Source organism: Triturus cristatus, chromosome 3_2 (assembly GCF_964204655.1).
Source record: "Triturus cristatus chromosome 3_2, aTriCri1.1, whole genome shotgun sequence".
In the NCBI taxonomy this organism is placed as follows: Eukaryota; Metazoa; Chordata; class Amphibia; order Caudata; family Salamandridae; genus Triturus; species Triturus cristatus.
The window spans coordinates 424,210,945-424,283,033 of record NC_140584.1 but is presented as its reverse complement, the minus strand read 5'-3'; the positions used below and the strand labels follow the sequence as shown (position 1 = coordinate 424,283,033).

Sequence of the window (72,089 nt, the reverse complement as noted above, 5' to 3'; positions counted from 1 at the left end):
GCTGGTCACATGACCCTGTTGTATCACATTTTTAAAAAAAATCTGGCTTTACAGTTATGCCGCTTTGCATCCTGTTTCGCAGCAAAAGCAGAACAACATGTGCACATAAAAAGAAAAGCTTGAATGAATAAATATCAGAGGCCTCCATTGACTAGAAAGCCGGTGCAGTCGTTTTTGGCAACATGTTCTAAAGCTTAAAGGTAATATAGGGCCATGCCCCTCCCCTTTGCGTGGACACAGATACTATACTCCAGTAAGGGCCCTGCTATCAGAAGTGAGTGACAGACCCTGGGGACGGGTGAATGGATCTTTCGGTCCCCTTTGTTGCAGCACACCCAGAAGTTGCAGTGTCAAGGGCTGATAATGGTGCTGGGGAAGCCACTTCTGGTGTTTGAAGTCCTGAACCATCTGCTGGCAGTGACTCTTTGGGAGAGTGATACTCCTGAAAACATCCACATTTGTGCACTAGATGATCCATTGATGCAAAATATGGATTTTCCTCTCTCTATGTCTAAGGCGCTATAACCAATGTTGATTGTCACCCAACCCAACACGTACACTCACTTTTCACTCTCACTCTTGTTCTAGTCCTGTCTGTCTCTCGCTCTCATTCGCTCTCTCTCCCTCCCTTTGGCCCTCTAAATCACCATATACTTTTCTCCTTCCTTTGCTTCTACCCTCTTTTTCGTCATCTCCTTTTTCCTTTCTCATCATATTTGTTCTTGAATATCTCTTTCACCTACTCCTTTCCCTTTTTGTATCCTACACTGTCTCCTCTTTGTATTTAAGTTTCTCTGTTTCTTTCTCCTTTCTCTGTCCCACACTGCCGTTCTTCATCTTTGTTGCTACATTTGTTGTTCTTCTCTCATTCTTTCTCCCTTTCTTTATCTTGTTTCTCCCTCATTTTCTTTCTCTATCACACCACCTCCTCTTTCTACAACTTTATTTCTCTGTAAACCCTTCTCTAGTTTTTTTCTTGTTCTCTCTCTCTCTCTTTTTGTCTTACCTTCCTTTGTCTCCCTCCCTCTTTCTTTATCTAAGTCTTCCTCTTCCAATGTTTTAAATTGTGTCTCATGACAATATCTTATTAGGCATTATGTAAGGATAGAAAAAGTATAAGTACAGAAAAAAAGCATCTGTTATGTACATGACAAATATGTTTATGCTTTACATATATGTGTGACATACTATGTACATAACATATATACATGAGTCTGTATTTGGGTTTATGCTTCTTAGTATGATAATACATGTATGTCAGAATTTATAAATTTGATGCACAACCCGCATGATCTTAAACAATGGCGGCCGCACGCCTTTCTTTTCTTCGGCGTGGTGGCTCACACAACTCTTTACATATCTCATAACACATAAATAAAAAACATTGCAATTTATAACGTCAATAGCTCTAACTTTTACAAATGCTTGATTGATTGCTTTGCAAATGCTTGTTAATAAATAGGTTGGACTTTCTACATTCTGCAGATTGTTACTCTAACCGCCACTGACATAACTTGGGGTTTACCATGTTGTGTACCCTGGTCAAGACCTTGGGGTGATTGGAGGGCACCATCAGTCTCCTGGTAATTAGGGGCCCTAACGAGCAGGCCATTATCCATGACACCCAGTTTTCCGCCATCCTCGTTTGTTGCTGTTTGATGCGCCTGAATGGGGAGCACCTCTCTTCATTTGAACCCATCAGCACTTTCAGGAATACCAGTAAGACAACTTGGATGTTATTTACAGATCTTTCTAGGAGTGCTAAGTTGGATGACAGGATTCTTTCCATACACCTAAGAGATTCAGAGATTTGCACATATTGACCCGGAGTTCGCAGGATAAGTTCCCAAGCATTTCTAGTTGGGTGTCACAGACGTCCGTAGTACTACTGATGATTGTTCTGACGGAGAACTACTAAATAGCTTTAAATGGGTGACCTGCAAAGAGCCAGGTGGGGTCCTAGTGGAGCTTCTCGCCATTGGATTGCAGCTTCTCAAGATAATGTCCACATGTAGTAAAGTAAAATCCTCAATGTGAGAATTATTGGACTCCCCAGACACTGAGTTTGCAATGCCTGAGGCAGGTGAGTGCAGAGCGAAGGAAAGAGTAGGATTTAAATTTGACCCTGCTGCTGCGGGAGTAGTAAGGGCCTCCATATTAGGGGAAGGGTCGTCATACTTAGAGAAATGCAGGACATTCTCTGTTTGAAAGAAGGAGAAAATTAAGTTTGAACCTTTCATTAAATTTAAATGTTCCGCCTTATTTCTGAGAGAATTGGATCTTGTCTTTTTACATGCTCTCATAAGGATCATTCTTCATGAGCGTAGTCTCTGCGTGGCCATCCTAAATTCGCGGAAGAGGGCAGCGGATTTTATATTCTGGAACTGTTTGCATATGTAAGTCTGGGGGGGAAGAGCACACAGCGGACAGCAAGCCGCACCACAGACCTAGCTGGGCCGCCATTGCACTCCGGCGGCTCTACCCTTTGGGTAAAACACTAGTAGCTCTTCCTGCACCCCAGAGAATGCGGCTGTCTGCGGCCCCTGCAGGGGGTTACTCCAACGGGCGGCCCTTTAGTGACATTTGGGCACAAACGCCACTCTACTAGCCAAGGGTTAGACTCAGGAAGGAGTCCTTCGCCATGGCGTGCTAGGCGCGTCACGTCTGGAGCACAGAGGTCGGGGGAGGGTACCTATACCTTCCCCCACCTCTCTGGTGTCCTCTTTGCACCAGACACGCCATCTTTGTGGCTGCCCTTGTTGCCGGTGGCCGTGCCCCCGGGATCTCCAGCAGCTGTCTCTGGTGAGTTCTTTCCCTCCACCCCCTAGGCTAGGTGGCAAAGCGCAGCCATTGCCGTGGTCGACATGGGGGGGGGGACAGCCCCCGGGGTGCTCAGGGCAGCGGCCCCCTCACCTAGTCGTGCCCGGCACACTGCAGACTGGGGAGAGGGCAGGAGGGGGACGGAGGCTTGGTAAGCCTCGTCAGCCCGATGCGTGCTGGGTTCCGGCCTGGCATGGGCCCAGTGTGTTGGAAGGGGAGGGGGGAGGGGGGAGGCCAGTGGGGTTCTCCTCTTTTCCTCCGGCTCAGACCAGTGGCTCCGGCCCGCGCGGGCTCGAGATTGCCACCCTGCGAGTGGTTGGGCTCACATTGAGAGCGTGGTGCAGGCGCTTGCCTGCGGAGAGAGCCATCATACCCTCCAGCCTGTGGTCTTCAGTTTCATTCCTTTGCACGCAGGATGTCTCCTCTCATAGATTTCTATTTTTGCACACACACAGGCTCGACTATTGGGTCACCTGTCACGGCTTGCACAGTGTCTCGGAATCAGACACGGCGAGTACCCCCCTCTTTCCGTTCACCCATTCAGGGTGGTGGCATTAGAGGTGCTTCCCCCCTTGCTCGGGGGGGAGGTAGGGCCCCCTAGCTGGCATGGCTATGGGAGCCTCGGCAAACGTGGGTATTCGGGGCCTAGGCCCACATGGGCTGTTCGTTCAGGGGGTGAGGAGGGGGCAGCAAGCCATGCTCCCCCTCCTCCTGTGTTACCAGACCCACCTTGTTCCCTGCCCTGTTCCCGGTGGTGCAGGGTTCTGGCCTGGTCAGGTATTAGGCCCCTCCACCCCCTCCTGGGTTACAGGACCCTCCTTGTTGGCGAAGCCGGCGGACCTGGCTCTGTGGCCTCGGCCCGTGGTGGACAGAGGTTGAGTGTGGAGGGGAGCAGTGAGCATCGCGAGGCGCCCCCTGCTGCCTTCTCCTCCAGCGGGGCTGTTCCTAGCCCCCAGCCAGGGTACAGTAAGGGTACCTCTGCGCGGCACAGTAAGGGTGCCAGAGCCAAAGACCAGGAGCCTCATGGCAGGTTCCTGGAGCATAGGTTGGTACAGCTGCCTGTCCTTGGATCGCCCGTAAGATAACCCACCATATTGCATACTTTTGTATGGAATAAACCTGCAACAATATTTCCCATAACAAAATTGGTCTTGTGTAATTATTTATTCATGAATGCCGCTGACCGTGGCCCCCGCAGGGGGCCACTGAGCAGTCGGCGCCCTAGTGTCGCCCGGGCACCGGTCACCTCACCCTGCCCCCCCTCCTGGGGGGCAGGGACTCCGGCCGGTGTCCCCCTCCTCTTTCCCGCGCGGAAGTGACGCGAGGGGCGTCACTTCCGGGGCTCCTCTGGGTGTGGGGGGAGGCTATATAGCCCTCCCCCACCATGCCGGCGACCTCTTGTTCGCCTCGCATGCCGCATCCCTCCTCGCGTGCCGGAGGGTCGCTCGTCGTCGTTGTTGTCGCCATTAAGAATGGTGAGTCCTGCTTGACACCCCGCCCCCGCCCCCGCCCCGGCCCTGTCCCTGGGCAGTACCAGGCGTACGGGGCCCTGTGGCATGGAATGCCACGGGCGGGGGGGGGGCACGAGCTTCGCACTTGGCCCTTGGTGGCGTGATTTGGCTTGGCGGACTGTGACATGGTGGCACGGGCTGGGTGCGGGGTCGGCCGGCTAGGTGCGGGGCATGAGGCGTGCGGTTCGCAGCTGGGGCGGGTGCTGGGCAGCCAGAAAGGGGGCCTGCCTGAAAAAGGGGCGCCGCGGGTTCGGTGGGGTAAAAGCCGGCGTTCGGCAGAGAGCCACCCCCTCCTCCACCAACCGCACATGGAGCTGGACCGACTTTCGGCCAGCATAGCAGCGCGTTGGGTCACCATCTGGGCTCATGTTGCGCGCTCCGGTCCGCTCGGATCGAGAGCGCGTTGGATAGGAGTGCGGGGTTGTGGGCTGGTTTGTTGCTGCTGCGGGGCCCTTTGTTCATGGTTCGCGCCATCCATAGGGTGCAACAAGGGAAGGAGTCTTGCGGTGGCGGGTTGCGAGGATCATTCCTTGTGGGGGCATCGGTGCTCATGCTGGCGCTCCGGGTCGAGACCGCTCGGTTTTAGATGTGCGGGGCATTGGCGGTCGTGCACACTGGGCAGCTGAGCAGCAGCACGGCGAAACTTTCACTTACCGGAGCATCAGGCACGGCAGCCAGTAGAGAGCACGGCCCCCGGCACTCTGGAGAAGGGTCATGCTGCACTCCAGCGCGGGAACTAGGTCCTACATGGCACAGGAAACAGGGCTGCACCGGACCTTTGGCAATAACGTCACTGCGGCACGGGTCCTCACTGGCAAAAGAGTGTGTCTGCCCCCAGCAGCGAGAGTGCATGAACCCGTCCTGCAGGATTACGTGCCCACCCCTTGCACGGCCGACTCCCTCCGGGCATAGTCGAGATAGGACAGCCGGAAGCGGAGTCAGAAACAACACACCCCCAGATCCTTGTCGAGGTATTGACTTATTTATTCCGCCTCGGAGCTTCCGTTTCGCAGGGCGGTGCAACTCTGATGCGCCCAATCTCGCCGACCAAGGAAGCTAAGCAGGGTCGGGCCTGGCTAGTTCTTGGATGGGAGACCGCCTGGGAAGACCAGGTGTAGGCCCTCACAACACCGGCGGTTCAAGCTAGGCTTTATAAAAATGCAAAAAAAAACAACAACAAAGATATATATATATATATATATAAAAAAAATAAAAAAATAATAATAATCTTGAGGGGGCGAGTCGCGCTGGCATTTCACCCCCCCCCCCCACCTCCGCCCCCTGGTTTTACTTAATTTTCCCTCTTTTAGAATGGGATGCAAACACGGCTCTCATGGTAGGTGCGCCACTATATTCGGTCCGAGCTTGCGATATATAATAAAAAAAATTTTTTAAAAGGGCATGCTGTGCGGAGTTGCACGATAGGATCCTGGACGGGGGGATGCTGTTTTCTTGGGCAAGGATGGCGTTTTCCACATAACAATCGCGGGCCACTGGAGGTGAAGGGGCGGCCAGATCTGTTCCACGCAAATAGACTGAATGCATTAAGTACCATCCACCCCTCCCAAAGACCTCCACCCACCCCAACCCCACTGCTGGCTCATGATTGGGGGGCGAATTGCGCTCATGCACAGACGGCCCATTTTGGGTGGGGGGCCGATTTGTGTTAGAGGTTGGTAGGGGGCGGTGCCCACCTCCCCTGCCCCGTTGATAACCCATGGTGCCTGGCGGGCGATGCTGGCGGGTGGCGTGAATTCCGGCTGCGTGGTTGTGCTGGCGCACATGGGGCGAGTATGTTTTTTGGTTTGGCGTGGTCGTGGTGCAGGCCTGGTCGCAGTGACTTATGAGCAGCACTCCGATAGCCGCTTTCGGTTCTAAATTGGATACGAAGTGCATTTCTGGTTGTATACCATGTTTGGTTAACTCTGGCTGAGGGCGACGACTTTTCCCTCTTACAGGCATGGCAGCAACAGTGTAGCAGCAAGCAACGGACAGGCGCACGGGCGCTTATCCATGATAAACATGTATTTATTGTGCCGAGATGTACTGTAAATATGCTTTTGGTTTCCTCGGTGCATCTGCCTTTGGCAACACTATATTCTCTCGTCAGCCTTTTGAGTGCCTTTGAATTGGTAACACAGGAGGGCTATCTTGTATTACCTTCCTGGTCCTGTTACAATCGCGCTTTGCTGCCCATGCCGGTCTTTCCGGGGGGCGAGCCGCCTGCCGGGTCACAACCGTACAGGGGTGGCGCCGAGGTCTGTACCGGGTGTTAAGGGCCTTGGGGTCCGAGTTCACTTATGAAACAGCTATGGCGCCTGATGCCGAAGGAATGTCCGTTGTTATTTGATAGTCTCGTTAAACGATTAGTTACTTGTGGTGTTAATCTGCGGGCATAGCTGTGTGTTGGGTCTTTCCTCGCAATATTGGAGTTAGCCTGACTTTAAATCTCCCTGTTTGTTACACATGGTTTTAATGCCGGGGGTGTCACCAAGCCCTGTACTCTGAGGCACATGGGCGGTGTGAGGCTTTCTACAAGTACATGGATTTGACCAAAGCCCCCCACTGTTCACCGTTCCTCACAGGGGCACGACGTGGTAATTTAATGTCGGTTCACTGTCTTTAAAAGAAATCATGGCATGAGTCACACAGGAAATAGAGGCAATTTATCGGTTGTAAATGTCCGTTGCCAATCACTGCGGTTCACAGTAAGTGTTTCCGAGGTGCAATTTTTATAGTTAGCGGGTTGCCCACTTGTTTGGTTCGCTCGCTAGACAGTGTCTCTCATGGTCTTTGAATAGCGATCCATAGTTGCTGCGATTATGAGAATGCCACACATAGCTATCAGAGACCTGGTAGCTAGGGATGGGGGGCAGCTAGCTCAGGAGCGGCCGGTGTCGGGTGCCTGGGCTCCCATGTTAGATCGTACAGCTTAGGGGCCCATACCCCTGTTTTGGCCCCCCCCTTTTTCTCTAGACATTCTCATAGCGCGCTGCTTTTAACTTCCCCCAATTCGGGTCACAATTAGCCTGGCCTTTCATTAGGGTTCACACTGCAGCCAGCTGTTTTCATGTTTTACCCCACAGGGCTCCTCTCCCAGTTCTGGTCTGCTCTAGTGGGAGTCAGGATTTCGGCCCATCTCGAGCACGGCTTATTATCTTAGGCAACAAACGACAAAGCACTGATGTTACTTGCTAAATTTTCACGCTTGCACGAGTATCAGGATTGATTGTGGTGTTACTATGTAGGGCAGCACAGCTGGAGTAAGGTGTGGTGCAATAGTGAGAGGCGGCCTGACATGAGTCCTGGCAGGTAGTCGCACAAGTGTCAGGTGTTCCGTAGAACTGACGTGCGTATGTAGCGCGGGCGTATGCTGATTCTAGTTGTGCGCAATTTGGTTCTTTATGTACTTTTCGCCGTGAATAGCTCTAGGTCAGAGATTGTGTGACCCTGCCTCCAGTTAGCATTTCGGTACGTCTGCCTTGGTGGTAACCGGACCGGGTGTCTGTGCTTGGACTTTGAGGAGCGATTCATTCAATGCTTTTCTTCTTCGAACTTTCCCGCCGACATTATTTCAGTGGTTTGGATGGTGCCTTTGTCCCAACCCATCAACAGTTCATTGACAATCTGACTTGCTGCCCACCGGTCCTTGTTCAAGATCGCCCCATGGCGCCTGAGTTAAATCATGGACCCAGTAGGTTTCAATTGTTTCAATACCAGTTCTCTCTGGGCAATCGACCCGATCGGGTCGCAAGTGACCACTCAGTGGGCATTGTTTCCCTCAACCCCCGCCTCAGCATCCGTGCAGGTCAGTGGGAACAAGGTGGGGCCTCCAGAGAGGTCCACCTTCTCTTTAGTTGCGTGGGTTGCGAAGTAGGTAGGAACTGTACATCCCCATCAGGGGGCTTTAAAACCATAGCGGGTCTCCTGGGAGGCGGCACGGCTGTCTCCGGATGTCCGTTGTTTGCAATATGTCGATGTGTGCATTTAAACGCAATGTGCTTGCTCGCAGAATGACGGCCGTCGCACATGTGATGTGCGTGTGAGGGGAACCAACCACGGCGTGGCCGCAACCCACAACTGTATTTGGCTTGGCGGTTTGCTCCAAGCAATGCAGCGTGAAGCAGGGTGGGGCCTGTGCCCAGGCCCGGGCAGGCCTGATGTTGTGGGACGGGGAAGGCCGCGCCGTCCCATCCCCTCCTACCATGTTCATTTCTGGGGAATTGGCCACACCGCCGGGGCAGGTGGCACTGCACTACCCATGCTTTGATGACCCGTTTGGCCCTACGATTACTCTGCAACGCCCCATCACTGGGGAGTATGTTTCCTTGCAGACGGCTCTTGCGCGGGTAGAATTTGCCTACAGCCTCGTCATCATAGGAGGGCCCCCATTCCCACACTTTTAGTGTAAGCGCAATCGACCGGACGCCAGATTAACCAGGGATTCAAGTATCACTGCGTGCGAGGAGGGGTCTTGCGGTGAGGAGCAGTGGGCTCCACGTGACCACCCTCTGTCTAGGATGCGGACTGGAATTTTTTTTAGAAGGCACAACTTCGCATGGTGTAGGCTGTTCTCACAGCGCCCTGTGGGGTGTCAGGCAGAGAACATTAAAATAGCACCAACTACAGGCCACATTATTTAGTATAACATCGGTTGCATGGTGCCGTAGTGCCTGCTGCACAAGCCCTGGGCGAGCTTGCTATCATTGATGCGAGACACGTCATGCTTGTGCAACACAGAAAGGTGACAGTCACACCAGTTCAGAATTGAACCATTTTCGAAATGCCACGCAGCAAAGCCAGAGTTGCAGCTTCGGTCAGCTTCTACAACTAAAAAGCTTTGTTAGCCGTTAGTTGCAGGTGTAGGGTGGTCTTGTATTATATATCAGGAGGCCATGCAAGATGCTGCAAAATACCAGCCATCAGCACACTGAACTTCGCACCAAAGCAAGGGTCAGGCCCTGATGAGGAACACCTGCGGGCACGATTTAGAGACGGGTCCCGACATACACTGGGGGGCATTCCTCTGCAACCAAAGGCAGGGTCGGGTGCTTCAGTTAAGACCTATCCACCCGCACTTTAGCCAGGGCGGTACACGGGTGGTGTAGTTGTAATCCCACAAGTGCGCGGCGGTTCAAAATGCTTGGTAAACACTACGTTAGAGCCTTATGGAGACAGGGCACCATTGACCATCGGCATTCTTAACATTCAGGAAAGGGCCGGTATTTGCTCTGAAGGTTCCAGTCTGGTTCCCACAGACTTGTCTGCCCCCAGGGTAATCCTCCTATGGGTTAGAACCTGAGACGGGAAGGGGCATCTCCTGCCCCGTTGTCTCAAAGACATTGATAGTCCACGCTGGGGTGGAGGTACCATGAGGGTCCTGACCAATGTTCCCTCTAATTTCTTTCCTCTGTGTGCGGCAGTGGAGGGTCTCTGTGCGCTGCAACCATGGCTATGTGCGCCAGGAACCAGACCGCGCGTGTGCGCGGCGCCAAATGTCACTCAGAACGTTTACTTCAAAAAGTGAAAAGATGGTGCATTTTCACACATACAGTGCCACAATAAGTGTCTTAAGGGCAGTTTCCAAATTGGATAACCACGCCATGACATGAATTGGTTACACAGGCAAGTACACTTCAAGTTTAGAAAAGCACAAGACTTAAACGGTGGTACCATCATAAGATTTTAATAAATATTCTTAACTTGAGCACTGTTAATTGGGTGGGGAAATGTTGGGAGCCTATACAATATCACATATAAACAATACGGGAGACATGTCAAGTGGCATCTCTAGAGGGGTGACAGGGTTGCTTCTCACGGCGATCTTTGGCATTTTTTTCAGTGGTGATAACCTCGATCTAGGTCAACTTTCCCGTTCAGGAGGTAGGCCTTTTTCCTCATCAGCATATCCAAATGCTTCTGCTCTAGTCTATTCCTCAATTTACTCTTGATAGTATTCATGTGGCTGAATCCTCGTTCACAATCTGCACTAGATGCTTGAAACGTTGCGCAGACATCAACAAGCTGAGACACCACACTATACTGAGCAGCATTGCGTACAGTGAAATTCACCATGTCTTGAAAGGTGGTAAATAACCCACCCTTTACATGTTCTGCCCCCACATATTTATAGTCTCTGTATTGTCGAACAACATCTTCTGGTGTTTCGCAATCACCCAGGACCAAGACATTTTTATACTTTTCTACAAGTCTTTGTATATTCTCAGTCCCAAACTCAAAATGTGATTGTGCGGCCATTGCCTGGATTTTAAAACTTGCCCATTCTTTCAGCTCATCTTCAGGGAACCTTTTTTGCATGTGCTCACAAAGAAGGGAAACAAAAGACAAAATAGGCCCACTGTCAAACTCTTGCCTTTCCTTATACAACACCATCAGATCTCTTACATTGCTGCTCCAAAAGACAGTGTCCCCCAAATACTGTTGCTTAACTTGGCTAATCTTTGCTCTTGCATACTGTACAGCTTCAACAGTAGTCAGAGAACTTTTTTGGAATAGTTTGCACAAAGATGCAAATTCACCCAGAATGTCATTAAGTACTGCAAGTGAAATATGGTAGTTGGAGTTTGATAGCTTTTTATAACAATATTTAGCAACTGGATCATTCTCCTCAACTTTCTCATGCTCAAAGTACTTAAGAACAGCCTCGTAATTACGAATTAGTGCACCAACAGCAAAATGCCTTGAAAGCCACTGGACTTCATTCAGTGGTCGAAAAGAGACCACTTCACATTCAGTGACCGATGCAATTTCATCCAGCTTGGACTTCCTTGCAGGAGATCTGGAGAACACAGTGTAGACAGTCCTCAATAATGTCTCCATCTCTTTAACCATTGGAACCCTTTTCCAGGCATCATCAACTCCCAAATCTTCTCGATGGGCGACACAATGCTGCTCAACTAGATGAGGTATGGATTGTTTAAGGCGAGTAGCAACACCATTATTCTTACCCAGCATCACGGACGCACCATCAGATGTGAACATGACCATTTTCATAAGGTCCAGTTCATTGGCAGTGTAGAAATCTTTCACAGCAGTAGTGATAGCCTCAGCATTACAACTAGTCAGCTTCACTATGCCCCCAAACTGTGTTTTGTGCTCTGTTGATGTTACTGGTCGGAACTTGAAGTACAGGATGAGCATTTTTGAGACAGAAATATCAGTGCTCTCATCAATTATCAATGTGTGATACAAAGCGTTACGAAGTTCTGCCATAGCTTCACAGTGTATCACGCTATTGATGGCCTCAAGGAACTCAAAGGCATAGTTCTTGCTCCTCCAGCTGTCTGGTATCTTGACATACAAAGCTAGGTGGTCATGGATGTCTTGTACAGATAACATTGAAGTATTCATCTTGACTGCCAGCAACACGTTGTTGATGAGAATCTTTATCTCTTCAGGCACAGATCTTTAGCGTTCAACTACTTCCATTCTATTTGCTTTGTCAGTGACAGTTTCTGTCAGCATTGCCCGCACTCCAAAACCAAACCTGGCAGCAGCACTTCTGTTCCTCAAGATCACCATGGCAGACTCGTGTACTTTGCTAAGTAGATGGGGTTTCATGTAATCCAGTTTCCAGCCATCACTCCATTTCTTCCCTGTGGAAATCAAGCCCACGTCTGGACTGTATTGGAAAAGTTCCCCGAGTTGCACGCGAACCTTGCTCCGTGATTTCTGCGTCTCAGCCTCCACAATTTCCTTCATCCACTCTCCCTTGAATACAAGCCAACATTTCTTCCTTTGTGGTGAAGCACTGCACTCTCCCAAAGTGACAGCTTTGCGCTTGAACATTTCCGTGCCCGCCGGTTTGAACCTGCTGTGCCACAAAGCCTGCAAGATAAGGGAACATGGCTTACGTTGACGCCTAGCTCATGAATGCAATCCTTTATACTACAATGTTCAAGATGCACCACAGTTTAACTCTACCAAACAATTACCTCTTCTGCTTGAACTCACGTACGCCTGGGTGAATGTATGGGGTTCTGGCTGCGAAACCTGCAACAGAAGAAAACATGGGTAAGAATATTATACTACAATGATGAAGATGCACCACAGTTTAACTCTACCAAACAATTACCTCTTCTGCTTGAACTAACGTACGCCTGTGTGAATGTATGGGGTTCTGGCTGCGAAACCTGCAACAGAAGAAAACATGGGTAAGTATATTATACTACAATGATGAAGATGCACCACAGTTTAACTCTACCAAACAATTACCTCTTCTGCTTGAACTCACGTACGCCTGTGTGAATGTATGGGGTTCTGGCTGCGAAACCTGCAACAGAAGAAAACATGGGTAAGTATATTATACTACAATGATGAAGATGCACCACAGTTTAACTCTACCAAACAATTACCTCTTCTGCTTGAACTCATGTACACCTGTGTGAATGTATGGGGTTCTGGCTGCGAAACCTGCAACAGAAGAAAACATGGGTAAGTATATTATACTACAATGATGAAGATGCACCACAGTTTAACTCTACCAAACAATTACCTCTTCTGCTTGAACACACGTACGCCTGTGTGAATGTATGGGGTTCTGGCTGCGAAACCTGCAACAGAAGAAAACATGGGTAAGTATATTATACTACAATGATGAAGATGCACCACAGTTTAACTCTACCAAACAATTACCTCTTCTGCTTGAACTCACGTACACCTGTGTGAATGCATGGGGTTCTGGCTGCGAAACCTGCAACAGAAGAAAACATGGGTAAGTATATTATACTACAATGATGAAGATGCACCACAGTTTAACTCTACCAAACAATTACCTCTTCTGCTTGAACTCACGTACACCTGTGTGAATGTATGGGGTTCTGGCTGCGAAACCTGCAACAGAAGAAAACGTGGGTAAGTATATTATACTACAATGATCAAGATGCACCACAGTTTAACTCTACCAAACAATTACCTCTTCTGCTTGAACTCACGTACGCCTGTGTGAATGTATGGGGTTCTGGCTGCGAAACCTGCAACAGAAGAAAACATGGGTAAGTATATTATACTACAATGATGAAGATGCACCACAGTTTAACTCTACCAAACAATTACCTATTCTGCTTGAACTCACGTACGCCTGTGTGAATGTATGGGGTTCTGGCTGCGAAACCTGCAACAGAAGATGCACTACTTTAACTCTAGCAAACAATTACCTGTTTGTTCTGCCTGTACTCCCGTCTGCCTGTGCAATTGTATTCGTAGTACGGTCTCCCAAACCTGCAAAAGAAAAGGGGTGCAGATTGTGATTCTATTTACCCAGCAACCCCCAACCCAACGAGGACCGTACACAGAATTACCTTGTCTTTGTGGGTACTCGCACCTGACCACTCATATCCAAATACCTTACAGACTGGAAACCTACAACTGAAGACAAGATAGTCAGCAAACGCTTGAAGAATCACAAACTATGAATGGGACCGGTCTAGAGACCCCAATAGAAAAAATTACCAAACAATTACCTGTGATTCCAGTCTAGGACAAACAGGCGTGTGCCAATGTGTTTCATTATTAGTATGATGTAAACAGTACAAGAGTAATTCGACAAAAATAAACACATGGGCAAACTCTAATTACTAATCATTTTAGTATTTTATATTGGAAGAGTTTGCCAAAAACGTGAACATGTAATGGGAAGGTTGGTGCTGCATCTCGGTGATTAACTTTTAAATAGTTAGTTTTCTTTCACAGTACAAGGCTCCTAAGTGCAGTGAGTGGCCTCTCCTCCCAAGAAAATTAGGAATCAATGGTGCATTCTACAACACATGTATCATTATATGTATTGACTTTTATTAGCTTTTAAGGAATAGTAAATGACAATCTTACAATGCACCAGCATACAACAATCTTTGTTGGGATTCCTCAATGATTCCCTTAATATCACCCTTCAACGGTGCCTCTCATTCCTCTGTCACATGTATTTCATTTGTTTTATAGCATCTCCCATACCAGTGGTTCCCAAACTTTTCACTCCTGAGGACCCCCATTGAGTCACTACTGGCAGCCAGGCCCCCCAGGCAATTTGTAAAATTTAAATGTCAAACATTAAAACTAATTCACAGACGAAAAAAAACCACACGTGTGTCCACCAAACAAAGACTAGACTTAAATTACTAAAGATTTGAGTACTTTTATATTAAAATATTTGCAAAAATAGAAAAATCCTAATGGGAAGGTTGGTGCTGCATCTCGCGACTAACTTTCCATTGTTTGGTTTTATTTCACAGCCTGGGGCTCCTGCTCCTGCCAAAAGGTTGTAGTATGGGAAGTCAGTGAACATAGCCATATGGTTTGGTAAAAGTGTTCCAATAGCCATGTTGTGAAACTAAGTCTTGATGTTAAGTCTTTCACATATTGAAGATGCTGCATGTCTGAAACGAAAATACAATGTAGAAGTTTAGCTAAGGATGAGGGTATGTGTGCCCTTGGTGGAGTCTCCCAGGTGATGGGTGGCATTTTGTAAAGAGAGGTCAAGACACGGAAACCAATGAGTATTATCTTGTCGGTATGGGCACTGAGAAAAATATGCAAGATGATCCTCAAATTTTAGTTGAATGAAGTGGACTAGGCTGTGTGCAGAGTTACTAGATGAGGTGAAATATGACTGATTTCTACACATATGCATTTGGGGTCATTTAAGCAGTTCTCTTTTGAGGTGCTACATGCAAACCAAATTTGAGCAGCATTTAATTTCGAGGAGGAAACATGATAGACATACTGGACTACAGAGAGGTGAAAAGCGTATTAGTTCCACTCTTAGGGACAATAAAGTGCAAGAGGAGAGAATAGGCCTCTGTCATATATATATATATATATATATATATATATATATATATATATATATATATATATATATATATATATATATATATATATATATATATATATATATATATATATATATATTATCTACTGGCGGTCGCCAGTAGATAGTTATAGTTAGGACCCTGTTTCCATAGGAAATCCGCAACATTCTATTTGGAATAACTTTGGCGCCGGTCGATGAATCCTCGCGAAATTTTCAAAATAGGTGGGGCGCTATGCTCCGCTCCTACCCTGAAAGTCTCGGGGGGATTCGTCAAGCAGGGGCTGAGAAAAAAGGGGGGTCCCAAAACGCGTTTTTCCCATGCATTTTTTCATAGGACCTTTAGACACAGCTACAGCCCGAACGGCTGAACAGAGTTACTTGAAATTTGGCAGAGAGGTAGTCCTCAGGTCAAGGAAGTGCCTTTTGTAGGTCTGGTGTAAATCTGTTCAGTAGTTCCTGAGAAAATAGCATTTAAATCAATATATATATGTGGGCGGAGCCTAACCACACATCTCATCCTGAGATCTGATTGGCTGTCAGCACTTCATCCAAGAAGTGTTGGCAGCCATCTTGGGACCAATATACATGATAGCACCTCATTAAAAAGCATTGCAGTTAATAGAAGATTTTAAGACTTTAGTTACATTATAAATCATTTGTTGATGGTACCATACTCATTTTAGGAATTGTGGTATGTCCTAAGGTGATTTCACCATGTGAAAAAGCCTTCTGCTGGGATATCATGATTGAGAGAAAAATATTTTCTCATGCTTTTACCACAGAGGTTTGGAAGGTGATCTATAAGCTAAACTGAGAGCTTATTTTCTGTAAATTCACATTATCTTTCTCAGTCATGTGAGAATGAAGTCTGACATTCTCAGTAAAACATGTACATCCAACAAGGGCAGAGACTGCCAGTTGATTCCTTTGTGTTCTACTGCAGCTTTCCAGAGTGTTCCAAAGAACTACTAGAGCGCTAACCGTCCTACTTATGATAAATGTATGGCACACCTGAAGCCATCTTGCTTGGATTAAAGTGGTAACTCTTAAAACATTTAATTTAAAAAGGAACAAAATGAGGGGGTTCATTTTTCCATAAAAAGTATGATTAGTGCTGCAGAAAGAAAAATTAGGGCACATTTTGAGTGACTTCTCAAATCCTGACATGCAGACTGAAACATGCACTTTCAATACCAGCAGCAGTTTTCCCTGGTGAGCAGTAGCTTTACTACAGTGATCTAATGAGCAAAAAGAGTGCTAACATTCTGATTTTATGGCAAATGTGTGACACATTTGAATGCCTTCTTGATGGAATCAAAGTAAAAAACTGAAAGTATTTCCTACTGAGGAGACTGCAGTAAATAAGGAAATTAGGAAACTTCATAACAAATAAGTCTCCCAAGATGGCCACCAGAGACAAAAGAGCCCAAATGTAGCCCAAATATCACCCAGATGTAGCCCAAGTATAGCCCAATGACAGAATGTCCAAAAATGTTCTTAAAAACAACTAGAGCACTTACTGTCTTCATTATGACAAAAGTATGGCACACCTGAAGCCATCTTGATTGGAATAAACTGGTAACACTTAAAACATTTAATTTAAAAAGGAACACAATGAGGGGGTTCATTTTGCCATAGAAATTATGATTAATGCTGAAGAAAGAAAATGAGGGCACATTTTGAGTGACTTCTCAAATCCTCTTCTATTTCATTAAAAAATTCTGACATGCAGACTGAAACATGCACTTTTAATACCAGGAGCAGACTTCCATGGTGAACAGTAGTTTTACTACAGTGATCTAATGAGCAACTAGAGTGCTAACATTCAGAATTCATGGCAAATGTGTGACATATCTGAATACCTTCATGATTGAATCAAAGTAAAAAACTCAAAGCATTTCCGACTGAGGAGACTGCAGTACATGAGGAAATTAGGAAACTTCATAACAAATAAATCTCCCAAGATGGCCACCGGAGACAAAAGAGCCCAAATGTAGCCCAAAATCACCCAGATATAGCCCAAATATAGCCCAATGACAGAAGTGTGCAAAACACTTATTATTTTGTGTTTTTGCAGTGTTATATAGTGCAGACTTGTCAGGTATTGGAGTGCTTTACATGAGCATTGGTTACATCACACAAGAACAAATTCATTTTGGTTGTAGACATGGGGAGACTAAGTTATTTGACCAGAATCACAGAATGTCGAGCTGAAGCAGAAACTTCAACCTGGTTCCCCAGTTGCAAAGTCTGCAGTTCTGGAAGTAACACCACATCCTCTCCCCTAAGTGCAACATTTAATCAAGTTGTCAACTAGATAAAAAAACATAAAGATAACAAATAATTTAAAAGTGCTTTGTCGCTATTTGAAAACTCAGAAAATATGTCCTTATTTTAGTCTTTTAGAGCACTAACCATAATTTTGATGCCAATAAGACCCTCTCATATATGCAATTTCTAAAGGAATGCTCTAGGTATTACAGTTTTGATTACATCAAGATGATGTCAGGCGTTCCACACTTTTGTAATAAATATAGAATGTTAGCAATCTAGTTGTTCATTAGGATACTGTTGAGAGGCAGAGGCCAGGGGCACGGACTCTGAAAATTGAAGGCAGGTAGGAGGGTGCAAAGGCAACAATTTAACCACACTGAGCAGGCAGGAAGGGCCGTGGAAGCACAACAGACTATGGAGGGCAGTGGAAAGGGGGGCAGGGGCAACAAACCAACAATACAGGACTTGCAAGAGAGGCTGTTGGAGGGAAGATCTATTACGGGTCAAGGAAGCTAGGGGCGGTCCCCAGAGCCCCGGGAGCCACCACAGAACTGAGCAGGAGAGTGAGTCAGGGACAAAAGGGGCACCTTAATTTGAGCCGGGGTGCCTAGGAACGCTTGCTCCAAAAATGAAGAAAACAGACATATGAGACATGGAATTGGAGGCAGAATACAATGGCAGTTTAATGAGAAGATGCAACTTCAAAGAAACCGCAGAATAGAGACATAAAGTACAAAATACAGAATCCAGATAATCATACAGCTGTCATGATATTCTCTGTATCTCAATTAATGGACTGACAGAGAGAGAGAGAAAACACATCTATAAATGCATCATGAGAAACAAGTTACACCAAGGAAAATGTTACCTAGGGACACTCACATTTACTCTTAGAGCAAGCATTCCTGCAATTACAATACAACATCTTTTAAATGCAAAAGTAAAGAGAACAATGGTTAAACATAACATGACATTTCATATAGGTAAAATAGAATAAGATACTTCAAGCAAAGCAGAGCAAGACATTTTAAGCAAAGGAAGACAAGAGCTCCCAGTTCTTGGGGAAAACCTGCACAGCCTGTTAACCTACATACAGACGGCGAGGTTGTCCGTCGATATCTGTGGGTGCTCCCTTTTTATATCATTTTGTGGGCTCCTTTGCACGCTACATCTACCTACGTATGCTACCCAAAAGCTTCGTCTGCAGATTTTACCAGACATTTCGTCATTTACCCACTTAATGCTGACAATGGACTGGGTGAAAAGGTCAGTCTCTCAGGCCAATCGCTTATCGTAAGTTCCATAGAGCAAGCAGAAAATAATGGGTATTGTACAGGAATTCAATATATTCATGTATAAAATCTCCTCAGTTCTCCTAACTTGACTCTCTGCGGTTGCCACTTCCTTAAAAGCGGGAAACCTGCCCAGGAAGCAAGTACCAGTCCAGGATGCAGCCTACTGTATGTCGACAGCTTCAGGGGGATGTTGAACTTTGATACCGAGCACGGAGCACTCGGGTAGGGTGGGGGCTACTAGTTTGGAGCAGAAGGCCTCGCAGACCTGCCTTCAGACTGCTATACACTAAAATTGCAGAGCTATGGTCAATTTAACAAAGAGGCCTACATATTGAACAGAAGGGCCTACACAGGGGTTTTATGCTGGCTGAGTGGTAAGGATGTCTCAGGATAATTATATAGCAACACAGGACCCGCTGGTCAATTTAATACGGCCTACAAATGCGGCTGGCAGGGCAAGGACAAGGGTCTCATACTTCAGGTGTGGACAGAACGGGCCAGGGGCCCCCTGTGATACAAAATCTACCCTCCTTCAAGGCTGTGGCAATGTAATAGACCATTGTGGGCAGAAGGAAGAGGCAATGGTAGTACAACCATACATGCCAACAGACCCGATTCAGCCAGGAAACGTCCAATGTTTTTAAGCTCAAATGGGCTTTATTTGATCTGTCTCCTGTCTACAATATCCTCTTTTTCAATGTAACTCAAAGGGGAAAATCAATACCCCAGTTTTTTTTCAAAATCTCCCTCTTACCAAGTTCAAAATGTTCGCAAGTATGGTACATTGGATCATGGAAGGAAATGGGATAGGGACATGGACTTGGATAACAGAGGACAGGAGAGACATGGAGAGGTGCACCAAACTGACCCTGCAGGGCAGGCATCAGGGTTTGCAGCAGCACAATACACCACACAGGGCATGCAGGACGGGAGTGCAGCACAACAATCCATAGAAAGCAAGAGGGAGGGGACAGGACCATGCACATGGACAACAGAGAACAGAGGGGCAAGAGGCAATGGTAGCTAGCTGACCATAATGGACAGACAGGAGAGAAGGCTGCAGCATAACAGACCATAAAGGGCAGGAGGGACGGATCAGGGGCATTACAATGGAACAGACAAGCCAGGAGGGAGGGAGTAGGGGTCTGCACATGTAAACAGAGGGCTGGGGGCAAGGGGGCAGGGCAGGAGCAGCAAGATAGCCATGGAGGTCAGGCAGGATGGGCACTAGAAGCAAGACACAACATGAAGAGCAACAGTGAGACTGTGATGGCATACACACAGACCATGGAGGGAAGGTGGGAGGGGGTCAGGGGCAGCTAACTGACCACACAGGGAAGGTGGGAGGGGCCATGGCAGCACAGAAGACCATGCATGGCAAGTGGGAGGGTTAGTGGCAGCACAATGGCTATGATGGGCAAGAAGGAGGGTGCAGGGGCATGCACAAAGGACGATGGAGGATAGAAGGGAGGGTCAGGACCTGTGCACAGACAAGAAAGTTCAGGGGAAGGGGCCTCACAACAGACCACACGGGGCAGGCAGGAGGAGCAGTTGCAGCACAACAGACCAGGGAGGGCAGAAGGGTGTGGCAGTACAATGGACCATGTAGGACAGGAGGAAGAGGATAGAGGCATGGCATGTGGACAGGCAGGGTGGAGGTGGCAGGGACAGGTTACAGTCATCTGACAATGCTAGGCAGGTGGGAGGGGAGTGGCAGCTCAACAGAACACTCAGAGTAGATAGGAGTGGCAGGTCCATGGGACATGGTGGGCAAAAAGGATGGAGCAGGGGCATGCACAAAGACATCGGAGGGCAGGGGGAAGGAGAATAGGGGCAGCAAGCTAAGCACAGAGTTTAAGCAGGAGGTCAATGATGGGGCATAGAATTGGGCAATGGAGGGCAGGAGGAGTGGACTGGTACATCATACTAAATTGAGGGCAGTGGCAGCACATCAGACCATGCATGGCAGGAGGGAGGAGGCTAGTCCATGGATTCACACAACAGAGGATAGGGAGGAGGGGGATGGGGCAGCAAGCTAACTGTTCAGAGAAGGCGGGTATTAGAAACTTTATTGTTTTTAAAACATTTTGTCTGTGCAAACTACTTAAAATATGAACAAGTATGCAGCATAATCTCACTTTTATTCAGGAAGAAGAAGACGTTAGTGACTGTGACTCCGGGCTCACTTGGCAAAAACACCCCCTGACCCTCCACCCCCTATCGCAAAATGTAATGCCCGTGAAAAGGGTAGGTGAACACAGTGTTATATAGAACATAGTCCTGAGAGCACGATTGAAAATGAAAACTAGATATAGTGTATGGTATAAACTATGCACCAAAAAGTGTGATATAAGATGAACCAGGCGTGAAATATAATATGCAATACATTGTGCGCAATGACAGATTCATTGGAGAGCGCGAGATAGCACAGGCACTAGCGCGTGCTATGCGATATGCGCCTTGGAGTGTAATATGCACAGGGCAGTGTTGTGTAACCTAACTAGTCTCTAAAGTTGTAATATAAAATATGTGCTGGGGAGTGTAACGTTGCATATGCACTGTGACAAAGATATGGATCCCAAATTGTAATATGTATGGCATAGCACTGTGCATTATAACATAGGCATCGAGGAAGGCACGTTAGATGGGGCAATATAACCCGTGCGAAGACAAGTGTGGCATGACATTTTCACGGGGTGGTGTTACAGTGCACATGGGCTAGAGAGTGTCATAGCATATGCACTAGCTAGTGGAATACAATACAGAGGTGTGTGGCACTCGGCAGGCAATGGTGGGTGTAACACAGCATTGGGCTCTGTCAGGAGCGCGCTGTGACTCGCAAGTGATGTTCGTCCCCTTTCCAGAGAGTAAAATAAAAAGTATTACACATCCGGCAGTGGATGTGTGTTTTATTAACTGTGAGGGGGGTTTCTTGCATAGTTTTGGTCGAATTTTTGTCGAATCCCCTTTGAATGGCTTGGTGTGCATGTGTATTAAATGTGCCCGTCAATAGCTACCCATGTTTGTATAAATAAACGACAAGGGTGTCTACCGGGATTAGGCACGGTAGAGCATCAGACATGTCAGAGCTTCACTAGTGGTGTAAATACATTCCACGTGGATTAATTGCATGCATAGTCGCCTTTTAATGAATATCACGCAAATCGTCATGGTGATAGGTACGTACGGTTTGTCCAGCATGTCCTAGGTGTGTCTATAAATATATATTTTTTAAAAATAATAAAAAACAGTGGCCGGCCCTGGGGATTGGGGTCCAAAAAATATAATTAGGAGACAGGCCCTGGGGGATGGGGTCATCAGGGCCAATAAATTAGAATAAGAAGGGGAACCACACAGCCCCCCTTCTTAAAAAAATAAAATAAATAAAAGACTGGCATCGTGCCGGAGGCCATGCCCTCTCCATGCAGCACTCTGCAAACGCGCCCCCAACAGGCATCTCCAGTATGCGCCAGGGAGCTGCGCTGCAGACAGGTGTTCTGAGGCCAAGCCCCTTTTTACACCTCTCTGCAACGCAGCTCTGTGGCGCTTACTGGAGGTACCTAGGGGTCTAGTGTGACCCTAGGGACCCTTAGGATTCAAGGGGACTTAATCTCTCAACTTAGAACAGCCACAGGGCGCGTTTACACAGTGGTGAAGGGAGGGGACGGGGCCTGAGGTGACGTGTGCAAACACGCACCATGGCACGTTTTAAATTGGGGATATAATTTCCCTTCAATACTGAGGGCCCCTGGGGGCTAACTAGCCCACCAAGTGCTTCCAGTAAGCGCCACTGAGCTGCATTGCAGAGAGGTGGTCCAGGCCGTGCCACTTTTTACACCTCTCTGCAACGCAGCTCTGTGGCACTTACTGGAGGTACCTAGTGGGCTAGTTGGACCCTAGGGACCCTCAGGACTCAAATGAACTTAATCTCCCAACTAAAAACGGACACAGGGCGTGTTTACACAATGGTGAAAGGTGGGGACGGGGCCTGAGTTAACGTGTGCAAAAACGCCCTGTGGCCTGTTTTAAGAGGTAGTTTTAATCCCCATGCCCTATTATATACTAGGGGCTTATAGAGGAGGTAAGGCTAATCACAGGGGGACCCCAACGCATAATGTTCCCTAGTGTATGTAGGTGTTTTCACTGTATTCTAAGTGTCTTTTAACATAGCACTGGCTCTAGGACTGGTTAGTCAGACTCAGTTACCACCAGTATCCGTCTGAAAAAGTTGAGGGTACAGGATGATTTTGCAACAAGGCTTCTTTCTGCTCTTCTTTTTGTTCTTTCTGCACGTTATCCTTCTTCCTGCACTTATCTTCGTATTTGAGGACTTCTGTTGCTTCTTTCTGCACTTCTTTTGTTTCTTTCTGTGCATTTTTTCTTCTTTCTTCACATGTCCTATCTCTGTAGGCATAGTTAGAAATTAGCATTTAAAAAACCTTTGAAATTAACAGAAAAAACCATAGGTTTCAGGCACGTTATAGTTAGGAATTAGCATTTAAAAAACCTCAGAAATTCACTGAAAAAACCATAGGTTTCAGGGGTGTTATAGTTAGCTGGACTTTTCACTTGTACAAAACCATTGAAATTCCCCCGTTATAGTTAGTTCAGCTAACTATAACTCGCGCGCCCGCAATGCACTGCTGATGACGTCACATATTACATCACTCATGACATGGTCAGTGACATCACTCATGACATCACTGATGACATCTCAAATGACATCACTGATGACATCACTGATGACATCATCCTTGTGATAGAGTGGCAGACCTCCTCTCACCCTAATATAACCTTTGATACACACATTCAAAAATAGAGACTAAAATTTTCAAAACAATGGACATACCAATACCAGTTACAACAACCTCTTCAGTAATTCTAAGATCCACATACACATCCACTCATTCACCAACAGTCCAATACAGTCACTCATACATGTACTCACTCATCATATGTACTCATACACCTATACATCCTGTTACACAATGCCACTCATCCATAGAGTTACTCACACACATAGTCACTCATGCTAATAAAGAATCAAACATACATTTACTTGCATATACAGTTATACACACACCACCACACTTACTTCTACGGAAACTTACACATACTTAGTCTTTTAAACAATCACTTATAGAAACACATACTTATTCATACAGGAACTCTTTCAATCTCTCACTCTCACATATACTCACATATATACACCAATAGTCACATATACTAGTTTAAAACATATGTAGTTACTCATAAAGACACTATTGAGACAGTCATTCACTCACTAACACACCCATACACACACTCATCCACCCATACAGTCCTGCACACATACTGTGTTCAACACATACAAACAGTGAGTCACTCATTCATGCACCTATGCACTACGTAATACCCCCACCGAACCATGCAGACACTCAGACTGATACTCAAAAAACCAACTAATAACCTATATAGACACCCATGTAGCTACTCACCAACCCATGCAGCCACTTATACACAAAGTGAGAGACTGATACAGATATTTACATATTTAAACATTACTCACTAAGCCATGTATTCACTATGATACACTTAATCAGTCAGTTACACAATCAATTTTTCAAAAACAAATCATCCATTTAGACACTTATATACCCATTTATTCTTCCATCGACCTTGAGATATACATATATAAAACATATTTAATTTTCAGAATAACACACATTCACTGGATGATGTCATCAGTGATGTCATTTGAGATGTCATCAGTGATGTCATGAGTGATGTCACTGACCATGTCATGAGTGATGTAATATGTGACGTCATCAGCAGTGCATTGCGGGCGCGCGAGTTATAGTTAGCTGAACTAACTATAACGGGGGAATTTCAATGGTTTTGTACAAGTGAAAAGTCCAGCTAACTATAACACCCCTGAAACCTATGGTTTTTTCAGTGAATATATATATATATATATATATTCACTTAAAAAACCATAGGTTTCACACATGTTATAGTTAGGTGGATATTTCACTCGTAAAAAACCAATGAAATTCCCCCGTTATAGTTAGTTCAGATAACTATAACTTGCGCGCCCGCAATCCACTGCTCATGACGTCACATATTACATCACTCATGACATGGTCAGTGGCATCACTCATGACATCACTGATGACATCATCCTTGTGATAGAGTGGCGGTCGCGCGAGTTATAGTTATCTGAACTAACTATAACGGGGGAATTTCATTGGTTTTTTACGAGTGAAATATCTACCTAACTATAACATGTGTGAAACCTATGGTTTTTTAAGTGAATATATATATATATATATTTGACAGAGGCCTATTATATATCTTGCTCGGTGGGGAAGGTCCAATTAATGAGCAGCACTCGAGTACAAGACAACTTCTCCCCATAAAAGTCATTTATTCATGGTATGGACAGTCTCTCTCACCAGTGATTAAAAGCATGACTGCACCCGACGCGTTTCGAGGGATTCTCTTTCTCAAGGGTGGTTCAGTCCAAGAGCGCATTACGTCTGCAGCTTCCTTTTAGGCACCATCGCACGCCATGATTGGACACTCTGTATGAGATGTGCGTAGCTTTATGGGAGCTGTAGTCCGTTATTATTCCTCCGATGGATGCGCTCGAATTCCATGCCAGTTCAAAGCTCACCATGAGCCCCGGAAGGAGAGACCTATGGTTTTTTAAGTGAATATATATATATATATATATATATATATATATATATATATATATATATATATCCATCATAAGTTGCCACGAAGACAGAAGGGCCCACACAGGAAAAATATGCTCAAAATGTATTGAAAGCTTGCCGCTGGGATCATATCAAGTGAGTTGTTGTGCCACGCAGCAGGATAAAGTTAATATTAAACCAAGTGGGGGGCTGTAAGGACCTTGTTACGCCCAGCGGACACGTTCCCGCTTTCAATGGCGACTCCTGTCCCGTCTCCTGGTCCCGCCGGTTGGCGTTACCTCGTGTCCGCTGGGCGTAACAAGGTCCTTACAGCCCCCCACTTGGTTTAATATTAACTTTATCCTGCTGCGTGGCACAACAACTCACTTGAGTAGGACTGGGAGCACTACCGATACCATAGTGCCGTGCGAGCGGCCACGCCCACTTGAGCGGGTATCAAAATGGATTTAAAGAGTGCCCCGCAAGACACTTGTGCACGCTAGCAGTTTCCATGCCTCTGAGGAAGTGCTAAGACATGAAACGCGTGAGGCTGGATTTAAAGATGAAGCTGTGCTCCTTGATATGATCCCAGCGGCAAGCTTTCAATAAATTTTGAGCATATTTTTCCTGTGTGGGCCCTTCTGTCTTCGTGGCAACTTATGATGGATATATATATATATATATATATATATATATATATACATATATATATATATTCACTTAAAAAACCATAGGTCTCACACATGTTATAGTTAGCTGGACATTTCCCTCGTAAAAAACCAATGAAATTCCCCCGTTATAGTTAGTGCAGGCAACTATAACTCACGCGACCGCAATCCTCTGCTGATGACGTCAGATATTACATCACTGTATTTAGACACCTATTTACCCATGTCTTCTTCCATTAATCTTTAGCTATACATATATTACAAATATTTATTTTTCAGAAAGACACATATGTAATCAGTGATGTAATATCTGACGTCATCAGCAGAGGATTGCGGTCGCGTGAGTTATAGTTGCCTGCACTAACTATAACGGGGGAATTTCATTGGTTTTTTACGAGGGAAATGTCCAGCTAACTATAACATGTGTGAAACCTATGGTTTTTTTAAGTGAATTTGCAGGGTTTTTTAAATGCTAATTCCTAACTATAACGTGTGTGAAACCTATGGTTTTTTAAGTGAATTTGTACGGTTTTTTAAATGCTAAGTTATGTATTTATTAATATTTATTTTTTTTCAGGTTTTTCACCGTGCGCGCACCGTGCGCGCACGGTGGGCACTAGCTGCGCTTCGCGCACCGAGCACCCACGAAGCGCTGTGCGTGTCGTGCGCGCACCGTGCGTGCTCCGTGCGCGCACCACGCGCATTTTCGACACAAAAATAAATGTTTTTTTCACCCTTGGGGGTCCTTCAGTGACTCCCTGACAAAGGATAGGGGGTCAGGAACTGTCCACCCTGCCCCCTTTTCACGTTCTCCACCTTTGTTTTTCACTGCCTCAGACTGCGAGAGACAAAATGGCGGCCGCCACTTCCTGATTTCGACCGATTCGAATGTTTACTGACATCTAACAACCAATCAGAATTGCGCTCGCGCACGGCAGGGTGCGCGCACCGTGCGCGCACGGTGCGCGCGTATAGATATTAATATGGTTTTAAATGCTATTTTCTCAGGAAAAACTGAACAGATTTACACGAGACCAATTTCACGTAATTCTGTTCAGCCGTTCGGGCTGTACCTTCGACTAAAGGTCCTATGGAAAAATGTTTGGGGAAAACGCGTTTTGGGACCCCCCTTTTTTCTCGGCCCCCGCTTGACTAATCACCCCGAGACTTTCAGGGTAGGAGCGGAGCGCCTCACCTATTTTGAAAAATTCGCGAGGATTCGTCAACCGGCACCAAAGTTATTCAAAATAGAATTTTCAGATTTCCTATGGAAACACGGTCCTAACTATAACTATCTACTGGCGACCGCCAGTAGATAATATATATATATATATATATATATATATATATATATATATATATATATATATATATATATATATATATATATATATATATATATATATAATCAATGGAGATCTTTTACTTCCCCCACAAGGCTTTACCAACAGTTTCTGGGAAAACCTAGACCCAAGTTAAGACAGCACAATTTAGTTCTATCATGCATTTCATGGCATTTTAGAAGGTGGTGTCACTATCATGACTGAATGCTATCGAGAAGCGGAGGCAGACTAGTGTTAGTTTTCTGCTTTCATTCAGTCCTAAAGACCAATGCTTCGGTTACTGAGAGAATCATTCTAGAGTGGCAAAGCAGCAAGTCATCGAAAGGTTGCAGCCAGTGGAAACGGTTCGATGAGAGCTAGGGCAATGAAACAGGTACAGGAAGATATGAAACTCAAGCCACTAGGGTAAATACCAGTACAACTAGGAACAAACCCACTGAAATAAAGTTTTCCGCAATGTTGGCTTGTTGTTTTTCCAGACCGAAAGTTGTTGTCTGGTGTCCAGTATATTCACAGGCCTCACTCTCTACTGGACAAACTATGGATGAGCAAGGTACTTAGACGCAGAATTGTCAGCGTTATGTACAAGGTACAAGTTAGCAATTAAAAGGTTCTTTACTGTATTTGTCCCATCCAATTAGGGATCCAATGTTTCATCTTATGTCCGTAGGCAGTAGCAGTACACCTTTCTTACTTCACTGGGAATATGTTGTCTTCTGGGAGTTCAACATATATCTTGAAAGCATCTGGAATCAGCCATCATTGCAATTCCAAAACATCTCCCCCCAACAACCATACAACCGAAACGTGCAGTGTAGATACTATTTGTGGTCTGTCAGTTGCAGGTAGGAGCATCTTCTCGTACGAGCAGGATATTTGAGCACATCAATATACTGCTCTCCAGAAAAGACCATAACAGAATTAAATTGTCAAAGAAAAGGTCAAGTCCATCATTCTAGTAAGGATTATTTTCGGTATGATCATAGAAACATTATATTGACAAAATGCAAATTAAAAAGTGCTTGAAATGGGCCCAGAACTGTAAAATGGTTCAGGTATTTATTTTCAGACAGTTTCATTTTGTAAAGCTCTATGTAGCCAGATCACAGACTATTCAGGTGCAAGGTAGGGTATGTAAAGTTTCAACCCTATGCCGTACTCTCTTAAATATGTTAATGCAGCCACTAAAACCAAACTGAGAGCATCTTTATTCATGAAAATGCAGATGACTCTCAGCCCAATGCAACTCGATCATATAGGTACCTGGGCTCCTCCCTGCTTTTTTTCCTGACCCATTTTTGCTATTATGCAGAAAGCAAATAATAAACTGTTGCACTCTATTAGTATGATTCTAAAACAAATGTCGACTGGTTCATGCAGCAGTTTGTGACATTAGTGTGAGGAAGACTTAGGCCCAGAAAGATACCTGCATCAGCCAGATTTGCCATGGTTAGCTAAGTCCCAACTCTGGCCTCAAGGGCCTGTGACTCCTCAGTGCTTCCCCATTGGTGATGCATTGAAGCTTTGTTAGAAAAGGCAGCCCAGTACACTTTAGGTTTCATCCTTACACACCAGTCACTGCGTCACCGAACTGCAGGTTTCCCTTATAGCTGTCCGTGTTGGCAATTATGGAATGATGTGGCGATCTCAGCGAAACGATCAACTGGGAACTTTGGCAACTTCTGCACACATTCACTGATTTGTCAACATTTGTGCCCATACCTGGATAGTGAAATTCCATAAATGCCATAATCTTGCTTAATATCAGCGGCAGATGACCACATTAAGCATGCACAATATGGCGACAACTGTATCTGTAAATTCTATTCTCCTCCCATTTGCAAAATGAGCTTACTTCAGTGGGGATCCAGCTCACACCATGCAGAGTCTCTGCGTTTTCACTATGTGTTAGTTGCATGACTATTTTATTTTGAATTGGTTGCCATAGCATAGTTATCCAAGAATTGAAGTGAAACAATCAAAATAAAGGAAATGCTAATTTCAAGCTTATGGCACAGCAAATCACCAACTTTCAGAGCTACAGCTTTTCTATATAAAATGAGCTACAACTAGGTGACAGCATTTCCACCCCCACGCCTAATGGACGTCAGTTCATCAAAATGCTAGGAGATTGGAAGTGACACCAATGATGCGCAGAGAGTGGCACGAAAACTGTCACCCTGACAACATCATAACCTGCAAATATTCAGGCACAGGGAGATTAAGTGATTTGCCCACAATCACAGGATGTGGGCGCGACCTCGAGGCTCGAACTCTGGCCTCTGGCCCCAAAGTTGCTGCCTCAGCAATAGTCCCTGCACCGCGCTTTACTAACAAAAAGAGTAGAGCCAGTTTCAAAATACAGCGTGTACTTTTTGAAAGTACACGCTGTGTTTTTAAACTGGCTCTACTCTTTTGTTAGTAAAGCGCGGTGCGGGGACGATTGTGGCCCGTGAAGGGGCTCCGATTACTATCAATACTTAAACAAGAGGCCACAATTGTCCCCGCACCGCGCTTTACTAACAAAAGAGTAGAGCCAGTTTAAAAACACAGCGTGTACTTTGGTACACGCTGTGATTTTAAACCGACTCTACTGTTTTGTTAGTAAAGCGCGGGGACGATTGTGGCCTTTTGTTTAAGTATTGATGGTAATCAGAGCCCCTTCACGGGTTGAGATTACCATCAATACATAAACAAAAGGCCTCAATCAGCCCCGCGCTCTGCATCCACATGCCCCGAGCCCCCCCCAAGCCGCCACAAGCCCTCAAGCCCCCAAGCCCCCTTACCTGCACTCTCCACGACTCCTCTCCGGCACCGCTTCAAAAGTGCCTGCTTTTCGCGCCGCCCGCTTCTTAAAGCGGCGGCGCCTCTCTTCCGACGTCCTGGAATCGTTGTGCGCGCTCCACATCCGGGAGTGCACGCTGACGTTGTGGAAGGTGCGCGCGTGCGCCTTAAAGGGAACATAGGTCCTGACTACTACTTGGGTTTCCCCCAAGCTATGGGACCAAGCCAGGTGGGACCACGAAGTCTACAGTTCTTGGGAAGCATCCAGCATTCCTTCAATCCAAGTAAGGGCAGTAGCGATAGATAAGTATCAGCGAGTGGGTAACAGACAACAGCTCTTCAGCAACACCTTGCCCTGGGTGCACACGCGCCGCGCAAGCACAGAGCTCCAACCATAAGGGTGCCGAGTAACAAAAACCAGTAGATAGGTTAAGAAGCGTGCCTCTGGCTTTTCAGCTGTGTGAAACCACTATCATTTAGAGGTCCGCCCAGGTGAGAATGGGGCGTTTCTTAAGGTTTGGATGACCATTGCGGTCTGTGGTATCTCCCAGCGGAACCACTGGTAGGTTACTGGAGCTAGCAGGGAACTGGGAACCTGGGATAGCGACACTTGTACCTCGCTTGGTGGGAATGCGGTCAGCCAACATAGTGTGCTGCCGTCCCAATAATTGGGGTAGCAGCGTGTCAAACACAATGGGACACTATGTCAATAGAACATTTGGCACTCCCAGTGGGTAACTAAAACTAAACTACAACGGAGCAGGTAATTTGTCACCGCTGGGGATGCTCCGGGCTGGCGGTGAGTACCCCCCCTGGCCACCCTCCTATCTGGGAGCATTCTAGGAGGGGTTAAAGTAAGACTTAGCCAATCCGTAATGCTTGGACCATGCCGCAGACAGTGCGCTCTGCTTAAACCAGACAGATTCTCTAAGCTAGTATGCCTAGGGGGTTTCCCCAAAGAGGGAACTGAACAGGCATAATTCCCATAAGGAATAAGGGATACATGGCAAGGGCAAGAGTGTCCCTTGCCCATGGCCACACACTTTCAGTTAGGAACACTTCGGTGCATCAGGATTTAGCAAACAAAGGGACTGTTCAAAGGTTAAATAAAATCCATCTCGCCAGAATAGCCAGAGCAGGCAGGCGGGTGGGGGAGTGGTCACCTAGCAAGCGGGCTGCTGTCCCATAGATGGGCACGCAGGTTTTCAGGCACACTCGTGCAAGGAGAACGGCAGCTAGGTGAGATCAGCAAATAGATGGGGCCTTGTGAGCCTGGGTGCCGGCATCCACCACGCCCAGAGCTGGCTCGGGCTGAGGCAAGTGAAGCGGTGGAATTTTCCCGCATGGGGGTGAATTGCTCTTGGCGCAACTTCCCAGGCCTAACGGGCCTTTTGTTTCAGCAGACACTATCTGACCCAGGAATTACCTCATGGGCTTTGGGATATAGATGGGGCCATCTATAACCAGCAGGGATCGTTCTCCTTCATCTAGATTGCAGGAAGCTCTAGCCAGGAGAGGTTGCAGGTAGGACTATAGCTGTTTTGGTGGGGGGCTCTAGCGGCGACGGTGGCCGCCTACAGAGCTGTGGCGGAGTTACAGGGCGATCTGGAAGAAGGCCGGTACCAAGGGTACCTCTGCGCGGCACCATAGGGGGTGCCAGTGCCAAATCCGAGGAGCCTCATGGGAGGGTCCTGGAAGCCGTGTCGGCACCCCGCTAGTCCTTCGGGCGGTTGTGGGCCTGAAAAACAGGGGGTTTGCTATGCGACGCTCCGCCCCGTGAAGGGGCGTGAGTAGAAGTTACCAATGGTCACGTGATCCTGTAAGAGAATCACTTGGACGGCAGCAAAGGCGGGGTTCGCCCTAGTGCTGCCCGGCTCATCAGGCGGGCAGGCGGCCCAGTTGGTTGCCTGCCCTTGGATCGCCCGTAAGATAACCCACCTATTACATAACGGTGTATGTAATAAATCTGCAGCATTTTGTACCCAATCTAACAGTCTGTGTGTGTTACTATTGGGTAATGTATTTTGGTTGGAGGGGGGACTGAGGGGTGCCAATGGCGATACTATGCTGCTGACCGCGGCCCCCGCAGGGGGCCACTGAGTGGTCGGCACCCTAGTGTCGCCTGGGCACCGGTCACCCCTCCCCGTCCCCCCTCCTGGGGGGCAGGGACTCCGGCCGGTGTCCCCCTCCTCTTTCCCGCCCGGAAGTGATGCGAGGGGCGTCACTTCCGGGGCTCCTCTGGGCGTGGGGGGAGGCTATATAGCCCTCCCCCACCATGCCGGCGACCTCTTATTCGCCTTGCACGCCGCATCCCTCCCTACCGCTTACCCGGCGTGGTGATGGCAGGTGGGGCTGAGAATATTGTAATGTTTCCTTTTTTCGTTGCAGGCGGAGTTACAGGGCGATCTGGAAGCAGGCCGGTACCAAGGGTACCTCTGCGCGGCACCATAGGGGGTGCCAGAGCCAAATCCGAGGAGCCTCATGGGAGGGTCCTGGAAGCCATGTCGGCGCCCCGCTAGTCCTTCGGGCGGTTGTGGGCCTGAACAACCGGGGGTTTGCTATGCGACGCTCCGCCCCGTGAAGGGGCGTGAGTAGAAGTTATCAACGGTCACGTGATCCTATAAGAGAATCACTTGGACTGCAGCAAAGGCGGGTTTCGCCCCAGTGCTGCCCGGCTCATCAGGCGGCCAAGTTGGTTGCCTACCCTTGGATCGCCCGTAAGATAACCCACCTATTACATAACGGTGTATGTAATAAACCTGCAGCATTTTGTACCCAATCTAACAGTCTGTGTGTGTGTTATTATTGGGTAATATATTTTGGTTGGAGGGGGGACTGAGGGGTGCCAATGGCGATACTATGTTCAGACTGTGGGTGGGGGAAGTTGCCGATGATGGCACTACTTATGCTGACCTAATGTTTATAAAATGCAAATGCACCTAGCCCAAATGACGAAAACCAGTGAGACACGGGCCTCCGCACTCCTCCTCTCGCTTCTCTCCTCTCTCACCCCTCTCACCTGTCTCTTAATGCTGAATGGTTGGTGCAGTGTTGTTCCCTGGCTGCACTGATCTCCACCTTGATTTATACTTTTTCTTTACCTCGGAGCAATCCAGACTGCATTTGAGGAAGATGAGCTGAGTCGGAGAAAGGACACCAAAGCCGGGTCTGGTGCATGCGCAAAAACAATGACATGGAGGAGGGCGCCAGAGCAGTCCAGTGGGCAGTGTAGGGGCAGGCACAACAAGGGTCTAGGTGAGCCGACGCTTCAAACCCAAGGCAAGACCAGCATGAGGAGCGAGCGGCTGCAAGGTTGGCAGCAGGCAGCAGGCAGCGGACACAGGCAGAGGGGAGCCGCGGCAAGAAGTAAGGAATTTTTTTTGTAGCGGCGGCCGCAAATCCCTAAAGGCACCTGCACAGCGCCTATGAGGCTCTGGAAGTGGCTACTGTGGGTCGGATCGGAAGCAACTAACTGACAATCAGGGTCAGCAGTATCAGAACAAATGCTTCACTCTCGCACAGTGACAGCCAAACTAGTATTCATCCAGAGTTGTTGGTATGCCTTAAGGAAGAACCTGAAATGGCATCGTTAGGTCCCTGTGAAAGCACAGTGGTGGCAGATCAGTAAGTGTTGTCTGCTTTCGTGCAGAGCAGCAAAGTGCGGGTGGAGAAGGGGCTTATAACATTCCAGCTGGGCCTATAACATAGGCCGAAGGTAAGGGGCCATAATGCCTCCATTTGTTGGACTATCCTGGCTTGGAGCTATCAGGATCCACACCTTAATGGAGGGAAAACAAAGGCCCACAGCTTATCACTGCACAAGTACTTAAGAGAGGCATGTTTTTGACTTTGTTCAGTCCCTGTATATAGGAGACATGTGAGCACTGTAAGAATGCACGATGTGTTGGTCTGTCCCAGTATTTATGTTAATAACAATTTAAATACACCTATTTTGTTTTATTTCTTTCATAGCGTTATAGTGCTACTCATCTCAATGCAGGGTGTCAGAGCACTTTGCATCACATGTACACATTAAACATTGAAAATAAATCATATGTGTGTAAATCAATGTACAGGATGTGTTACACAAGACAGTAAGAGTTACAAGGTGTAGGAGAAACGTCTTTAATAGCTCACTGTGATATATTAGGATTACAATTTATGAACTGCAAGTAACAAAAGGTTATGTGTTAAATGTTGTAAACCACTTACACAATCACATAAGATTAAAATCTGTCATCTGTGTGTAACATAGCGTGCTTTATAGGAGACATATAAACCCTCAATGCTACTTTGATTCAAAACTGGGACTAGACAAAACACAGATTTCTCCAGCAAATGCATTAACCTCCAGAGTTATCCTACCATTATTATTATTCCCTGAAATGTAGTTGGGACACAAAAGTCTCTTCAGCAGGTACCTTTACCCCATAAGATATTTTAAAATGCAAACTTTGGAACCAATTAAGCACAACAGATTTACTGCCCTGTTTCTCCTTGTTACCAATTTCTTTCTGGCAGGGTTTTAAATTATAAATGTATAAATTGAGGCCCAGATTTTGTGTTGGGGTTGTGTCACTTTTTTGGCTCAACCCCAACGGAAAATCTAGTTTGTTAAAAATTGTAATGCACTCAAATATGCTCAAGGTAGACCTGCTAAATAAATGTCTGAGGTTTTAAAATTAGATGTCACTTCTTGTGATGTCACTTCTTGTGAGGACATGGGTTGAGATGCCACTTCTTATGATGCCATGTGCAATGTCACGCAGAGAGATGTCCCACACTGTGGTGTCACGTGCCATGATGTCACTTGCATACTGCCTAACTTGGTTAGTCTTCCCACTTCTTTTTAATGACTTGTGCCCCGTAAAACACACGATGGCCAAGATTTTACTAAGCATTAGCTCCAGCGCTCACGCGACATTGAAGTGGTGATATGTTCGGCAAAGAGACCCACAAATCAGCATCGATCCACTCTTGCATGCAAAACGTTATTTGCCCTGTACAGTGCGTCGTAGCGCAATGCTAAATCGTGATGATATTTTCGCCATAAACGAAGCCTTTTTTCGATCGAACAAGGCTGATGACATCATCAGAGCGTGAAAGATAATAAATGCGGCACTGCACTGTTGGCGCTTTACGCTCAACGCGCTCTGTGTTGCACAATTCTTGCTAAAGCAGTGATCTATATTGCTATCCCTTGCTCTGCCATTGAGAGCTACTCAGCCGAGCCTCCTTCCGCCAGGGGAGCATTTGTGTCTGAACATGGAAAAATCTTTGTGTAACAAGAAGACAGGCGTGCCAGAGCATGTACAACTCACTCAGTGACTTACTAAGGAATGGAGAGCGCACTGAAGCTTTGGTGTAAGGAAGGAACACGTCGAACACCCTGTTTATTGTGGTTTGTTTTTGTCTTTCACTTCGACACGTGAGGACTAGACTTCTGGACAGACGCGGAGCCGTGCGTAGCTGCTGCAATCTCAGCTCTCTATCGGTGCCTGCTGCTGAAGGCTTGGGCAGCTCCCCAACTCGGAAGAAAGATCCCGTTTACAGTTCAGCCGCTGTAACGCAGCCCTGGGAAGGACGGCCTCAGAGAAAGTTTCTCAGAAACAAGGAGGGAGCGGGGCACACCCGAGCCGTACCTCGGGAACACCTTTCAAAGCGGCAGCTGTCACGGCCAGAGACAGCCGCGGCCCACCGGCGAGGAAATGGATACCGCGGCGTGAGGACGACTGAGGGCCCGGCGAAGCCACCCAAGGGACCGGGCGGTCCCCTGTCGGCATCTTTCCTGCCAGGTAAGCAGCGCCTCTCGCTGTGATGTGAGACAGCAGCGAACCTCACTTGGCGCTACAGAGTACGATAGTTATTTACAGGCAGACAGAAATGGCTGAAGCGTCACGTCTTTGCTGCCACATACTAACCAAAACGATATGTGTCCTCCTGTGTGTCAGTTTGGACCTACAGGTCTTGGGGTAGTCTCTAAATGTGGGGACATTCTGCCTCGCTGCGTGGGCAGCTCAATTTGCACTTCTGCTGTGAAAAGAGCACCGCAGCTTTAAAAGGGAAAGCACCATCTTTACTGTCAGCTTAGTTTCACAGGAATGTTTTTTTTTGCCTTCTGATAATTTTGTTTATGATTACACGTGCATAAACATGGCACATGCGATTTGCTCGACGACCTACCAACTCTCCATAGAGACGTGGGTGTCGTGTAAATCGCGGTGTAGGCACTAATTGTGGCGGCCGCAACGATTAGTGCCTACAGACCGATTTACACGTTCATCAATTCAAGGCCGATAAATGAGTGGCACTGAATTAGATGCCAATGACTCCTATTAAAACTCCTCAGTGCAGTGCAGGCTGCTTACCAAACGAGTTCTCAAAAGGCAGAAAATAGAATTCAAATTGCAGACCATTCACTTTGTGTTGGAGTCTACATAGTTATGTACCCTTACTATTAGTCCTGTGAAGTGTTTGTTTTGACACTATAAGAATCCCTGTTCGAATACTGCCGAGCGTTGATAACTGCTATCCCATAATGCCGCTTTGTGTAGCACTCTAGGACAACAGGACAAACAGAGAACATTTCGGGACATAGAATAGTACGCTGTACAATGCGTGTTTACCATTTTCTGCATGACATCTTACTTTCAATGGTAAAAGGATGTTACGCCCTCATTTTCCCTCTCTATGTAGAATACACTGTATTTTTATGCATTTCTTATTGCTAATGTTAGTCTGGGCCCCAAATCTACACCACTGGCAGCAAAGAGCACAAAAGAGGCATGGGCAGGCGGTCCTAACTGACTTCCATTCATTTTCCTCACACCAGTCAAGCGTTCCTGGCCTTTATCGACAGGCCTGAAGGGAATGGGCTTGCCTTTGTAATTGTGTTTTGCAAAGTTGTAAAGTTCTAGAACTCAGAAAAAGTCATCGGTTTTTAAGAAGAGGAAAAAAAAAGGTGAAATCTCCAGTTCGTAGTTTCGCATCCTGGAATGGAATCTTCAGCCGTGAAACCTTTGAAGGAGTGTAAAATTAGCACAGGTGGGTTAAGTAATTAGGGTATCTATTGGTTAAGCACAAAAACTGGAATTTCAAGGTTATAATGGTTATGTGTTATCCTATGCAATGACAGACTGATGAGTGGATAATACGGTGTGGACATGGTCAAACACTCTTAGACCCACCTCATGCCTCTTTCATCGACTACCGGGCACATCCTTCCCTTTTCACTCACTCATGCAACCTTCCTCCATCTTTACTACTTGTGTATTCCCCTCTCATGGTCTCAGGAAATGTACGATGGGAAAAAATAAGTGCCTGTCCCCAAAAATAAGGGCGGGTGGCCCCTACCAGCAACCACCCTCAAATTAAGTACTGGATATATATTTATTAGAGTCTTCAATAGTGACTTTCTCGCTATGGCCCTGCCCATTAGTCTGTAGTAAAAGCTTGTTTGGACTGCTTAGACCTTTGGCCTGGTTTAAAAAAACACGCCGCACGTTTTACAAAAAAGTATGATTTGTACCAAATGTAATCTTGGAAAGCTTTGTGCAGATTTGGCATCAAGGAGGGTGATTTTAGGGGTCTAAGGGCCTTCAAAAGCGCGTTTCCTATTCATGAACAGGAACATAAACATGGCCCAGTAGCCACCAAACGTGGAATAAAAATATATAGGTACGGTGCTCCTTTTTTGGGTCTGGTATGAATCTGTCCAGAAGTTAACAAAAGAAAGGACCAAAATAATTTTTACAAATTATCTGATGGATTCACTAAACAGCATGTTATTTTACCTTGCCTTTTGATTGTCTGTCAAGAGTTTAACAATGTTTTTCCTGCTGCCATTTTGAGGTTCACAGAGATTCCAGTCCACGAACCTAGCTGCTAAAAAAGGTGGTACAGTGTGTGGACATGGAGACCACACCTCAGCCCTGGAGGAACAAGGCCATACCTTTGTGAGGTGGAAAGTGCCCATATAAAAAAAAAAACGACTTAATTTTCAGCGGCATGGTTTTGAAAACTTAGCCCAGATCCGTGTATCAATATGCACATTTTCGGTTAGTGTGTCATTTTTTAAGGTGGCCAAAAACCCGATATGCAACAGGCACATTCGTCTGTGAACCACAAAACAATGAGCAGGCAAATAGAATAGGAGACCCAATATTCACTGATGTCCTTCCCCTTCGCCCATTGACCTTGCACTGCTGGTACTAGCGATGGAGCAACTGCAAAGTAACCCACGGCAGAAGTCATGCCTTATGGCCATTGTCCACTGGGCCTGGTCATTATGCTTGCAAAATTTGTGAGTTTCCGAAATTTGTGCTATGAGAATTTTGAAAAAATTCTGAAAATTTCAAAGTAGTTAAATAAATTGCGCACAAATTTTTACTACGGGGACTATTTCAGCCAAACATCCCTTGCAGGACACTGGTTCGAGAAGAACATGTATCCCTGGGGCCACTTAATACTCAAATCAGATGCCTTACAGGTACCTTGGTGGAACTTATGAACGTGAAGTATTTTCCTGTGATTACAGAACCATGTTGTGTAATTTCACAATATTTTTCATTGTGTACATTTTATCAAACAAATATCTCACTGTTTCACACAGACCACGTCTTTACACAATACCCTTGGAAAATGTTTAAGGCCACATTATGATTGCCCTGAGCAGAAGTTAAATCATATCATTAAAATGAAAGAAAATCACAGAAATGTTTTGGATAAGGTGCATTCATGTTCTGTATTAATAATGCATGTTATTGTTACTCAAACAATTCTAACAAATATTTTATTAATATTTGAAATAGGCTTCAGTTGAAGGAACATTCTGTTCAAGATCCCAAAAAAGTTTTAAATATTCCCAGTTCTAATCTGCTACACAACAATGTCATCCCCAGACACCCTGCTCAAGTTCTAAGGTGTCATCACAGACATCCCAACAGCATAATATGAATGGCGCATGCCGGGCCCAGTGTTGTCTATGCTCCTGAGCATAGTGCTCACAGAATGTGCATGAAGACTATGCCACGTGCATGCTACATGCTGGTTTGATGAATGGCCCTTTAACACACTGTGTCCTTACATGCTGGTGTCCCTCGTGGCCCTGTGTGTGCAGCAGAGGGCTAAGGCACAGATCGCATCCTATACGCTCTGTGATCCTTTGTGCATAATGTGTGCTACATAATGATGTGACAGGCAAAAGGCATGTGCGAAGGCCATGCCCTGTGTATTACCACAGGCCATATTCTGGGGACTGAGTTCACTGTGTGAATGAAGCATGGAACGTCATTCCTGAAATCATGTGTGGGACCCAGAGCAGTGAACTGGAGGGGGTGGAGAAAAAGGGTTTTGTGTTTGTATTTATCTATGAGCTGTGCCTGTCAGTTTTTTATACGCTGTGAGCAATTTATATTCAACTGAATATTTTTCCAGAACATTTTTATAATGTAATTTAATATGCGATCTTAGTAGAAAACTACAGCATATCTTTAAGGAATCCTTTTTTTTAGTAAATCTGTATGTACACAGAAGCAGCCAAAGGTGCAGACATACTTCCACACAAAGATAATGTTTAATTACAACCCAAGTTAATTAGGCCCCATAGTGATGCTAAATCAAGCATTCCTTTACCGTACAGGCATACTTCTGGGTTGCATCTGTTTTTAAGGAAATTGTTTAGTCAGGCATTTATCGTCTCAATGGATTTATTTCCGGAAATGAAAAGTCAGAAATGTAGAACCCTTTTAAGAACTGGCAATAAGGCTATTTCACTCGTCCATACCCTCTTGCAAGCAAATGATTCCCAATCGCAGTGTCAGATCATTGGTGCAGTGAGGTGGTCAGCACGTGGAAGGGCCTGTACTCTTAGCTGAACTGTGATAACTCAGTGCCGGGCGGGACTGCAAAGAAGCAGGCCTGTGTTCATGTTTAAACTCCACTTAGGCAAAGGTTTGTTTTCACAATAAACACAAGTTGTCACTTAGCTACTGGGGAGGGAATTGTAGCAAAATGACCAGGCACCAATGAGTCAGTACACATAATAAAATAAATACAACTTAAAACAAGACGCTCCCCGATTTAAGTAAGTCCTTAAGACAAAACAGACTCCTGTTTCTTCTAGATTCGACTCGCCCCTCCTGCCATGCAAATGTCTTGACAGGAAGTAGCATGGGTGAATTGTTCTTTGTCAAGTAGCATGGGTGAATTGTTCTTTGTCATCTCCACATGAAATAGTGTTTCTGTACTTTACTCAAAGCACCTTTATTTCTGCCTCTATGTAAATGGGAGGCATGAAATAAGTGGCACATCAGAGGTTTTGCTGGGCGCATGAACGTGTTGCAGGTTTATTAAACCCGGATTTTGGTTAATTTGCGGGCAATCTTGGGCAGTCAGCGATGAGATGGCCTAAGGTGAATGCCCACATCAGTTGGCAGTTTATACAAGGTATCGTTTAGCCTCTAGGGGTTACTTTTCAGGGTTAGTCCAGCATCTGGACCCCATAGTCGAGGAAAATCTTGCTCATGGCTGAGCAATACCAGATCAAGCCCAAAGTTGCTCTGCATTTCAACGTTCCAGATGGAGTAGTGAGGTGTTGTTTTGATCCTGAGGGCCCACCATAGAGACCTCCGAGTTAATGCATGGCAGACCCCATTCTGATTATTGTTGTGGCTCTTAGGTGCAACAAATGCCTTTGGATCTCCCTGTTACAACTTGTGGACAGAGAGGAAAACAAGGAAAAAATATAATAACAGTTATCAGTAATACAATAATGACTTTTAATGAAAGCTTTGATCTACGTTTACCAGCCCTCCAAAACTGACCAATACAGGCCACTAAACGTGCGTGGACCACTATGTAACTTAAGTTGTTACTATCAAGCAGATTAACCCACCAGCTTTTGGCTCTGGAAAAGCCTGTGCTGTATAATCAAAGGGGTGAAACATTACATGACATTTGTTAGACTTGTCAGCCTTAGGGTGGTCTTTCCCCAAATGTTTGCCTTACTTCTCCATTTTTGCCGATCTAATGTTTTTCGGGCCATAAGACTCTGTGCCCTTTACCACTGCTAACAAGTGCTAAAGAGTGTGTACTCACTCACTAAAATATGTCAACATTTGCTTACACCGTATTGGCATATTTAATTTTCTTGTAAGTCTCTAGTTAAGTGGTCCTATATGTAATCAGGGCCTTTAAATTAAATGCTACAAGTGGGCCTGCACCACTGTAGGAAAGTGCCACTTTTGACATGGTCAGCCCTCAGTTTTTGCCTGATGTCTGATTTAATTTCGAACTGTAAGTGCACTGTGTCCCTGCTAACCAGGTTCTGAGTGCCAGATCTCTTTCCCAAAAACGATACCATGATTGGCACAACTTCAGTTACCCCTGTGAAGCCCGAGTAAGTGGTACCCCTGGTACCTAGGGCATGGGTACTGAAAAGGGTACTCTGGGGCTGCAGCACTGTTTGTGCCACCCCAGGGACCCCTCACATGGCTGTACACTCTGTCAATGCAGGCTGATTGACTTGGTGCAGAGAAATCTGAAGAGCTGACATCTCACACAGCCCTGTGTCACAACATATTAGCAGGGGCGTAGATACGCCCCCAACCACTCGCACAGCTTAATTGCGCCATTTCGGCCTATAGCCTTTCTTTTTTACTTATCAATATATTCTTTATATGCTTTCTTCTTTTCCTCTTTTTTCCACATTCATTCAAGTGCTCATCCACACGTGGAATTGTGTGCCATTGTCCAAGTTTCTAATATTCATGATGTGTCCATCCGGACCTCTCTACATAAATACGACTGAAGCAGGGTTCGTCAAAAGGCAGCGTTTATTCTAAAAAACCCAATGGATTTCGGGCTGCAAGCGCCCTTCTTCGGGGGTCACTGCCAAAACACGTTAAAATCGGCCATGTGCGTCTTCCTTATTATCAAGTAATCTAGTGACCCCTGAAGAAGAGGAGATCTTTTTATTCCTAGCCTTATGGTGCAGTGGGTGTGAGGGGCCCTAGTAGTGTAGGAGTGCAAAAGTGTGTATTAAAACAGGGAATGGAAGAGTCAGGGAAATTAGACTTTAATAGTCCTGCCTTCCCCCCTGGTTAAAAATGGAGTTGGCGACCCACTGCAATGATAGTGCAGGGTGTTGCGCTCAGTCTCGTTTGGTCAACATGTTTCTTGCCAGTTAAGTCAGGGCGATCTAGTGGCAATTCTTCAGGACCTAGAAAAAAGTAACTCTACACTAGAAAAGTAAATTGTAAGGTGGTGTACTAGCCTAATTGTAATAATGAGTGACACCAAGAGGTAAAGTACCTGCTGGTGCAGCAGCCAATCAGTAACTAAGTTTCAATTGGCCCCTTCAGATCGCGGCAGGTGAAGGACATGGAAAGGTATCGGTGTCCAAAAAACGGCGTCCAGTAGACGTGTGACCTACCCCGCACTGCCGGATCCGGGAGGTGTCAAACGTTACAGGCCTTGGCATGATTCCCAACTGCTTTTGGTAACAAAAAGCACCCAGTGGTATTTATTGGAAAGCAGACCACTTTGGTGGGATACATCTTTATTTAAACAAATAAAGCACTTCCTGTAGTGCAATAAGCATTCATTCACAACTCTTGCTTTCGTAAGCTAAACAGCGGGCAGATCGAAGTTTATGTGGAACTATAAGTAGCCTAATATAGACAGGAGTAGAAACATCTAGTTAAAGATGTCAAATGTCATACACAGTTGCAGCCTCTGAAAATGATGAGGACATGCATGGAAACTCATCCAATTTTCACTGTGCTATATTCATTACTTACCCTCACAGGTCAGTAGTGAAATTATACATGTGTTGGACAGCCGCGGCCCATGCAGGTAAGAGCAGTGGGGCCATGTGGGCGGGATTTCGACAGATGACGAGGGTAAATTATTTATTTAATTTTCCCTCGTGGTCGTCCGTGAAATCCCCCCCCCCCCAACTCGGCCCACCGCTCTTACCTGCACAGGCCGCTGCTGGAATAATTAATTGACGGACGTCAACACTGCCCACATGTACACACGTTGTATCACAGCAACACCATCTTCTCTTATACCTAGGGCCACTTGCATTATGTGATGCAGCAGCAATTTTCACAGAGCTATGGGCCTGTATCATTAGCCATTCAAATACCTCTTCCTTTCTGGCCCACACTAAAATGACTCTGCTCTGAGTCCAACTCTTGGTCTGACTGATTGAGTAGAGCCTTTAACATGTTTAAGCTCATTGTGGATACATATGGTCACACTACTGGCCATGTAGGGTTTGTGTCCTAGCATGAGGGCTTGCTAGTGGGTCGGCTGGTTTCTACTTTAAGGGTCCCGATGTGCACAGTTCTGTCTTCTTTAATGTGAATAAACCCTCTGAATGATAAACAGGATTGGGATTCAATTGGAGAGCCACTTCAAGGGCATTTGCAAGCCACCAGTAGCTCATGCATTACCCATTTGAGACCTGTGATCTAGAATAAGATGCAGTTCACACAAAGTGAAGAATACAGAGAAGCAAACATAGATGTGAGGAAAGTTGCAAACAACTGAAACAGTACCTTGCTGGTGGTTAACTGAAGGCAGGTGGAATGCAGGTTGTCCTGTCACGAGTTAGGATGGATGTAAAATAATAATTAAAGCTACAATAGGTAGGATAATAAAAGGTCATTAAACCCATAATCAAGAATTAGCATATTAGGGAGGTTTAGGTTCAGAGAAACAGAGATGACTCTTGATTATCAGTAAGTGGCAGGGCTATTCATAAGCAGTTCCAAGGGACACAAATAGATTAATGGCAGTGAATAACTTGTCTGGGTGAATTTGCAAGAAGGGACTGTTAAAACAGTTTGGGCCTGACATGCTAGGATGCATTGTTTCTGTGCAGACCCATAAGTTTACCAGCTGTGGGGTGCACCACACCCTTCAAGGTAAAAGGATTAGTTTAAGTATGCGGCATGAAAGTCCAAGTTAAACAAAAATGCCTTTAGACTCTGTAATTGACTTGTCAGGTTTGCTGAGCCTCAAAGACGGAGGGCGAATATGAGGCTATGTCTCCTGACAGAATCTGCTTGGATTATATTTATTTTAACACTGGTATTGGTACGTACAAACACCTTCCATTTAGCAGTTGGGGAAAGAAAAGAAAATTTAAAGAAATAGCTGTCAATGGACTGGTCACACTCAGCAGTCATGAAAGCAAAAATTAAGTACATTGCTTCTAATTCTGAAGTGTGATGGAAGCAGCTATTTTAATGCAGCCACAAAAGACAAATATTCATTGAAACCGGATTTGATACAATGTTAATTTGTTCACTTTAGTTTTATCAATAAAACTGTCTAAGCTAATTTAGTGGTCATTTCAACAGAAAATGTGCTCTTCGTAAATGACAATGCGTGTCACAATATGCTTCAGTTAATCTATAAATCGACCACCCCATCGCTATTAAAGCTAGGTGGGTTGCGTAAGTTTGTCATTCTAAAAAGTGTGTTGTGGTTCTAAAGGTTTTGGGAAGCACTGGTTTAGATCACAAATGCTGACAATTTGTCAGAAAACATTTGGCATTTTCATAACTTAAGAAAGTGCAGGCGAATTTGTACATATGTTTCATTCCACGTTCTCACCTTTTCTCACTTTTTACATCCACTTATCTGCATTCTAGAATACCTATATCAGACGTTTAGCTACCTAAGCTAGGGTGGGGACATCAGCACGGCAATACACCATCTAAAGATCACTGTTAGACTGTAATGGGTTTGCAGCCAATAAGGCCTTAAAATGAAGCAGAATACTAGGGGTACATTTAGGGGGACCTCAGGCCACACCCCCTGTTTTAGTTCCACCCAAGCCTTGGTTTAGGTGGAAGAGGCACAACTGACATCCACTAAAGGACATGAAACAGTTTAATTTCTCTGAGACAGGATCAAATTCCTGTGATTGGGAGTGCTATACCTAAGGTGGCAGCTCGATCAATGCGGGTACTATCTGGGACAAGACTCTACCCTGTCCCATACCATTTAACCTCTCCAGTGGGTCCCTATTTTACTTGCTGGTGCTGAATATGGTTATCAGTTTGAAAGCTGAACTTTGGGCTCCCTCAAGTGTGGAGATAAACACAGGGCATAGCCAATCCCTAAATGTAAAGGCACAAGTTTGCTCACAGTGCACAATAGAGTATATCACACTGTATTTAAGAAAGAGAACTGTAGTTTCAAATCGGTCCCTAGGGGTCCGCTGATCAAGTTGACAAACAGCGGTTGCGGGTAAAGGTAACTGAATTGGATGACCCCAAGCAATAACTTGTATCACTTTGAACGTTCTCCCTCACTTGGGTAGCATGAGTGGGTCTCCCTGGCATACATCAGTGCAGTTTGATCTGAAAGCTGCAGCAGAGACTAGCAGGGGATGGGTGTGAGTTAGGGTTGTCCAAGGTAATCCTGTACAGGGTATGGCATGGGGCCAGATCTGGCGATGCCATTGCACATTCTCGCAGGAGGGTAAATAGCGCCAAATGCATTTTCACTCAGCAGAGGGGCTCTGATTTCATAAGGCATGGCCTAATCAATGCAAGTATCATAGGGTACTTTAATAGGGATGTGGTCCACCTGTCAGAGGTCATATGGGCTTGGTCCCGCAAGAGGCACTGGTAAATGCGGGTTGCAGGTAATTAGGGAGCCTGACTTTGTGGTGGGAGCCTGGTATGTGATGGTGAACACTTCCAAGGCATTGACAGAGTTAACAGGGCAATCCGAAAGGTAGTTTGGTACATAAGAGTGCCATCTCATGAAGCACAGCCGGGTCCTCCATGCCAAACTCCAGGAGTCTTTACAGCAGGACCCTGAGATGTAAGTGATGGCTCCCTGTTAGTCCCTCGGTCTGTTGCAAGCCTGAGCAACTGGTAGCTTGCCTGGTGGTGATCTGCCCCTAAAAAGGCATGAGTAATAATCCTGGACTAGTAGTCCATGGTATTTAAAGTGAAAAAACTCCCCAAATAAAATTCTAGCACGGAATGGGTTGGCCCATGGTGCTGTTTGGCTCATCAGATGGGGAGGCAGCTTAGGTTACTCATTGCTGCCTGCCCTTGGATCGCTTGTGAGTTATCCCACCATGTTGGCATATTACATTAATGAAATAAACCTGCAGCAAACTGTTATCCACCAAATCGTGTGTTGTGTGATTTATTTGATTCATTGTGTGCTAAGTAGCCATGTACTGTTTGTTGTGGGATTTATTTGATTCATTGTGTGCTAAGTAGCCATTTACCATTTTGCTGGAAGGGTTGCTGATATCAGCACTATATTCCTTAACACAGTGGGGAAGGAAGTGGCACACATCACACTTAATATGAGAGTAAAGCTAAGGCTGTAGACTAATTTCTTTTTACGGTGCTGCAACAGGCAGGAACAGCAACAACTTAATGGGTCTCGTGTCTTTACTTGCCAACGGTATTGTATTGTGTAATGAAGTAGCACACCTGTCTATTTTGGCATTTGTGTGGTAAAGAGAATCTTGCTAGTTTATGTCATAGTCACTTTTTCTCCCTCAGAGTTTTGTCATCTAGTTTGACCCACCTTTTCAGCCCACTCGAAACTTTCTAAACTCCTTGTCACTTATTGCAACGTTTGAATCTATGCTACGGTAACGACTACATCTGCTGACTGTGCCTCAAGTTGTGTTTCATGCATTCCAGACTGTCTCTTTTTCTTCTTCTCTCCAACAGTTCCTCATTTCTTTCATTCTATGGGGTATATTCTCAAGAACGTGTGATAACCATCGCAAAAGTAACTTAACGCAACCCTCAACATCGCAGTCGGGAAAAATTACGCAGTGTTAACCAAGCATTCTCAACACGGTTGTACCATGCGATAGTCTCCAGATAGCGCGTCAAATGTCTGCGTTAAAATCTACGCCACGCCGCAAAACTGCGAAACGCGAACGCAAAAAATCATGCGATGAGGCCAATCGCGGTACAAAAGCAGTGAAAAGCAGCCACAGGCCTGCAAATCCCATGCGTCTGGCGGGAAAATGCACCATAAAAACCACAGAAACAACACACCAGAAACAAGCCAAAGCACGTAGCAACATGGATGCACCCTGACCAAATGCAGAGGCTAACGCGAACCCCAGAACTCCCACAGACCACCAGCAAGGAACAACGGGGACGGGGACAGCTGAGGAGAAGAGGGAGAGGAAGACTGGGTACAGTCCACAGCAAAACTAGATCAGCATCACGGAGGTGACAGAACACTACCATCAACTGACCCACAAGTAGACCACCTGGAATGGAGTCGGATTGCCGAGGAGGCCAAGAGGTGCTGGCATAATGTGACAACCTGAATCAGGCACAAACCCGCTGCCAACAGGAAGGCTGCAACGGCGACAGGAGGTGGCAGTCCTGCGCCACAGGAGGAGCTGGAGGAAACCAAGGCCACAGTCATCAGTGTGGAGACGGTGCAAGGAGTAGGGAGTACGGACACAGCTCGAGAGGACCTGACACAACATCAACAGGGTGAGTAACGACCAGGGACTGGGGGACGGGGGAGATGGGCACAATGGCACACATGCACAACGAGATGTAGCACACTGCACACCCACAATTACCTTGGATCATGTCCCTGATCCCCTTGGCACACTGCAGCACACACACATAGCAAGAACAGCACACCCACATTGACGACAACGTGGTACAATACACAAAGCCGGCACTGCAGAACAGAGGACACAACTGGCTCCGCACGCACACAGAAACATGCCTACTACATCTGACAGAGCAGGAAACTGTGAAATGGAAATATACGCATACGACCTCACATCCGTCATGTAGTCCAAATGTACACTGTTCCGCAGCAGTATTCAGCACCTCCCAAACATTCACAATGTACATTGTCATACAGTTTGCATGTAAACCAGAACAATGCGCCAACATACATGTCAACACAATGTCAACATGCATCTCCCCTTCACATTGCAGAGGGGCACACCACACCTCCAGCAGAGCACAGAAGACAACACATCTATGATGCAGGAGAGAACCACCACACCTTTGACACCGACGCCCTACAACAGCCCATGGACATCCCACGCAACCCACCACCAGGACCTGGGCAGCCAAGCTACTGAGAGGAGAACACAGAGCCTGCAACAGACCACACAGCAGGAAGCACCCGTAAGCACAGCTGGCTCACAACACTTCACTCACCAACCCATGGCACCCCAATGCCATGTGTCAGCACGCCAAAAAGAGGTGGCCGAACAGGATTGGATGAGGTCCGAACCCATGGAAGGCGAACTAGATCACATACGTTGGAGTCTATTACCCTTCAGGGACCACCTACACCCCACAAAGGAGACCCAAACTGCCATAAACACATGCAGATGCACATTCACAGTACAGAACCACACCCAGGGGCTCGCAAATAGCAGTCACACACCCACTTTGGCTCTGCGTACGACTGCCCATGCCATTCCCCTTACGAATTGAGTGGGTGACGACAAAGCTACATGTCCAAGCTACAACCCGCTGCCTGCGGCGACATGTCTGCATCCGCTGTACCCAGCACAATGTAATGTTGTAGGGCCCAGGGCCATCATGCATACAACAAGACCACAGGGACATACGCAGATATTATGTTGAACTGGCTACGGGCACATGCGCCCGGCCCCTTTATTGGCAGGGCCACTTGTACAGTGACGCCTGTGCTGGATGTGTGTGGGGTGAGTGTAAGCCAGCCCGCACGGAGTGCTTGGTGTTGGCAACTACTTGACCAGTGGACACCAGTGCAACGGAAACTGAAAACACCTGCATCACAGAGTCAACTACTGAGCAATATGGAGGGAGCCTGAGAAAGTCTAGAGGGCACCCAACATACAAACAGAAGTGTCCATGAGTTGCAGTGCACTGAGGTTGGGGCACTAGAGCTGAGTGCGCTCATGTGAAGAAAAAGTCTCGGATTGTGTCCCTTCGAGATATTCCTGATGCAGATGCAGTGGGGTGTGTTAGACCTGCATCATCTTCCTCATCAAAGTCCCAGGTCTCCCACACTGCTTGAGGTGACATTGCTGCGCAACCTCTCCACAGCACAAAACTCAATCAGTAATGGACGATGGCTTGCATTTCACTGAGTTAGTGGCACCTTTAGTGCCGAGCAGGGTATCAGTCCGAGGATGGCATCCACGACAGGTGTGAGCAACTCCGTAAGTCTGTCAGGACCACCGTTTCGACTCTGGCAGATGGCGGTTGGAGGTGGTCCTGGCGGTGGTGGCGGTGGGTGTTGTGGCCCTGTTGGGGCTCAGAGCTGCATGATCAGTGGTTCCATGGTATCTGTTGTTCTTCAGGTGTGGCTGTGGTCTGTGCTTCCTTGTCTGTTGCCGGTTGTTGTCCGACTTTGCACCAGGTCAGAGCAGGTGTTAGTTTCCTGCTGCTTACGCGACTTACCGCATGTTTTGTGATCTTATCGCCGATGTGGCTGGTCGTTGAGAATCTTGTGGAGTGGTGTTGTCACAGCTTTTTGCTCAGGAACGCCTACTCTGCATCTCATTAGCGATAGTTACCAGGGTCATCTGTGGCGATGTTTTTTGCGGAAGCTATCGCCGGGAAACTGGTGATATAGGCTGGTAGCACCAGCTTGTGAAGGGGGTGATGAATTTATCGCGTTTTTGGTTGCGCTAAAGTGCCGTTTACTTGGGGATAGCTCCTTGAGAATATGGCCCTATGTTTTTGTCTTTCCTGTCTGTTCCTAAATCTGTCATTTACTTTGTTCACTTTAATATTCCTGACATGACCAAGAAAGGACACAATGGAAGCAGTGTCATTGCCATTATACTGAAATCCATATTCATATTCAGCACTCAGTGAAATGTTTGGAATTGTGCGTGGAGAAAGAAAGGGTATAAATGGACAAAAGCCAAACCGTACCTAAAGGGAGCTGCATATATCCCCTCATAAGCACATCAGGAGAAAACAATTGTGTTGATAATTCTATCTTTGAGACAGAATGGTGAAATCAAACATCTGCTCTGTTCACGGCTCAGTCACAAGAATTCATTCAGTGTCTCCACTCCCCATCCCTGCTCGATCTTTTCATATTCTGAAGACGTTCTAATGAAATTAGTTGGGATGCACAGGGTGGGTTTAGCGCTGTGGTTTTAGTTCACAGAGTTTGAACACAGTTGAGCACATTGGACAGGACTGATAGATGTAGCAGGACATCACCAAAGAAGCTTGGAATGACTGCAGAACAGCAAGCTTCTGATATTCAGGAGAAAAAGGCAATAATGCTCGACCAGTAACATGACTGTAGCTAGTAATCACAGTAGGACCTTTTTAAATTCAGTTAATCTACCGGCGTGCCATGGCCTCGCCATTACAAGACCAACAGGTATGAACAATCTCTCCCTCAATCTAAAACTCATTCAAACAATTTAATCTAAAGAGATCAACAATGTATCCTGTCCCGTTGTCAATTTGCTTCATAGGTGAATAACCAACAATTGCTTGGCTATTAAAGCAGAATGGAACGTCCCAGTACGTTTACCTCAGAATGAAAATTTGACAGGAAACTTTGCATTAACGTTCAATTTCAGGAGGACTTTCATGACAAGACACTGCTGTCCGATTCAGATGCGCAATTAAATTCATGAAATTAGGTAATAACGCAAAAAGGAACCAGCAAAGTTAGTCATGTACAAAGATCCATCTCCCGTCACGCTTTTGCAACGTATTGACAAAGTGAGTAGAAATATTCTGTTAAAGTTAGTGAAGAGAAGGGTTAGATTCCTAGAACTTTGTTGTACGCAATTTCACAGATAGACTACACAAAGCATGTCTATTTTGAGCAGAAACATATGAAAATCAAACTTATGAAAATCTTACAACCAAATATATTTCTACAAGCCAAATAAGGTAGAAATCATTCACTTCCTTAGAATTCAATTCAAGCCTTTTCAAGCAAAAGATTTGCATGGAGCATTTTGTGTGACGACTTACTGCAATCAGTTGCTTCCTATATATATAGAAGGATTTTTTTATTCCTCATCATTCGTGAAACTGGGGCTCTGCGATTCTGGATCTTGTCAAAGAGTCATCAAGATAGCCTACCGTAGTGGTGACAGAATGTATGGAGTCAGGTTGGCTGGCTCTTCAAGCCTAGCACTGAACCATACAGCATCGTACCCCCCAGGATTACAGGGCATTGCTAAACAGAGAAATGTAGACATTGTGTGGTAAATGCTAGCGCATTGGTGGAAGATGAAACCCTGCTCAGGAAGGAATAATGAATTGTCATCAGATTTTGGAAGATGAAACCCTGCTCAGGAAGGAATAATGAATTGTCATCAGATTTAAGAAAATGTTGTGCAAGACTGCCTCCTGTCACAGAGGTTGATAACAGGAATTCAGGCAATATTCTTGCCCATATAGGAGTGCTTTGCATACCTTTTAGAACTTTTGCATGCTCATATTGCAAGCACTGGTGCATTGGAAAGGTTTTCCAGTGGTAGGAACCTTTATATATGTAGTGTTCTCCTGTCCAGATAGTAGCACGTTGAGGTAGTGAGGTGACTGATGTAGCAGAGACTTGTGACTCTCTGTTTGAAGGAAAACAATACATTATCATTCACACCAACAAACCTAGTCTGTTTGTTCAGGCAAATAACAAGATGGGCCACCTAGTTTTGAGCAGGCTAGAGCTTAAGCATAGGGTTGACTGGAAGGCCTCTGTAAATAAAATTGCAGTAGTCGATTGAGCAGAGGAATGCTCAAATGACCGGTGTAATCCATTGAGACAGCAAGTGTAGGTTTAAGTTTACACAGAGAGGATTTGGAGGTCATTATTGATCTGAGGAATGACTGACATATTAAAGTTAAGTGTGATTCTTGGGCTGCATTTCTCTGAGAAAGGCATCCAAAACATGACAATATCAGAAAGGTAATTGAAGGCACCCAAAGGGAAGAGAGGAAAAGAAAGAGATGAAGAGAGACCGAGAGAGAGACTAACTTCCTCTCTCCACCCTCCACTTATGTGAGGGACAGGGGGAAATAAACATGTCATACAGTATACTAGTGATGTGCTGAGTGGCTCTAGAGCTCCGGGAGGCAGGTGAGTGTCACATCATGAGTTGAGTTGGGCACATATATATAGAGGAGGGCATGAGTGTCATAAAAGGATCAGTATTAAGCTGTCGGTGACCAGAAGGTGAGGCTGAGGATTCCCTGGAAAGCACTGCTGCAATAAGAGACGTTAGTTTGTTGAACAGTCAATCAAAGACAAAAAAGTTTACTTTGTCTTCAGTGGATCATAACCTTTACATTGGAGTAGCAGGGCAAGTATTCCCAGGTTAATAGATTGGATCATTGCCATTAATTCAAAGTTAAAAAGAGATGGTTGGTGTGCATTGAGGATTTCTGGTGTCTGTTTAAATATGACTTTTGTGTGTATTTCGTGAGTTATTTCATAAATACCCCAGGCTATAGGTATGTTAAAACACCCCAGGTGTCATAAGACATACTGCCTTAGGAATAGGAACAACACTATGTGAGTGTGTGACGGCACGATGCTGGTCACACATCTGAAAGCGAGGGGCTTCATACAAGTGGTGTGAGCAGCAGAAGTAATCCTTTGGTGAATTTCCAGTTTGGGTCATGTGGACAAAGTGAGAGTGGTGAATGAGACCTGGTGTTAATTAGAGCCTTTATACAGATTCCCTTCCATTTCACTTTCCATTTGTTCTCCAAGACATAGTGGGATAATTCAAAACTAAAACCAACTTATAAGGTGTGGCACTAAATGTGGGTGTGGCAATAAATATATGACACCATACGAATGGGATCCCCCTGCATTACCCTGCTCTGCTAAATGGCAATTGCAAATTCCAGTTCAAATCATTTTCTCAAATTCTTCGGGCAGTCAAGAACCAGTTTGGATTTTGGAACTAGATTCCATCCTTAGGCCACAGAATGTCCTCAAACGTCCTCTTAGGTGCACCTGCACATTTCTAAATTGGAGCTTCAATCCTTCAAAGTTTGTGCTGATCCCTCCACATTTCCCAAATATATAACAAATGCAGCTTCAGCCCCGGCCAGGTTAGGTGCGTAGATGCTTCACTGGAGCAGCCACTTATGCCATCCAGGGTAAGATCTTGAGCATCCAAACTCCCATGCAGGCCACTCTAGATTTTGCCAGTACCATGGCCAATCTGTCACCAACCAGTGGAGGGCATCTGTTGTAACCTTAGTGCCTCTGTCGTCTGAAAAAGCTTAGTGCAGGGGTGTCTTGAACAACAACGCCACCCCCCATCCCCACCCCCAACTTAAGCCCTCAGAGTGGGGCTTGAGTGCCAAAGGGTTGTTTTGTGTAACATGAAACATTTAAACAACTGTTGCTTATTGCTACTTTGACTTTGGTCAGAAGCTCATAAATACCTGTTCTAGTATTGGAAGAAAGCGGGAGGTGGAGAGAGGGAAGAATGAAGTGAAGGATGGGGAGAAGTAGGAGTATATAAAAGGATGGAGAAAGGATGGCTGAATGGACAGCTAGAAACTTGGATGGATGTTGTGATGGTTGGCTATAGAAGAGGCTTGATGCAGGGATGACAGGAGAGAATGATTTTTGGAAAAGGATGGATGAAAAGATAGTTGGAACGAAGGATGTATGGAAGATGATGGAGGATGGGATGCACAGATGGATAGAAGAAGAAATGATGTATGGATGGATTGTAAGGAGGAAGGCTGGATAGATTCCAAAAGGAATGAAAATACAGTGATGGAGAGGTGGATGGATGGATGCAAAAATACAAAAAAGTACAGAAAGGGTGAAACGAAGGAAGGACAAAAAAATGGAAAGACATCAGAAAAAAGATCTAGAGATTGAAGAAAGGAATTTAGAGACATTCAGAACTACCTCGGAGGGAGGAATGCCTCAAATGGCTGTTTGCCTCACCTGCTCACTCAGTGCTGCTTTGGACGTGGTTCAAAGTGAGACGTATTTTATTTTTCCTGCTATTCTCTTGCAGTGGCATCCATTTATTTAAGATCTGCATCACGCCCTCCTTCTTTCTCAATTTCACAATTTCAACTGTGGGTCTGCAGTTAAATTCATCAGACAGGGACCAGCTACCTGAAAATTCTGACTGTAGACACCATGGAGACGAGGAGTAAGCCTACTGACTCCCAAGGGCTTTCTCCAGTCAACCTTTGGCATCACTCCAACAAATTTCCATTATTTCATTTCTATGTCACGCCTTGTTCCTCTCTATGTCACATGTTGCCCTAAGTCTTCTGTACTCCCACCCTCTCCCAATGTATTCCTGCTTTTCTCTTCTGTACTATCCTGCCCACCAAAACATATTCTGCTCCCTTCCTTTCAAGCTGCCAGTCAGATGCCTAAGACTAGCTACTCCAGGCACACGATCCGTCTGTTTTGCGGAACATTAAGATTCTGAGGAAGCCCAATCCACCCTAAAGCCTTCCTCCGCATTCTCCTCGTTTTCATCTCTCCAGCACTTAAAGGTGACCTTAAGTTGGCATAAAGGGTTATACAAGTACGCGTCCTTATTTGATAACATAAAACTCTTGGTCTCCTGTATATAAATGGATTTGAGGCAGAAACATGTACTGAGCATTAATTTTATTTGAGAGACAAACAATGTCTTCTGGTTCCGACCCCCGACCCTTATTACAAAGAGTATTCAGCATTCAATATATCCAACTTTCTGCAATAAGAATATTTTATCCTAATGTGTAAAATACAGGATCTTAGCTAGTTACATTAATTTGTCTCAGATAGACACAAAAGTCACTGGGAGAAAGGAACAGAAATGGGTGAGATTTTGAATTGAAGAAACGCTTCCAGGAAATATTTTGCTGAGAAACTTGAACTAAATCAGAGAAGAGAAAGAAAAACTACATTTCACTCAAAAAGGAGTCGGTCTAGAAGAAAAGGAAGATTTGAAAATGTTTTAAACAATTATGTAGATGAGTGAACTTGACTTGGAAAGAGAGAAAGTTTTATGCAATACAACATTCTTTAATTCTTTCTCTGAACCATCCTAATACCAACCTGTTTTGCTGCTTGTCATGCCACGATTGACATGATACCTGGATTGTGTTTCACAATATAATGTGCTCTTTCTTTCTTTTTCCAGTTGAAGCAGAAAAGGAGTTGCCATGAATTGGGCATTCTTCCAAGGACTTGTGAGCGGAGTCAGTGAATTCTCAACTGCTTTTGGGCGCATCTGGCTGTCTGTGGTCTTCATCTTCCGTTTGCTGGTTTATGTAGTTGCTGCAGAGAGGGTCTGGGGAGATGAGCAAGGAGAATTCGACTGCAACACCCACCAGCCAGGTTGCCGCAATGTCTGCTACGACCATTACTTTCCTGTTTCCCACATTCGATTGTGGGCACTTCAGCTCATCTTTGTCACTTGCCCATCACTCCTTGTCCTTATGCACGTAGCTTACAGGGAAGATAAAGAGAGAAAACATCGTGAAAAAATGGGAGAAAACTGTGGTAAGCTCTATGTGCACACAGGCAAGAAGAGAGGGGGCCTCTGGTGGACCTACCTCATCAGCCTTCTAGTCAAAGCTGCAGTGGACATTATTTTCCTCTATGTTTTCCACAGACTCTACCCAAGTTACACTCTTCCCAGAGTTGTGAAATGCTTCAGTGACCCATGTCCAAACATTGTAGACTGTTATATTTCAAGGCCGGCTGAGAAGAACATCTTCACTCTCTTCATGGTGGGCACGTCGGTGGTTTGTGTCTTCCTGAACCTGTGTGAAATGTCCTACCTGATTTGCAAGAAATGCAGAGAATGCATTGTACAAAGTAAAAAAGCAAGGGCCCACAGTATTATGATCATGTCCAATGATTTACCTTACAATCCCAAACACAATGAGATTTATAAGGCCAACAATAAGGACAATTATGCAGTACAAAGCCAAATACCACAAATTAAAGTTACACCGGTCGGCCCATGGCAAGCAATTTAGTGCAAGACGGAAGTTCTGAGCACGCACGTACATTTACCTCTCTACTACTCCTCTGAATAAAAGGTGGTTGTTTTTGACTCTATCCCAGTTCTGAGGGGAACCTGACAGACTCATTGCTGTTCATTTCAGATTAAAATAATACACAACGTACTGGAAATGGTGAAGCCAGAGGCATTTTAGAGTGAAACAGTCTGCCTGTCACTCAAATAAGATCTTGGGATCTGAGCATGAGCCCTCTGTAAGACAGCTCTGTGAAGGCCAGCTGTCTTTGCTTCCTTCATACCAGCGACAGAGGCCTCACACAGTATAATCCATGTGTATATTTTAGCAGATAAGAGCATGTTGTCTGTCCTTGTACTGTACGTTTCATATCATAAAGGAATATTGTGATGTGACCCAAAGCTGTCAATATAAAAATGTTTTTTTTTACTTTTCAATAATTTAATTAGAACATTGTCTTCAGTACACAATTTGAATGTGTCTACTTCACTTATTTTTATTGCTTATTATATGGTGCAGAGACCTCAGTGGGATGAAACGTGTTATAGTTCATTATGAAGTGGTCCAGATTGGGTGGAATATTATCCCCTAAATAATGCAAAAAAGACTTCTAGCATGTCCTTATCCACTGTCCTCTCTGGGCTAGTTGTACTCCTGTGATCATCTATTTTACAGAACCTTTTAAACAGGACATGGTAGTCATCTCGTTACTTAGTTTAATAATTCATCCTTATCGTTCACCCCCACCCCGCAAATCAATGCCAACCAAAACTCAGCGATGCCAAAAGGTGTGTTGGCAAATATCATGACTTTTCCGTGCACATTTACTTGTAAATGTCATGACAATATCTCCGTTGTAGGCAACTACAGAAACAACATGGATTGCCTGTAACCACCAGCTGTATTGTTTTTTTCGATGCTCCAATCAATCTGGTTCCCACCTACATTGTACCAGATTTGCAAAATTATAAGCAGAGTGGTACTCAGTCACCCCTTAAGAGCAAAACAGGGCTTTGAGAACCTCTGAAAGAAGATGTCGAAATCTTGTATTGAGGAATAGGAATAGTGAACCATTTAAGACAATGTCAATCTACTCCAAAAATTAAGAATAAACAGATAGTAGCATAGGCACTCGTTTACCACACATGAACAAATTTAATAACCCCAGTGCTCTGCTTCGTCATCATTCTTTCTCAATTTTAGTATGGAGCCTCACAGAAATTATTTACTCAGAAAATCGAAATCTTTTATGAGTCACATTCTGAAATTATGTAGAACAGACACAGCCTTAGGCTCATCTCTCTGAACGTTGGCTATTTACCACAAACCATGTAGATCAATCCCCACATGGTTTTATAACTCAGTTAAGCCTCTTGCAGAATACGACATTCAGACATTAGTTATGAAGTCCCCACTGACCTCTTCTGAAACAAATGCAATAGTTCTCATTTGCTATTTGCTTAGTGGCTAAGATGGTCTTACACACATTCAACTCCTCTCATGTTTTTAATGTAGTTTCCACTACCTGTAAATGGGTCATTGACACACCATTACTAAGAAGACCTTCTCGGAAACTAGGCCACTAACAAACGTTAGGCATCTATCACACATCATGTATGCAAATCCAATGTGTTGGCTTATATGCAGGAACTCTTAGAGGTTCAGGTTCAAGACATCCTTTTCAATTTTCGCACTAGTATATGCCCTAGTAAAGGCACAGGAGTGGATTGTCAATGACAAAATTCTGTAAACAGATCATTTGAGTTCAGAAGCCTTTGCAGTATAGGACTTCTCAGTAGCCATTCACACAGTTGATCATTAAACTGTGCTAACCTGGCTTGCTAAGGAAAGCCAGTATGGTTGGGTCCTTTCATGGTGCAAATCGTTTTGAAGTCTTAACCTTTATCAGTGACATTTGCATTATATTTGCCTACAATCCAGTCTATGACCCATAGTTTATCACAGGGCTCACCCATGATGTCTCTCTCTTTTTATACAACTTTACATCTGACACCCAGATCTCATGCACTGCAAAGCTTGTATACCTCTTCCGGGGGAGACATCACAAAATGTTTATCAGAACAGGCACCTGCAGGCCTGAGGAGGTCTCTACAGCATGCCCCTGTTAAGTAGATGTGACCAGGCCGCAGGTTAGCTGGAAGCCCCTATCCCGGCGAGTTCTCCAGCCCACCAGGTCACAAAGTGGCAAGGATGGAGACCCACTGCCCAGAGGAGGACTCCCTTACTTGCCTGGAATGAGAAACACTGACTGGGCCGAAGGCAAGCCCTAGGTTAGAAGCCCTCTTTCCTGGGCTCCGTTTCCCAGCCTGCCATGACTGAAAGACCCTGGAACGGGGAACCGCAGGCCAGGGCAGGTTTTCCCTGTTTGCCTGAGTTCAGAAGCTCTGACTGGGCCTCCGGCTGGCACTGGGGTGGAAGCCCCCATCGCAGGGTTCCCGTCTCTGGCCCACCTTGTCGCAAAGTGTCAAGGAAAGGGTCCCGCAAGCCTGAAGAGATCTCCCCTGCTTTTCTGGGTTCAGAAGCTGTGACCAGGTTCTAGATCAGAGATCTGGCTGGCCGGTGGATTGAAGCCCTCCAATGCTGGGCTCCATTCCCCAGCCCGTCCGGTATTAAAGTTCCCAGCACAGGGACCCAAAGGCCGGAGGCAGCCTCCCCTGCTTACCAGAGATAAGAACCTCTTACCGTTCCCAGGCTCAGAGATCCAGTGAGCCTGGAGGAGGAGCCCTGGGCTCCGTTCCATGGCCTGCTGTGCTACGTGGACCCCAGGACAGGGAATTGCAGGCCCCGGGATGTTTCTCCTGCTTGCCCGGGATAAGAAGCTCTGATCAGAGCCCTGGTGGGCCCTTGGGTGGACAACCCCAGCCCTGGGCTTTGTTTCCCTGCCCACCTTCTTCCACAGCAAAATAGAAAAGATCTAAAGCAACTTCGAACAATAATCAGACCCCAAAGATCTCATCTCAAACCTAACTGACACCAACCAAGACATACACTTGACTGGATGGAAAGCACTCACTGAAGAAGACACCTCAGCAATCATGAAAAAGGTACACTCCGGTGCCCCAACAGATCCATGCCTCCAATACATCTACAACATGGGAAGACCCCTAATCAGCAACACCATCATCCACATCCTCACCACCTCCATCAAATCTGCTACTTTCCCAGAAGACTGGAAACATGCAGTAGTCAACCCCCTCCTCAAAAAAACATCAGCCAACCCAAACAAACTGAGCAACTTCCGTTCCATCTCTCTGCTCCCCTATGAATGAATGAATGAACAGGCATTTAAAATGTGCACGGCTACTCAGCAGAGTGTCCCGGCACTAATGGGTAGCTCTCCACTTTCCACTGAGCCCATTAGTTGCAGAATAGTCAGGTTTTGAGTTGTTTCCTGAAAGCAGTCAGAGCAGTTCTGGCTCTGAGGGTTATGGGAAGATGGTTCTAGGTTTGGGCTCCAAGAAACATAACGGATCTCCCTCCGGTACTAACCTGGTTATGGTAGCCAGGTGATTAAATGAGGACCTCAAAGTTCTAGAGGGAGTGTTGTGAAATATTCTCTTCCTGATGTAAGGCTTTGAAAGTAAGCACCAAAACCTTGAATTTGATCCTCGTTATCACTGGCAACCAGTGAAGAGCACTAAGGTGAGGGGACATATGGATCCTGGGATTTAAATTGAGGACCAATCCTGGCAAACATAGCACAGAATTAGCACTCATTGCGGCCACAGACAACATCTGCACTATATCGGACTGTGGGGAAAACATAGTCCTCATCCTACTTGACCTCTCCGCTGCCTTTGATACAGTCTTCCACCACATCCTCATTAGAAGACTGCACGGCATCCAAGGACTGGCCCTCAAATAGATAGGCTCCTTCTTCACAGGAAGAACACAGCAAGTCAGACTACAGATCTACACATCAGAATCCAAGAATCTGATCTGCGGAGTCACTCAGGGTTTGTCACTAAGCTCAACCCTGCTCAACATCTACATGACTCAGCTCTCCAACATCCTCAGGTTACAATGCACCACCATCATATCCACACTGATGACACCCAACTCATCCTTTACCCGACCCAGTCCACCTCCACCAGAACCAACTTCTCCAACTGCATGATCAACATAGCAGACTGGATGATATCTAACTGCCTGGAATTCAACTCTCACAAAACAGAAGTGCTGATCTTCTGGAACAAGAACTTACCATGGACTCCACCTGGTGGCTATCAGAGCTTGGATCCACACCCATGGACCACAATATAAACTTGCGAATCATCCTGGACGACAAGCTCAACATGACAGGGCAGGTCAACGCGGTCAGTTCCTTCTGCTTCCCCATTCCAAAATTGGTACCCCTGAACACCAGATGCTTTGTCACGCAAGCCCTCATCGCAAGCAGATTAGACTATTAAAAAGGCACTTTGCGCTGGATCTGCAACCATCCCCAACACTGTCTCAAGACAATACAGCACCCAGCAGCGAAACTCATCTTTGACCTTCCATGGCGCACCCACATCTCACCACACATCAGAAAGCTCCACTGGCACCCCATTCAAAAATGCAGGCAATTCAAACTCCTCTGGTACGCATTCAAGGCACTGCACAACATAGGACCGGCAGATCTGCACTTTCACTGACCCACCAAAAACTGGTGTTCAATCACTCTTTCACTCTCACACACCCTCATATCCACAAAAGCAGAACAGGACGTTGAGCATTCTCCTACATCACAGCCAAGAGCTGGTACGATCTCCCCAAATACATCAGGACCTCCTGCTCACTTCTTGAAATCCACAAGAAGCTGAAGACTTGGCTCTTCGACTAAGTCTGCAGGGTCCATCACCCAACCAAACACCTATGCCTACATAATAATACAGTGTTTTATAGAGCGCGAACAGTTACCTCACGAGGAGGTGTCCCGGCGCTAAACGCAGAGCAGAGAAACACAATACCGAAGTGCAAGTCAGTCAATTTGATTGCACCTGGATACACTCACGGGTGATTAGTGTGCCATGAAAATTCACATAACCGTGTATGAAAGTGCCCCAGATGGGGCCTGCAGGCCCAGGAAGGCTTCGCTTTCTTGCCTGGGATAAGAAGCTTTGAGTAGGCCCTAGGTCAAAGCTCTGGCTGCCCCCGGGTTGTGTTTCCTCTGGTGGCCTCCTTCATCACTCAGTGAGTCTGGATTACAAGAAAGGGGGGTAGCCTTGATCAGGAAGAGTACGGACAGGGTACTCTGGAGCCCCTTGCCTCCAGTCGTTCTTACCTATGTGCAGCCGGAATGGGACCCCTGTGAACACTCAAAGGCCTGAACTTGCGGCTGCCTTTCAGACCAGCCCAATAAGTCTTTGCTCCCAGCCTTGCTTCCCGGAAGCAGGCAAGAATGTGAAACATGCAGAGTGGCCTGCTCAGGGATGGTTTAGCCACCAATAATTACAATTGCGATGACCAGGCTGACCTGGAAGTCCCAGTGAAGGCTCATTTGACTATGAAAGGATTACAGGAAAGGGAGGTAGCCTTCCTCTGAATTATAAGGGACAAGGTGTGAAAGATTCCCTTGACTTCAGGTCTTTCAGTCTAGGTGCCGTGAGGGCCTGGGCTGGCATGTCCTGGGGTCCCAAGGGCTTGGGTCTGTGGCTGCCTATAGCCCTGTTAAATGGGCATTTCCTCTGAGCCTTGCTTCAAAGAGAGTTCACAAGGATATGAAGCTGACATCCCCATGTCGGGTGGCAAGCACAAGGGCAGTTTAGCCAGCACTGTACACTGGTCGGTTGGGCACATTTGATCTGTTTTGGGGTGGACTGCTTGGCTAGTCTAGGCTGTTGTTTCAAGCAAAGAGCTTCCACCCTGCCTGGGCTGTCATACTCAAGGGTCTGCCTTTTTGTGGATGCCGCTCAGCAGAGCAAAGGCAAAGCAGCTTGCCAGCATGTGAATTGGTCTGGCTAGAGTGGATGGGGTCAGGTGGTGCTTGTCTTGAATGTCACCTAGTAGTCTGGGCCCCATTTCACCTGTTTGTTGCCCTTCTCTACCCAGCGCATTTCTGCAGCAGCTTGGAATGATCGTTTATTGGGGTAGCCCTAGCTGCCCAGGCTAGGACAGAGCAATCTTGTGTCTTGCTCAAGCTGTGCCTTGGCCTGCCTCTCCCTTCTGTTGTTGCAGAGCAGGCTGAACCCCGCTGCCCATGGGAGTGCCCTGTCCCCACAGCCCCCTGCAGGCAGGCAGGGGCTCTAAAAGCAGGCTCCGGAGGGGTGTGAAAGTCAGTCAGGATGGGCACGTGGCTTCTCCTCCCGTCCCCGTCCGGCTATCTGGTTGATCCTGCTGAAGCCTGTGCTTGTCTCAAAGATTAAATCATGTACCTATAAGTACAGATACAGGGAAACTGCAAATGGCTCATTACATCATTTATGGTTACTTATAGCACTTCATCTGTTACTTGCATAATTGTTAGGATTCTAGAGCTAATACATGCAGATGAGCTTTGACGTCCTGTAATATGTGCATTTCTCATGCCAAGACCAATCTGGGCTCTTTGTTGACTCCAAATTGCCTCTGGGCATCGGACATCCCTGTGTCGGTGACAATACATACTGATGCCTGTGCTTTCAAGTTTTGATGGTACTCTCTGTGCCGACCATGGTTACCAAGGGTTACAGGGAATTGGGGTTCAAGTCCGGAAAGGGAGCCTGAGTAATGGTTACCACATTCAAGAGAGGCAGCAGGCACGCAAATCACCCACTCCTGAGGTAGTGATGAAAAATACCAATACAGGACTCTTTGAAGGCCCAGTAATTGGAATGAGTACACTTTGACTCCTTTTAAAAAGGATCCGTAGGAGGGCAAGTCTTGTGCCAGCAGCTGCAGTAAGCTGCAGTAGTATATAGTAATGTTGCTGCAGTTAAAAAGCTTGTGGTTGGATCTTGGAATCAAGCTGGTTGTCTGCTACCTGTTCCAGCCCCTACCTCTCAGACCACCCACTGATACTCTTGAGTGAATATTCTGGGAGTCTGAAGAATTTATTTTGAAAAAAATAGTGTTCAAAGCAGGCTGGTTGCCTGAATACTAGGAATAATGGAATAGGACTCCAGTTAAATTTTTTTGGTTTGCAGAACTGGTACCAAGATTAAGAGGGATGGCTGGGGCATTTGTATTGTGCCGCTGGAGGTGAAATTCTTGGACTGGCGCGAGACGAACCAAAGCAAAAGCATTTGCCAAGAATGATTTTATTAACCAAGAACAAAAGTCTGAGATTCAAAGAAGATCAGATACCCTTTAAGTTCCGACCATTAACAATACTGACTAGCGATTCAGAGGCATTCCCAAATTTCCATGACCCACTGAGCAGCTTCCAGGACACCAAGTCTTTGGGTTATGGGGGAGCATGGTTGCAAAACAAAAACTCAAAAGATTGTAGGGAAGGACACCACCAGGAGTGGAGCCTGCAGCTTAATTTGACTGAACAAGGGAAACCTCATCTAGCCCAGACATGGAAAGGTTTGAAAGATTGATAGCTCTTTCTCGATTATGTGGGTGGTGGTGCAAGTCGTTCTTAGGTGGTGGAGCAATTTGTCTGGTTAATTATGATAATGAATTAGGTGCGGGCGGAGAACTCCTCTCCGCAAGTGGAGTCTGCGGAGATTTCCCTACTCCACGCTCCGCTTAGAACATGGAGTAGGGCAAAAAACTCCGACCCCGCAGCGGAGTGGAGTTAGCCAGCCCCCCGCTAATTTAAAAAGAATAAAAGTCACTTACCTGTGTTGCGGCGTCCCCGGGCTGCCCTTCTCCTCCTCCTCCTCAGTGTACATGTTGCATGAACTGTGCATGCAGGCGGGGTGGAGGCGGGTAGCGGTGCGGAGCCGAGTTCCACGGAGTTTCCCCCTCAACTCCGTGGACCTCCATGTAGTTGCAGTCTGCCAGCTCCGCCCGGGGTTATAGTGAATAAGACTCATCCATGCTAGCTAGTAATGTGACCTCCAGCAGTCGGGGTTCAACCTCTTAGAGGAACAAGTGGTATTTAGCCACACAAGACCAAGCAAGAACATGGCTGTGATGCCCTTAGATTCCTGGGCCTGCATGCAGGCTACACTGAACAAAGTTTGTGCTAGGAATTGGAGATTGCAATTATTTCCCTTGAACGAGGAATTCCCAGTAAGCGCTGGCCATAAGCTTGCCGGTCACTACTACTGATTGGATGGTTTAGTGAGGTCCTCGGATCAGCCCCACAGGGTGGTCAATAGCTCTGACAAAGTGCCCAGAAGACGATCCAAGTTAACTATCTAAAGGAAGCAAAAATTGTAACAAGGTTTCTATGGGTGAACCTGCAGAATGATCAATAGCAATGGAGCGGTCTGAGTGACTGACTAAGACTGAACCCTGGGCTGTCTCACAGATATAATCCAAGGCACAGAGCCCAACCCACCCCCTTGTGAGACCTGGTCAGCAGAGCTGTTCGAGGCCACTGGGAACTTGGTTGGGTACTGGCCATGGGGGGGGGCACCTCCACCCTTGTGGAAGCAACTGACACACAAGGGACTGAGGTGGGTTATGCCCCCGCACTCTGGTAGGGGCAAAATGTGAGAGACGGCCCTCCCGAGATGGAACACATGCTCAACCAGGATGCACCTGGGTGCAACTGAATTGCAGTGCATCCTTGGGCTGGAACTCCCTGCTATGTTGGCACTCTCATACCTGATCTTATACTGCCTGGGTTAGGAGTAACTGAGGAGTGGCCTGTCATGGGTGGCTAGGCAGCCTCAATGAAAAGGTTTCGAGACCACCAGAGTACCCTGGCTCCGCTCGGTAGAGATGCTGTGTAACTGCTTCGAGGGTTGGAAGGATAAGCTGCCCCTGGCTGCTCTAGCTTCCATGCATGTGCCAGAAGCGGGTGAGTCACTTTGATGATGTGGGGACACCTGTCTCTTCTCCCCTCGGTGCCATCCACCAGCGCAAGGGTACCACAGCTGACGGGCATGGATAGGGGCCGCCGCCTAAGCTGTAGATTCTCAACATGCAGAGGTCAAGCCTTGGCTCCCATTCACCCCAGTGGGTGCAGGAGGGCTGATCTGGAGGTGGTGCAACTTTCCCTCATTGCCAGGCCCTGGTGATCTAGTCCCATATTACCAGGTTGGAGTTTCAAGACTCGTAATGGTCTGTTAAGCAGCACAAAACAAAATAGGGTGTACCCTGATTATTATTCACACAAGGGGCTGGGGTAACCAGTAAACTAACATACCAAAGAAATGCCCTGGGACATTAATTTAGTTTAAAGAATAAATTAGATAATTTGAAATTATTTACCACAAACAAAATTTCAAAGGAGGAACACAAAAAATATAACTTCTACTACTTCAATGTTGTACTTAGAAAGAATATAGTGTCAGCATATCATTAACAATGACATAAAAATACCCTATTTATACACCTACTCCTCCGAAGATGCAAACAAACCTTCATACTAAAAAATGTAAATACAACACATCTAGACACAATTAAAAAATGTACATGGTAATGCAATTAGGAATTGATTTGCAGTCATTACAGGTGTGTATCTGCTTTAAAACTGTTTAATAGACACAGTAATTACTTTTGGAATACTTTTAGATTACTTTTAAATCACACCGGGGATCTCACAACACAGGTAGGTAAGAGTTTTTAAGGTTTGCAGTTTAGTTACTTTTTCATTCATACAAAAAGTTCAGCTCAATACTAACAATTTTAGGGCCAAAACTCGTATTATGGGTTCCTATGGGAGAAAAAGTGTTAGCCGGTTTTCAGGTAAGTAAACAATTTACGAGTGGTAGTTTTGGGGGTTAGGACAAAGGTTCCTCAAGGTCTGGGTAGGCTCTCAAGTTACACCACAAGCAGCACCGGGGTGGCCGGGTGCAGAGTGCAGAGGCCCAATGTTAGCCAATAGGGCTTGGGGAGCCTTTGGTTAGGGACTGCTTGCGAGCAGGCCACTGGGCTGTGGGAGAAAAGCTCCTGGGGTAGAGATCAGCACTGCACGGGCAAACAATCAGCACAGGAGCTGCAGCGACACTGGGGCGGCCAGGTGCAGTGTTTCAAGGTGACGTCGGGGGCCCTATGGATTTCAATAGAGATCTCTGGTTCAGTAAAGTTTCTGCAGGGAGGCTTCCTGAAGACGTCCATCTGCTGATGAGGAAAGCTGGGATGCCTGGATCCCTTCGGTTTGGCCACCCAAGGCTGCGGGGTATTGGGAGCAGAGGTGTCTTTTGGCATCGTGTTCTTTTTACCAGCTTCGGTCGTGATTGGGGGACCATTCATGTTGAGGCTGCAGGCGTCAGATTGAGGGAAGTCGAGGAGCACCAGATCCCAAGTCAGGATCACTGGAGAGACCTCCCCATGGTGTTGACCCCAGGCTGTGGGCATCGGGTGCAGAGTGGCTGCTGGACATGCCGGGGTTTCGCTGTAGTCGGGTCGGAGTCAGGACATGCTGGTAAGGCTGGGGCCAAAGCAGTTGGTGTCCTCTTCTTCCTGGGTCAGCACGGTTCTTCGGTCCTTCTTTCTTCCTCAAATCTAAGGAGGCAAGGTTCAGGGTTGCCCCTAAATACTTAATTTTGGGATGTTAAAGGGGTGTGCAGGTCAATACCAATGGGTCCCTTCCTTGAGGTAGGTACACCCCCTAATATGCCACCCTGCAGTGGGAGGGGGACATAAGCCTCTCCCTAATTGACTTGGTCCCCTCATATTCAAGATAGAGGGGACAGGGATGTGTGCTTCACCTCTCATTCCCCACCGTAGGGGTGGGATTGGCAAATGTGGGCACACCTCACCTCCTAACTTTGTTTTCCCACTGATTCTCCTGCCCAAAGTGGGGGTTAGAACCAGTGAGAACCAGTTGCTGGGGGCGGCAAAAGGCAGGGGCAGCTTACAAAGGTGGCAGGCCCTTGAAGCTTTCCCTTCGTGGACTCAGCCCATTATGGGGGAGGAGGCGTGATACCGCTGCCCAGGATGGGCTTTGTTTCTGGACTCAGAGAGTGGAGGCTCCCTACTAAGAGGTCCAGAAACCTGTATGGTGGTGGCAAATGGTGGGGAGCCATTCAGGAACCACACCAGAGCTGGTCGTCTTTCAGGGGGCATCTGCAGTTTACATTAAATCCCACACTGGCATCAGTATGGGTTTAATGTGCTGAGAAGTTTGTTATCAAACTTCCTTGGCATTAGTAAAGCCATTATGGAGCTGTGGAGTTTGTAATGACCTACTCCCAGACCATATACTCTTTATGGCTTTACTACACTTACAATGTCTAAGAATAGACTTAGACACTGCAGGGGTACAGGGCTCATGCCACTGTACCCTCACCTGAGGGATAGTGCACCCTGCTAGAGGGGTGACTTACCTAGTCCTATGCAGTTGGTTGCTGGAATGGCACGTAGGGATGTGTGCCATGTCGTATCTTCACTTTTATCAGCACCAAAACACGCAGCCTGAAATGGCAGTGTGAGGGCCTGTAAGGGGGGCACAATAGGTGCTGCAGCCCTTAGGGGCCTTCCCTTGTCATAGTGCTCTTGGTACCCCTTGTACCTTTAGAAGGGGCTTACCTGTGGCCAGAGATGTGGCAATTGTGGGTACGAAGGTACAGTTTTGGGAAAGAACACAGGCCCTGGGAACCTGATTGGCATGGACCCAGGGCACGTCAAGTTGCATCAGATGTCAGGCAAAACGTGGGGGTAACCATGCAAAAAGGGGCACTTTCCTACAGATGAACTGATTCTGGGTCAGGGTTTCTTAAGCAGCAGAGCATCTACCTTGCTGTGATCCATTGAAAGTCATCCTTTAAGCCAAGCTTTTGTCTCCCGCCGTGGCTGCCCATGCCCCCTCGGGATTCTTGTGCTGCCAGGCCAGTGTGACGGGGTGCGGGCTGAGGGAGACTGCCTCCACCATGAGCAGTGAGACACAGGGGCCCCCCCTCCACTGGTATATGCAGGGATGAGGGCACAATTCTCTCACACGTCAGAAGGATCAGATGGGCAGAGTGGGCATCAGCAGAGTTGCTTGGAGGCAAAAAGCTAGTCAGTCGCTCTCTGAAGGAGTCTCCTGAGCACTAGTCTTGTCATGGGCTGCCGACTTGGCACTCTGGTTACCAGGTCAGCCAGAGCCATCGGGTCATGGTGCTAGCCAACCAGATAACCAGTAAGTGGATCGACTACTAGATGACTGACGGGTCGGCAGGTGCAGATATCTCGAACGTGTCTCCACCCCCCCCTACTGGCTCTGTCAGCCCACACATTTTGGGGGCTTACTAGTCAAGATAAGCTTCCGAGGCAGTCCCAAGGGGAGAGGGGATTGGCTGTGGCTTAACCCGCCATAGCTCCTCAGGCTTAGGCACTAGGAAGGTGGAAGACACTGACAGAGGGCACCCTAGCTGATGGACTGGGGTGATAGTCGCTAACTAGGGCATGGTGGCTGCAGACTGGGGAGAACGCTTGTGCCCTTCCACGGTGTGGAGCAGAGATGGACCCGCTTTCCCCACAGCCACCAGGCTGTGACAGATACGTCAGGAATCCTGATGTATTTGTAGGTGCAAAAATGACGCATTGCTGGGGTGTGTCTGAAAACAGACACAACTGCAGCAGATTTTGACACAGTGGCATCCTAGAAGTGGCAAAGTGAAATCTGATAGATTTCACTACACCCCTTCTATGAGGCTTTTTGCGGGGGAACTCCCACTCTGCATATATAATACCTGACGCAGGTATAATGTAGCGCAGAGCTTCATAAATAAGGCCCTTAGTTTTTATCGCATCAAATACTTTTTGTTTTTTTCCCCTGCATTCACTTGTTGCTTTTCCCTCACATTTAGTACACACCTTTCTACACGAGCTTTCTCACTACACCCATCTTATCACCAAAGTGAGGAACATACCTAGAATAATATTGGCACAGCCCCCAAAATAAATATCAAGTGTTCACTACCTTGGGATGCTTCTCCTGCATTCCTGCCTAAAGATTTCCTTGCAGTAAAGCCACCTTGGGAAACACTACAGCCAAGTAAAGTATTTTGGCTCATAAATAACTTGCATTTCTCTCACATTACTGTTGACATATTTTTTCAATTGCTCATACACTTTCAAAAACTCATACATTACTTGACTCATCTTGACTATGGTCAAATAAATTATCCTTGCTACAAAAAAACACATGCTTCAATGACACTAAAAAAACGGTGTATGGCATGCTAAAACACTAACGAAGCAGATGGAAATTTATAGGGCATCTTCTTCAACTACAGTAAGCCTTCCTTAGTTATGAATGTCATGAGGTGTCTCATTTCTGCTTGCAATTTTATCATTAGTATATAGCCCTCAAATCCATCCTGTAATTACTCCATTGCACCATTATGTTTATATTTTGACTGCTCACGTCAATTCAGATCTCAGCACTGCCATCAGCTTTAAATACAGCCTGAAGTCTTTAATAGGATTCACCGGCAATGTCCTTTGCTGGTTCTTCTCCCACTTATTCACTGGTTTGTTCAAATGGGCACCTCTATGTTCCAGAAGACAACTATCATGAATGGAGTACCATAGGGTAACATCTTGGTTCCCATCATCTTCAACCTTTATGGGTCTCTACTTTCTACCCAGAGATAACAGCATCAAAATTTACCAATATTCGAATGATACACAGCTCGACTTGAAGATCTCCATCATAACAGATATCTTACAACACAGTCACTGCCTGAACCTCATCCAGACTTAGATGGCCCACACTTACCTGAAGCTCAACCACCAACAAGACATAATTTCAAATATTTAAGAACAAGCAACATTTAGTTCAGACCTGGCTGAATGACATGGACCTGATGGATTCAAACCCCAAGTTTCATCCAATAGCAGTCACTTGGATTCAACCTGAACATACACCAAACCCAAATGAAAACATTGCCAAGAAAACAAAAATGGCCAGATACCAGCTCTTTCTACTGAAAACTATTCTTCTGAGAGAGCTCCTTCAGGATTGCTGTTCAAGACCTATAATGCTCACATCCAGATGGTAACCATGTATCCATTGTCTTTCAACCCAAACTCGCAGAACGTGTGATCGAGTGTCAGAAGTCATATGATTATATCACCTGCATCCTGGTGAAACTCCAGTGACTCCTCTTGGTGACCTGCAACATCTTAAATACCAGATGCATCACATAGAAATCCATCATGATAAGCAATCCCTGCCTCTCTGGCTGAGAAGCTCTCTATCTTCAGTAGCTTTAGGCCCACTCACATCCAGGTTACCATCACACTGGGGGCAAAGAAGTGCAAAAAAGAAAATCAAGACAATAACCCTTTTCCAACACTGCACTAAGGACGAGAACAGCACCCTTCTAGCCAACAGGTCCATCAGAAACCTTCTATAATTTAGTTTTTAGTTCAAGATGTACCTCTTTAAAGAACACTACATCAGGATGCAGTAACAGCCTACTTCTGCTCCCAGATCCTAGCAACTTCTTCAATCACTTGTTGACTGTATCTTTGCCTTCAACACTGTACAGTTCTCCACTGCCATTTGGGGAGGTTCACGGTATACAAGTAACATATACATACATTTATAGATGCATTTTCTGCTGCTATTGGTGCTTCACCCACAGAGGCGGCTCCTCCGCCTAGGTGGAGGAGAGTCGCCCCACTGCTTTTTAGCAGTGTAAATAAAGGAAACATAAAATGATAATAACTTGTTATTATCATTTTATGTTTCCCTGCTGCAGCACTCCAGTCCAAGTGCACATGAATGTTTGGCCTGGCGTTTTGAGCCAGCCAAACATTCATGCGCACCTTGCAGGTTCTCCACCCAGGCTACATTACAGCCTGGGTGGAGAACATGCCCAGGACCCAAGTCCCTAGCTGAGTGCTAAGCCACGGTGCTCAGACCATTCACAATGCTGCATTGCAGTGTTGTGATTGGCTATGGGGAGCCTGTGAGCCGCGTTCCCCCTGCTTCCCTGCTCCGGCCTGAAGAGACAATGGAGGAGAGACAAGGAGGAGCATGGCAATCAGGTAGTTTTCTTTTTTTTTTCCAAACCCCCTCACACCTCCCGCCCTGGATCCATGTTGCCCACCACTGTTCACACATTTTATAGACAATGGAAACATAAAAAGGTACCTTGTTTCACAACCCAAAGGTTCAGCATTGAGTAGAATACAAATCAGACTTTCTAAACTATTTTAATGACTACAAGAACCCTCACTGCAGCACCCACATAGCAACAATTCTAGGTGGCTTCAACAAAATGGACTCCTAGAGTTACTTACTCAGCGTCAATGTAAAATTCTGGAAACTCCACAAGTAATCTATAAGATTGAATTTTTTTTAAAAAGAGCAACATAGAAGGGCTAAGTACATACCAAACTCTATAGGATGAGTGTTGCAAAGGCCAGTCTTAGAATGCTTAGCACACAATATTATTATACCTCCTAACATACGTAAAATCACACACAGTGACTGAGCACTAACAGTATATATGACAAGGGCCTGCCGAGAAAGAGGAGGATTGGGGAAGGGTTTTGTCTCCATTTGCTCAAACAAGGACCAGGTCAGATGATGGGGAAGCACCCTTGTGAAGCAACCAAAAGTGGTCAAAAGGGGAAGATAAGGGGGCCTCCATTAGCAGAATCTGCTACACAAAATGATGGGGAGTGTAAAAGTAGACTCCAACTATTCACTCATTTGTGACAATTGGAAGGACCACAAAAAGAGGGAGTGAGAGAGAATAAAAAGAGCAAACCAACTGTGGCTGACTGAATAAAGAACTAACAATCAAATCATACCATGCCGTGTTCTTAAGTCTGAGAGGGTATACACACATGAAATATATAGACCCTCCCTAAATCGCAAACATTTTGCCATAATGCATGGGGGTGATGT

The 72,089-nt window shown here is 46.1% G+C and overlaps 1 protein-coding gene and 1 pseudogene across 1 annotated transcript; both read left to right on the top strand.

Moving 5' to 3' along the window:
* Positions 1 to 35,859: 35,859 nt before the first annotated feature.
* Positions 35,860 to 56,658, top strand: LOC146857485 (gap junction beta-5 protein-like). Its single transcript, XM_085648022.1, has 2 exons — positions 35,860 to 35,998; positions 55,348 to 56,658. Exon 2 carries the CDS (start codon positions 55,370 to 55,372, stop codon positions 56,189 to 56,191), a length of 822 nt encoding a protein of 273 aa, XP_085504148.1. The 5' UTR covers positions 35,860 to 35,998; positions 55,348 to 55,369; the 3' UTR covers positions 56,192 to 56,658.
* Positions 56,659 to 62,514: 5,856 nt separating this feature from the next.
* On the top strand, positions 62,515 to 64,544 carry LOC146857484 (18S ribosomal RNA; annotated as a pseudogene).
* Positions 64,545 to 72,089: the final 7,545 nt, after the last annotated feature.

Excerpts from the sequence above, each read along its gene's own strand:
- LOC146857485 (XM_085648022.1), top strand. The coding sequence starts at position 55,370 with ATGAATTGGGCATTCTTCCAAGGACTTGTGAGCGGAGTCAGTGAATTC.